At 39.0% G+C, this 72,089-nt stretch overlaps 1 protein-coding gene and 1 long non-coding RNA gene across 2 annotated transcripts; one reads left to right on the plus strand and one right to left on the minus strand.

Annotated features, from left to right (window-relative positions):
* The first annotated feature begins 50,594 nt into the window (after positions 1 to 50,594).
* LOC145008500 (uncharacterized) lies at positions 50,595 to 52,991 on the plus strand. Its single transcript, XR_013663501.1, has 5 exons — positions 50,595 to 50,823; positions 50,929 to 50,975; positions 52,056 to 52,143; positions 52,428 to 52,459; positions 52,546 to 52,991. It is a non-coding gene; the product is annotated as an uncharacterized LOC145008500 (long non-coding RNA).
* A 288-nt stretch (positions 52,992 to 53,279) lies between these two features.
* GC2 (golgin Putative 2) lies at positions 53,280 to 59,878 on the minus strand. The gene is made up of 10 exons (XM_078967984.1): positions 59,672 to 59,878; positions 58,537 to 59,568; positions 58,336 to 58,446; positions 57,839 to 57,898; positions 56,819 to 56,876; positions 55,365 to 55,405; positions 55,184 to 55,276; positions 54,197 to 54,322; positions 53,989 to 54,036; positions 53,280 to 53,906 (listed from the first exon to the last, which is right to left on the minus strand). Exons 1-10 carry the CDS (start codon positions 59,723 to 59,725, stop codon positions 53,574 to 53,576), a joined length of 1,956 nt encoding a protein of 651 aa, XP_078824110.1. The 5' UTR covers positions 59,726 to 59,878; the 3' UTR covers positions 53,280 to 53,573.
* Between the last annotated feature and the right edge of the window lie 12,211 nt (positions 59,879 to 72,089).

A 72,089-nucleotide genomic window follows, 5' to 3' on the forward strand; every position in this document is an offset into this window, starting at 1 on the left:
TGAACCATCAACTTTCTCAAGACTTTGACACCCAACTCTCCCGGCTTGTCAATATGTGACTACATCTCCAAGATGTGACCACACCAAGACCTTGCCTTGCCAATAGGGCTTGAGTGACCTTAAACTTTTCAAGAACTTGTGGGGTAGGGAGAATAATTGGAGGAGGTCAAAGAAGTATGATTTCCAAGGGACATCATCTTCATTTAGGAAAGCTTGTTTCAAGAGATTTGGGAAGATCATAAATGTCTAAACCAGACATGTTATGGGAGATATTCAAGATAGTTGATCTTAAAGTCCTTAATATGACACCCAATATGAAATATTAAGGCTAGGACCCAAGAGACTATTTTATAACTTAGAAGAGGTATGCCGTAATCCAAGCTATAAAACAATTTGAAGGTAGGTGAATGACGATTCACCAATTTCCACCAAGATAAACGAAATGTATTATTAGGTTTTAATTGGTTTTGGAAACTCCTAGATCTTTTAAGATTCATTGAACTGTTCAATGGCATGTTTCAATCTCGAGTGTGCCCTTCAGGTTTTGTGACTGGGATGCCGAGGATCACAAAACAAGGTCTGAAGTAACCATGCAAATTACTGGGTACCCTTAAGTGTTTATCCCTCAATCGATGTGCCGGTTAACCACACACGCTCCATCGATACTATGATAAACATTAAGTTACCCTTTGCCTACCTTGTTAAATACGAGTTAGTGTGCCGGTTAACCACACACGCTCCACTAACCGACTTAAACAAAGTGCAAAGTGTAATTTCATGGATTAGCACCTTATTCACATTTTTCCTAAGTAACTAAGATTGGGTATTTATAAGAGTTTAGTTACTTAGTATTTATCATTAATACTTTTAATGAAGGGAGAATTATAGTCATGTCAAACCCGTTCGGCTAACGACCCTCCACCAGTCAAGCAAGCGGTGGGTGAGAGTGGACACCCATTAAGTCGCCATTTTATAGGCAACAACCTTATACCCACCTTATAGACCGGCTTCGTGAATGAGGCGTACTAGCGGTAAGACCGACTTTACTCTTATACATATAAATATTATTAACTTATAATATTATAAAGTATAAGGGTTGAATTTTAACTTTTAAAATTCTAAGGGCTAACTTGGAATTAAAGTATTCATAAGAGAAAACTTTACAAATTCCAAAACTTGAGGGCAAGTTTTGAAACTATTCAAAACTAATTAATTCCATAACTTATGTATTTAAAGTAGTTTTAATCCAAAAACTCTTCAAGTTCCATAACTTGTGGACAAATTATGGAAGACTTTAAACTAATAAAGAATTAATCTTTTCTTTATTTTATAACTTATGGAATTAATTAAGGTTACATATTTTATTTATTTATTTATTAATGAAGTGACTCTTGAACCTCCATAACTTAAGGACAAGACTCTTCATCTTTTGTAACAATTGCCAACTTTTATGAGTTTTTATGAAACTTAAATGTGACTTTTCATATAACTTGAGGACAAGTTACAAAAACACATTTTAGAATCAACTCTTAGATTAATTTGGATTGAAAACAACTTTTTTCACTCAACTTTTCTATTAATCTAAGCAACTCATAAGAACAAGATAATTCAAATCAAACTTTTTCATGTAATTAGTCTAACCTTTAAACTAATACAAAACATGAATCTATTGACAATTATCTTTGAAAATGGATTAGCATGAACATTACCACATTTAAAAACAAGTTTATAAGTTCAAAACAACTTAGGGTAATGTTCCTAGTCCATTTCTAGCCAAAAACCTCGAAGATATGCTGTCTGGGGTCCAACTCGTCGAGTGCATGAACATAACTCGGCGAGTTGGATGCATTTTGCCTTGGACTCGTCGAGTCCCTTCATGGACTCGGCGAGTCAGCTGGGCTGACAGCATCAAAACTCGATTTTTCAGCTTCTATTGCAGGTATAACAAGAAAACAAGCCTAGGCTCTGATACCACTGTTGGATTTTGAGCATTCTAACACTCCTAAGTGTACATGCAACCCTAAATACCTTGGATCTATGTTTTCTCTATTATACATGCAAATATGAACATCCAAGGTATTATCCTAATCTAGCATACAAAATAATGGATATAACAAGATAGAATACATACCTCTTTGATAGTGCTTGTCTTCATGAAGCTTGAGTGCTTAGTGCCCCAAGTGTGACACCTCAAATGGTTCACACAACACCAAATACACTTGGAATAACTTGAGAGAATTCTACACTTCATAAAATCGGCTAGCCCTCTCTAGGATAATCTAGTGGCCGATTTTGATCAAGAATAAGATGCTTATATAGTTATACAATTAGGGTAAACCCTAATTGTCATGACTTTCCATTTCCTTGGATCCATGGGTTCAAATACACCATGGAACATCCATGGACCATCCTATGGGTTTTAGCCCAACTTGATTATCCATGGAGCATTAGCCCACTATACAAGTATGGATGATTTACACAATCAACCCATATATTTAATTAGTCTTCTTTTGATCACTTAATTAATCCTAGATTAATTCTTGATCAATACTAATTAAATAACCTTATTAATATATTAGAACTTATCATATATTAACAAACCTTAAGTGTTATTTCTCTCATTTTAGTCTATCCAAGTGCATGATGCCATGCAACCCAAATGGACCATGCCGGGTCGGGTCAAGTCTTACCAATTATAGTTATGGACTTAGACATTAATCCAACAGATAGATGTTGGTATTCCGTGGAGTCTCACGATCTCTCGAATGTATAAACGCGTCAATCTCTCCATCTCGTACGATTCTTTAATTGGCAGGAAATGGGCAGATTTCGTCAGTCGGTCGATTATTACCCATATGGTGTCTAATCCATCCGACGTTTTGGGTAGCTTGGTCACGAAATCCATAGAAATCCCCTTCTATTTCCACTCAGGGATTGCCGGTTGCTGTAACAATCCTGAGGGTTTTTGGTATTCCACCTTTACTTTGGCGCACGTAAGGCACTTACTGACGTAGGTCGCGATTTCCGCCTTCATGTTAGGCCACCATTAGTGTTGTTTAATATCCAAATACATCTTATCGGAACCGGGATGAATGGAGTATCGCGTCTTGTGGGCTTCCTTCATGACAACATCTCTAAACCCTCCAAATTTAGGGACCCAAATACGGTTCATGAAATAGTATACTCCATTCTCCTTTGCCTCCAGGTTCTTTTCCATTCCGCGCAATACTTCGCTTGCTCTATTTTCCGTATTCATGGCCTCTGACTGGACTACTGCAATTTGAGTGGCCAGGTGCGATTGAATGGTTATCGAGAGAGTTTTCGTACAATGATTAGAGTACTCCTTCCGACTTAATGCATCCGCTACCACGTTGGCCTTGCCTGGGTGGTACTTAATCTCACACTCATAATCGTTTAGCAATTCAACCCATCTTCGTTGCCTCATGTTCAACTCCTTTTGGTTTAAGATGTGTTGGAGACTCTTGTGATCCGTGAAGACGGTGCACTTTGTACTGTAAAGGTAATGCCTCCAAATTTTTAGGGCAAAGACTACGGCTCCCAACTCTAGGTCATGGTGATGGGTTTTATCCATAAGAACTTTCCTATGTGCGCATGCAAAACCCTAATGCTTGGATATAGGCTTTCTAATTAAACATGTTTTGAATCCAAGACTTCTAATGGCTAATAGGTTAAATAACAACATTGAAACAGATCTAGAATCATACCTTTGAGTTCCTTGTTGATCTTGTTGTCTTGGAGCTTCTAGAGTCACAAATGTCACTCCTCTAATGGCTTACAAACACCAATAGCAAGCAAGATGATTTAGGAGAGAGGAGAGGGGAGGAATTTGGCCAGAGTATCCCTACTTTAGATGGTGTGTCGAATTCCCTCACCCCTAGGGTCTATTTATACTTGTAGACACCTTAAGGGTTACAACCTAAACCCTAATTGGATAATCTTCTCTTAAGGCTATCCAAATCCATTCCATAGATAACCCTATGGACGATTTTGGCTTATCCAAGCCCTAGAAATCGTCCATCCTATCTAGGATAAGGATGTTAGTCTAAAGTGTAACTATCAAACAATTGACAGTTTATACCCTCTTATTTAATTAATCTCTTTAAGTCACCAAATTAATTCCAATTAATCTATGACGTATATTAATCAAATAACCATATATTATTCCTTATAATATTTACTCTCTCTTAACAAATCATCCATCAAGTTGCTATGGTGAAGGCAACCCAAAAGGACCATGCACAACCGGATCAAATACTTGCCTAATATAGTTGCAGCCTTAGACACTATTCCAACAGTCTCCCACTTGGATAAGTCTAGTAACTATACAAGTACAATTCGGTGTGCAATCGTAGCTCTCAAAGACGCTGTCAACTCTGATCTAATCAATCTTGTCCTTTAGATAAGAGATCTTACAGTCCTCTGTTAGATATCATGCTGACAATCCTATGGAATGGTTAGTCAAGCATTTTATTTCTCGATCTCCGATTTATTTGACATAGAACTTAATCAAACACATCAATTCAGTTCTGACCGGGCCCGGCACATAAGTCAAATCAAATCATCGAGTGGCCAAGATATCTCTTCTACCCTCTTAGGATAAAATTAACAGATAAACTTCGACTTATATGCATTTACTTATTCATTAACCAACCATACACAACAATGCGTTTTATAACACCAAGTTACTGATGCGTTTTCGCATTATCAATGTACAATCAATTAAAAAATAATAAACCATATATCTAGGTTTTAAGACTATATGATATTATCGTCTTGCGATCACCTTTTATATCGTATTCCATAAAGTGATTACAGCAAGCGCGGGTTTATTCCAATGCTCAAAACCAGTTCATAAGCACTCATGAACGTTGCAGCAACCCTTGCTATGTCTAACACCATTTAGACATTCTACACACCAATTCATGACAATCTTCATTCATATCTACCCCCCAACATATGAACGATTGTGGACCATTTGAATAATTCGATTATTCCTAATAAACTCAATTATTCTGGAAGTCAAAACATGCAAAGTGAAACAATAGTTAAACAATTAACATGTGACAGTAACGTTACTCATAAATAAAAATCCTTTATTTAATCAACAAATGTTAATTACATTTATCTATTATACGTTTCTAATACTATCTAATCTATACTAATATCATCCTTCAGCCCAATACTCCTAGCATGCTGCAAGTGCTTAACCCTACTCAGTCCCTTCGTAAGTGGATCTACTGGGTTATCTTCTGATGATATCCTCTTCACTACGAGTTGTCCTTCTTCTACAAGATGTCTAATGAAGTGATATTTTCTGTCGATATGTCGAGATCTACCATGATCCCTCGGTTCCTTGGTCAAGGCAACCGCACCTTCGTTATTACAGAAAATCTCCATGGGCTCCTTTATGGCCGGCACAACTCCAAGATCACTAATGAAGTTCTTTAGCCATATTGCCTCCTTCGACGCTTCACTCGCTGCGATGTACTCTGATTCGCACGTTGAATCAGCTACGGTTTCCTGCTTGGAACTTTTCCATGTCACTACTCCTCTATTTAGGGTAAAGACCCAGCCCGACTGCGAACGATAGTTGTCCCTGTCGGTCTGAAAGCTGGCGTCACTATACCCTCGCACCTTCAAGTCATCACTCCCTCCAAGGACTAAGAACCATTCTTTCGTCCTCCGAAGGTACTTAAGGATGTTCTTCACCTCAATCCAATGTGCTTTGCCAGGGTTCCCTTAATATCTGCTAACCATGCTCAAAGCGAAGGCTACATCAAGGCGAGTACAAGTCATAGCGTACATGATTGAGCCAGTTGTGGAAGCGTATGGTACTCGGCTCATTTCTGCTATCTCAGCTTCGGTACTCGGACTTTAAGTCTTACTCAACTTGGCATTTCCTTGTATCGGTAGTTCTCCCTTCTTTGAGTTTTCCATACTAAAACGTTTTAGTACTTTCTCTAAGTAAGTGTTCTGACTAAGTCCAATTAGTCTCTTACTTCTTTCTCTTACTATCCTTATTCCCAAAATGTAAGAAGCCTCTCCGAGGTCCTTCATAGCGAAACACTTCCCGAGCCAGGACTTGACCTCCTGCAGAGTCAGGATGTCGTTCCCTATGAGTAATATGTCATCGACATATAGAACAGGAAAGCTTACTATACTCCCACTGGCTTTGACATATACACAAGATTCGTCTTCGCTTCGTACAAATCCAAACTCTTTGACTTTCTCATCGAAGCAAAGATTCCATCTGCGAGATGCTTGCTTAAGTCCATAAATGGACTTCTCAAGCTTACACACTCTATTCGGATGCTTCGGATCCACAAACCCCTCTGGCTGAGCCATGTAAACATCCTCGGCCAACTTTCCGTTAAGGAAAGCGGTCTTCACATCCATTTGCCAAATCTCATAATCATGAAATGCGGCAATTGCTAGCATCACTCTAATAGATTTAATCTTCGCAACTGGTGAGAAGGTCTCATCATAGTCAACTCCGGGAGTTTGAGTAAAGCCCTTCGCGACCAATCGCGCCTTATATGTGTGTACGTTCCCATCCACGTCGGTCTTCTTTTTGAAGATCCATTTGCACCCAACGGTCTTACGTTCGGGCACATAATCAACCAAATTCCAAACTTGGTTATCATACATGGATTGGATCTCGCTATCCATTGCCTCTTTCCATTTTGCAGACTACGGGCCTACCATGGCTTCCTTATAGCTATTAGGTTCATCAAGATTTACTAGTGTACCATCACTAATATACGTGTCCCCTTCGGTAGTAATATGAAAACCATAAAACTGGGGTTGAACTCTAACTCTATCGGAATGTCTAAGAGGTAATGATTCATCAATCGGTTCAACCGGAGTTTCCTCCTCGGGTTGAATGCCAGCGGTAGAGGTTCCTTCATCTATCGACTCTTGAAACTCTTCAAGTTCGATTTGCCTCCCACTGTCTCCTTGGCTTATGAGTTCTCGCTCTCGGAAAACTCCTCTCCTCGCAACAAAGACTACATTGTCTTTCGGTCTATAGAAGAGATATCCAAAGGATGTCTGCGGGTAGCCGATGAAAATACATTGCTCACTTCGAGGTTCAAGCTTGTCGTGAGTATCTCGTCTTACGAAAGCCTCGCAACCCCAAAACTTGATATGTGCCAACGAGGGAGCTTTCCCTGTCCACATCTTGTGAGGTGTTTTGGCAACCTTCTTAGTAGGGACTCGGTTAAGGATATGGGCGGCAGTCTCTAAGGCATACCCCCAAAAGAAGATAGGTAGTGAAGCACAACTCATCATAGAGCGAACCATATCCAATAAGGTTCGATTACGCCTTTCTGCCACACCATTCAACTGCGGTGTCCTAGGAGGCGTCAATTGCGAAACTATTCCACACTCCTTGAGATAATCGTGGAATTCAAGACTTAGGTACTCTCCTCCTCAATCAGATTGAATCATCTTGATTTTCCTGCCCAATTGATTCTCCACTTCATTCTTGAACTCTTTGAACTTTTCAAAGGTGTCTGACTTTTGCTTGATTAAGTAGATATACCCATATCTACTATAGTCATCGGTAAAAGTCGCATAGAAGCGGTTCCCATCCTTCGTGGTTGATCTAAAGGGTCCACATACATCGGTATGTATTAGGTCCAATAGCCCCTCACCCCTTTCACAAGTGCTCGTGAAGGGTGACTTAGTCATCTTTCCAAGTAAACAAGACTCGCATGTGTCATCTTCCCTAAGGTCGAATGACTCCAACACTCCATACTTTTGGAGTTGGGCTATGTGTTTCTTGTTGACATGTCCAAGACGGCAATGCCACAAGGATGATTTATCCATACTAGTGGAAGAATCAATATTCAAAACATCATTTCCTAAGTTATCAACAATCATAACAGTTTCATATATTCCATTACATGGTATAGCTTCAAAGTAAAAGACACCATTTAGATAAACCAAAATAGAACCATTCTCATTATTAAAAGAAAATCTAAATCCTTGTCTATATAAACCATGAAATGAAATGATGTTTCTAGCCATTTCTGGCGAATAGCAACAATTGTTCAAATCTAAAACCAAACTATTCCTAAGCACTAAAGAATACCCTCCAATCTTGGTCACAGGCGACGATCTTCTGTTCCCCATGATTAGATTGATCCTTCCTTGCTCTACATCCCTACTTCTTCTTAGTCGCTGCACATTAGAACAAATGTGATAACCACAACCGGTATCAAGAACCCAAGAAATAGCATGATTAGAATCGTTAGATTTGATTATGTATATACCTGCGAAAGATGGCTTGATCTTTCCTTCTTTGATCGCTTGCAGGTAATTCAGGCAGCTTCTCTTCCAATGTCCTATCTTGTGGCAGTGGTGGCACTCTGCCTCCTTTGGGTTGGAGCAGGGCTTAGCGGGATCAACTTTGGTCCCACTAGAAGAGGCACCATCTCGGGCTTTCACCTTGCGATAGTTATTCGATGAAGCCTTCCTCTTCTTTCCCTTCCCTTGACCAATAGCCAAGACAGGAGCAGCGGACGGATTGGGAGTAGGTGCAACAGACTTGTCCTTGAAGTTTCTCTCAGCGACCCTCAAGAGACCTTGGAGTTTGCTTAGGGTGACCTCTTCTTTGTTCATGTGGTAGGTTATCCTAAATTGGTTGTACATTGGAGGCAAAGAGTGAAGCACCATGTCGATCGCCAAGTCTTCACCAAAGTCGACATTTAACTTGCGAAGGCGGTCGACATACCTTTGCATCTTTTGCAGGTGCACGGTAAGAGATTCTCCATGACCCATCTTAGCGGAGATCATGTTAGTGAAAATCTCATAACGCTCTTGTCTCGCGTTTTGGTGGTATCTCTCCAACAAGTCTTGATGCATCTCGTATGGATACATGTCATCGTAGGACTTTTGGAATTCGGAGTTCATGGTGGCGATCATGATGCAATGTACCTTCATTGCATCTCGCTCATGAGTTTCAAAGGCGGTGATTTCTTCGGGAGTAGCAACTTCGGGGTTGATTTTCTCGAGCTTCTCATCGAGGACATACTCTTTATCCTCATAGCGAGCAATGGTGCGAATGTATCTTATCCATTCGCTAAAGTTCGTTCCATCGAAGGTGACCTTTTGGCAAAGGCTCATCAACGTGAAAGAACTAGTAGCAGTGTTGTTTGCGTTCGACATCTTCAATTAGAAAAGGACAAAGATAGATTAGAATAAGAATCCCTAATTATCACCCAATAAGAAAAATTAGGGCTAGGATCCAACAATAACATTTACATACTAGAAAAGGGATGCCGTAATCTAACATGCAAATAAATTAAAGGTAAGTGAATGACGATTCACTAATTCTCCATCACAAAACTTAAACTATTAGTCCTAAGTGTTTTTGAGAATTCCTAGGTTCGGATGAGATTCATTGAAACTATTCAATGGCATGTTTAAATCTCGATATGCCCCTCTCGTTTGTGACTGGGATGCCGAGGATCACAAAGCGGGTGTGAATTACCATGCAAATTCACATGGTGCCTTCATTGTAACGATCACCTATTCGATGTGCCGGTAAACCACACACGCTCCATCAAACTATGATAAACAATGAATCACCCTTTGCCACCTTCGCTTAGAACCAATTAGTGTGCCGGTAAACCACACACGCTCCACTAACTTCTTAGCAAGGCGCAAAGTGTAATTTCATGGGATTGCATCAATTCACTTTTCCTAAAGTAACTAAGATTGGGAAATTTTTAAAACGTGTAGTTACTTTGTATTTCTTATTATACTTTTAATGAGAAGATGAGGTTTCCCTATCCTACCCGTTCGGCTAACGACCCTCCACCAATCAAGCAAGCAGTGGGTGTGAGTGTACACCCATTAAGCGCCATTTTATAGGCCGCAACCTTATACCCACCTTATAGATCGGCTTCGTGAATGAGGCCTACTAACGGTAAGACTAGCATTTAGTTATACATATATATATATATATATATATATATATATATATATATATATATATATATATATATATATATTATTCTAGTAATATCATATTAGTATAGGGTTGTATTTTAAAACCTTTTAAAATATAGGGTTTGAAATTTAAGTTGTCTAAATTAAAACTTTTAATCACAAATATAAATTTCAAAACTTTAGGGTAGGTTTTAAACATTTAAAACATGAAGGATCAAATAACAAATAATTCCAATTAACAATTAATATCCTAATTATCTTTATTTGATTTATCCAAGATTTCTTTTAAGATAATTATCAAAATAATTAATCATTTATCACATAAGGAAATTAAATATTTTATTAGATGATAAATATCTTTAATTAGATCAAGATAATAGTCATATATATCAAAAATCGGATTAGGGTTGATCTAATATGATTAAGGTAAGTTTCCATAAGATAAACATGAAAAAATCCCGGTTTTGCCTAATCCAGACGCTCGGACTCGCCGAGTACATGCCTACTCGCCGAGTCCACTTTGGAACTCGCCGAGTACATGACTCATAAACCCAAAATTGAATTTTGCAGGTTTGTTTCAGTTAATCAAGCAACAATTTAAAGAAAACCAAGCTAGGCTCTGATACCACTGATGGGTTTTAGCCATAAGAACTTTCCTATGTGCGCATGCAAAACCCTAATGCTTGGATCTAGGCTTTCTAATTAAACATGCTTTGAATCCAAGACTTCTAATGGCTAATAGGTTAAATAACAACATTGAAACATATCTAGAATCATACCTTTGAGTTCCTTGTTGATCTTGTTGTCTTGGAGCTTCTAGAGTCACAAATGTCACTCCTCTAATGGCTTACAAACACCAATAGCAAGCAAGATGATTTAGGAGAGAGGAGAGGGGAGGAATTTGGCCAGAGTATCCCTACTTTAGATGGTGTGTCGAATTCCCTCACCCCTAGGGTCTATTTATACTTGTAGACACCTTAAGGGTTACAACCTAAACCCTAATTGGATAATCTTCTCTTAAGGCTATCCAAATCCATTCCATAGATAACCCTATGGACGATTTTGGCTTATCCAAGCCCTAGAAATCGTCCATCCTATCTAGGATAAGGATTTATAGTCTAAAGTGTAACTATCAAACAATTGACAGTTTATACCCTCTTATTTAATTAATCTCTTTAAGTCACCAAATTAATTCCAATTAATCTATGACTTATATTAATCAAATAACCATATATTATTCCTTATAATATTTACTCTCTCTTAACAAATCATCCATCAAGTTGCTATGGTGAAGGCAACCCAAAAGGACCATGCACAACCGGATCAAATACTTGCCTAATATAGTTGCAGCCTTAGACACTATTCCAACACATGGGTCGTGTAGTTTACTTCATGCGTCTTTAGTTGGCGGGATGCGTAGGCTATCACTCTCCCACGTTGCATGAGAACGCAACCTAAGCCCTGATTTGACGCGTCGCAGTAGACTACAAAATCTTCCGTCCCTTCAGGCAGAGATAGGACAGGTGCGCTACAGAGAGCTTGTTTCAAGGTTCGAAACGCAATCTCTTGTTTGTCCGTCCATTTGAATGGTACGCCCTTTTGCGTAAGCGAGGTAAGTGGCTTGGCGATCTTAGAGAAGTTTTGAATGAATCTCCTATAGTAGCCTGCTAAACCCAAGAATTGACGAATTTCTATGGGCGTTGTCGGGATTGCCCATCCTTCTACAGCTTTGACCTTGGAGGGATCCACATGGATTCCATCTTGGCTGACTACATAACCTAGGAAGTTCACACTTCGCAGTCAGAACTCACACTTAGAGAGTTTGGCGTAAAGTTTTTCTGATCACAGAGTTTCTAAGACTTGTCGAAGATGTTGGCCATGCTCTTCCTTGCTTCGAGAATAGACGAGGATGTCATCGATAAAAACAATGACAAAGTTGTCGAGGAACGGTCGGCAGATTCGATTCATTAGGTCCATAAATGCGGTAGGGGCATTCGTTAGACCGAAGGGCATTACGACAAATTCATAATGTCCGTAGCGAGTTCGGAAAGCGGTTTTTGGAATATCCTCTTCCCGGACTTTGAGTTGGTGGTATCCGGACCGTAGATCTATTTTAGAAAAATAACTAGCTCCTTGGAGCTGGTCAAATAGGTCATCGATTCGTGGGAGTGGGTAGCGGTTCTTGATTGTGAGTTTATTTAACTCTCTGTAATCGATGCACATTCTAAAAGATCCGTCCTTCTTTTTGACAAAGAGCACCGGAGCTCCCCATGGCGAGTAACTAGGTCGAATAAATCCCTTGTCCAAAAGTTCGCTGAGTTGGCTGGATAATTCCTGCATCTCGGCAGGAGCTAGCCGGTAGGGTGATTTAGCGAGAGGAGTTGCTCCTGGAATGAGGTCGATTCGAAACTCAACCTGTCTCTCTGGGGATACTCCCGGAAGATCTTCAGGAAACACGTCCGGGAATTCACACGCTACGGGAATGTCTCGAACGTTAATCTCCTCCTTGGTTTTATCCACCACGTGAGCCAGGAACGCCAGATTGTTCCTTCGTAGATATTTTTGTGCCTTGATGCACGAAACGAGGCGAAGGTTCATGCTAGATTTGTCTCCGTAAATTACTAGGGTTTCGTGATTTGGAAGACGAAGACGAACGGCCTTCTCATGGCACATAATTTCGGCATGGTGGGGGCTTAACCAGTCCATGCCGATGATCACATCGAAACTCCTAATTGACACTGGCATTAGATCTATTCGAAAGACGTGTTGATTAAGAGTTAGGGTACATCCGGTGTAGATTTCCCCAGTGGATTCGGTTTTCCCATTGGCCATTTCCACCGTATAGGTTTCATTTAGCTTTTGGGGCAGTTGTTTTAATAAATGCTTAAACTTATTGCTTACGAAACTTCGCTCCGCTCCGGTGTCAAATAAGATGCATGCATAAGTGTGGTTTAAGGGAAACGTACCGGTAACAACAGAGGGGTCTTGAATAGCCTCACCCTGACCCATGGTCAACATCCTTCCTGTTCCTCCATTTCTTAAGTTGTTGTTGTTAGGACAGTCTCGGCGGATGTGTCCAGTCCTCCCACATCCGAAGCAGGTGTGGCTAGGCCCTACGTTATTACCGTCGGCATGGGTGTTGTTGTTGCTGCGACGAATGTAGTTGTTGGTTCCCTGATTTTGGTTATGGGGAGGGTAAGTCTTGCAGTACTTTGCAGTGTGTCCCCTTCGGTTGCAACTGGTGCACTGAAAATCCTTGCATTCTCCATTGTGATGGAAACCGCACAAGTTGCATTTGGGAAGATTACCGGAATAAGGTCTGGAAGCATTTGAAGTGGCTGAGATTGGAGCATGTGGTGCGGCTGAAACCGGTGCGGTAACAGCATTAACCGCCACTGTCTGCTGCTTCTTGGAGGTGTCGAGGCCCTGGCGCCCCTTCCTCTTATTGTTCTTTCCCCTCTTTCCATCACCTTCCTTCATCTTCTCAGCCTCCACTGGCTTCTCTCCCTTCTTGTTGTTATGGTCATACAACCTTTTTGCCAATCTTTTCGCACTGTCAAATGTTTCGGGGTTTGCAGCTATCACATTCCCTTGAATTGGTGATGTGAGTCCCCAGATGAATCGCTCAATCTTCTTTCCTTCCGAGGTGATCATACCCGGGCACAGCAGAGATAGTTCGCTAAATCTCGATATGTAGGCATCGATATTCGCGTTCTGCACAGTGAGGTTCCATAGCTCTTGCTCCATCTTCTGTATTTCGCCTCGTGGAGAGTACTCAGTCATTAACATTTCTTTCATCTCTGTCCACGGCATAGAGTTGGCTACAGGGAGCGTCATGGATTCTACATGTCCGTTCCACCAGGTGAGCGCTTGATCCACAAAAGTGCAGGCTGCGAACTTCACCTTCATGTGCTCAGGGCAGTCGCATATCTCGAATACCGACTCCACCTTTTCGATCCATCGCTTCAGAGTAATCACCCCTCCAGTGCCATTAAAAGTTCGTGGTTTGGCGTTTGTGAAGTCCTTGTAGGTACATGTCTTGGTGGGTCCTTGATTCATTCCATTGTTCGAACTTCCGACTCCTTGCCCATTGACTCCTCCATTGTTCCCTTGGTGAATTTGCACAATCGCTGCAGTGACTGCTGCGGATACAGCTGCATGGAATGCGGCTGAGTCAACTTCAAGTGGGGTTGGTCCTGGGTTTCCGCGAGTAGGTCGGGGAGGCATCTTTCTGTCACAAAACGGAAAGATGTTGAGGGTATGTTGTTTCTGTGAGGTCGTGATCCTACTGACTAGGTGCATGGTACGAACTTAAACATTACTACCATTGACCAATCAATCATAATTTCTCAACACATAGCAATTTGTAATATCGCAACAAAACACATAAAAATTTATTAATATTATCCGCATTTGATACATTAAAATTTTGCTCGTAAGAGCATACATGAGTGATACTAGTTCGACAGCATAACGACTCTATGAGTAGCATAGTCACTTAAACATAGAGTCGGAGTACATAGCATATTTCCTAACGACCTACTAAGATAAGTCTATCCCTAACCACGATGAGCTGCGACCTACTATAACGGTGAAATCATATGCCGAAGTGCTGAGCCAACAGCTGAGCCATCTCAGTCATGTCTACAATGACCTCATCCCTCTCATGCTCTGCTTGCACGGCACGTGCTTCCATGGCGAACAGTTGTTGCCGCAAGTCGGCAATCTCGGCTTCTGGGGAGCGATTCTCCCTCGCGGGATTCACTGGTGGGACGTGGTGATCCTGTTGCGCTTCGCTAACAGGAGATTCAACATGATCTATGTCCGGGGCCTGATCCTCCTCCATGTCATCGTCGGTCTCCTCGAACTCGTAGTCGGTGTCCATGTACTCGTCAGGTTCAACGCCGTGGACTCCCTCCTGATTCCCCTCTAGTTCGTCTTCGAGTATCTCATGTGCCCCTAGGGCTTGGTGAAACTGAATGCCCTGAAGCTCTCCCTCCATGAAGACTGGGAGAGAGTATACGAATAAGCTATCACTTTCCTATGACTCTACCGTTATTGCACAAGCTAAACAGGCGTTCTCTTTTCGGTGGTAGGGGTATAGTTTTAGATTCCCTAGCTATCCTGATCTCATCAGGACGTGTGTTAGTTATACTTTGGAGAGAGTGTAGTTGATCAGGCTACATCCACTCCTTGGTACCACTAAGAACAGCCCTGAATTTAACCGAGACACTAGTATTATTTTTGTTTGGTTCGGCGTTATGTTCCTATTCCTAATGCAAGCAAGGGTGTTTTATTTACGTGTTTTGTTCAGAGTTATGTTAGTCCCTCTTTTTGGTTTATAGTTGCATATCAATGTGTGGCTAGATATGCTAGTTCACTATAAACAAAGCTCTGATACCATTTGTAACACCCCCCTCTGGCACGTATCACAATATTGTCCGCTTTGGGCCACTCGGCACGAGGACTTCCCAGGGGGTCACCCATCCCGGTACTACTCCCGCCCGAGCACGCTTAACTGCAGAGTTCTTATGGGATCTGCTGCCCTCACGGCTTTAAAATGCGTTGTGATAGGGAAGGTATCCACACACCTTATAAGGAATGCTTAGTTCTCCTTCCCAGCCGATGTGGGTTCAGGTGCAACCCACCTTCACCCCCCATTATAGGGTTCGACGTCCCTGTCGAACACATCGACCCGTGCCCTAGCTCTGATACCAACCTGTCACACCCCCGAACCAGACGGCGGAAACGTCCGGGGGCTGTTGTGACTCAATTGAATACCATCACAATGAATATACATGAAACATAACATTATACATCACCAAGCATTGGAATGATACAACTGGTAGCGTTCACATCCATTACATCGTTTCAAAATATTACATTCCAAAATACATGGTTCATTGTTACTTAAACAACCGCAAAACAGTCATAGAATACCGTCCTTTCTTCACTTATCTGTTACCTGAGAATACAAGTATTTTGAAAAACGTCAACATGTGAAATGTTGGTGAGTTCATAAGTAATGTTTGGAATCCAATGTTTGTAATGTTAAAAAAAACCACCAGAAAATCCGATATTTTCTGAAAATAGAATAGCGTAAAAATATGTGAAGATCCGTGAGTATGCTTGTTTGAATTCTACAGATGTAAGCGTAAGAGTTGTGAAATTCGACATGTAGTTCATAAGTGTACTTGTTGAAAACCCTAGGAAAACCCGACGTTTTCCTATCACTTTGCTTTACTTAGTTTGTGTACTGTTATTTTGTTACGTTAGAGGTATTCGTTGAGCTCCGGAGGCATTGAGTATACAGTGGGTGGTGAATTGTTGTAACTTCCGTTAATGAAAACGTACAGTCGACAACCGTACCAGCGATCCCTTGGGCGTCGCTTGCACTTATTCACACAACTCAATCCTCCCGGACTTGTGTAGTCCCACGACCGAAGGGAAAAAGAGAAGGTGCGAAACCCTCAGTATTTCCCTACGTCGTTCAAGACCATTGCAATTGCGAAGGGCCCGAAGCCCAACCCGCAATCGTGAGTTCCCGACTTTACTAGCAGCACTGAGGACCCTTGGGGACCAGCAGCATGTTTGCCATTGAAAGTCCTTTTACACGCGGTCGAGTCGTATTAGACCCAACTACACGTAAGCAAGTGTCCTTTGGGCCTAAAGATCATGTCATCGGGCTAGCTAGGCTCGACAAGCATGATTTGCAACTTTTGGGCCTAAGGAGTGTACGTCGACGTATTGAGTAATTCCACGAGAGTAAAGAGTTCCAAGAGTTCCATATGTGTATTGAGCGTTGTAGTGTTAGTAGTTTTGGATTTGTTATTGATTCGAGACCGAATCAATTCGTTTGGTAACGATTGTTGGTGATATTGTGTATTGTAATTTATCGAGAGTCGTAGTGTCAATCTTTGTTCACAACGAGTGTATTGAATTATCATTGAAAATTTTCTGTTTACAACCCCTCTTCATTTTGTAAATTTAATTTTTCGCCCCTTTAGGTAAAATAATTTTCGGTTTAGTCCTTAAACCATTTTTCTTGACATTTTAACACCAAAAATTTTTGAAATTAATATTTTTCAGCATATTTTTCATTGAAAACAGTTTAAGTCCCTAAAATTGCAGTTTTCGCGGTTATAACCCCTCTTTTTCGCAATTTTTGTATTTTTGGCCCAAATTGGAAAATTTTTGCAACTTTGGTCCTTTTTAAATTTGAAAAGCATTTTAAACCTTTGAAAAGTACTTGTAACACTGGTAGTCCATTGTTTTATAGAAAAACACAGTTTTGGCCCTCCAAAACAGAAAATTTCGCATAATGGGCCCTATTGGGCCGAAATTGTCATTTTTAGCCCATTAAGCTTGAATTTTATGTTTTTAATCCTCCAAATAGTATATTTTCAGAAAATACATTATGGAAACTGTTTTGACTCATCTCACCCATCAGATTTCGAAATATTTCATTTTAGGCCCTTCAACTTTGTATTTTTAACATTTTATGTCAAAAAGATGAGTTTTTAGCCCAAAATAAGTGTTGTCAAGCCATTTGGCTATTTTTTCTTGGTATACTTTGGATGTAGTAGTATATTTTATGCTAGTATAACATATATCTCAGTTTTTAGCAATTCATAACTAGATCTAGCATCAAAATCATACAAAACATACATATAAGCATAGAAATCAACCAAAACATACACATAATGATGGATCTACACCTTTGCTTGTATTCTCCCCCACAAAAACTTATAAAAACCGAAAATAAGGGGATATGAAGCTCACCTTGGGTGTTGATTCGGTTTTTTAAGAAAGGATGGAAGAAATGAAGTGATTTTTCGGCCCTAGCACCCCTTGATGAACATCTCGAGTTTATGGAGTTTTCTAGGAGTATGATCACCAAAGAAACTTGTTTAGAATAAGAGATCTCATGTGAGGGGGAAGTTTTGAAGCTTATACATGGAAAACTTACCAAAGGATGATGATAATCTTGAAGAATCCTCTTGAAACACAAGCCAATTTCGAAATTTTAGATGGAGAGGAAGAGAGAAGTCTTGAGTGATCTAGAGAGAGTTTCTGAGAGGTTTGTGTGTGTGTGTGTTGCTCACGGCCGAAACAAGAAGAGAGAGGGAGAAATAGACATGAAGTGATATGCATGGATACATGGAATGGGTTGCATGGAGATCCAAAAGACAATAATGAGGTGTCAATTACAAGTCAACTCTCTTCATTTCTTCTTGGGCTTGGGCCTTGGGCCGAGAATTTGGAGGGAAAAAGGGAAAATTTGGGCTTTAATGCCCACAAGCCCATGTGTATATTAAGTTGGATGAGTTTTAACCTAAAAAAAATATAATATTTTGAATTTATTTCATTTTAGGCCCAATATAGCCCAAAATGTTGAAATAAATAGATGTGGGTCCAATTAGAGCCCATTTAAGGGTTCTAAGCCCATGATAGTCGAATTGGAAGCTTATTGGTCCATTTAGGTCCAATAAGGAGGTCCTAGTCCAAAATGGACCTAATCAAGAACTTCTAGGGTTTCCAATTGCTTGATGTAGTGAATTGGGGTTTAGTTTTCCATTGAGTAAGCATCATACATGCTTTTGAGTTTTTGAATTCAACATTTACTTGAGCATAGTGATTACAAGACACAAAATTTCTAGTTGTGACACATGTGCTGCACCCGATGTGGTGACGGGTATGATTTCTTCTCTTTAATCTTTTATGTTATGTCGCTATGATATTGATATGTTATATGTGTGCTCTGTTTAGGATCGTTCCATGTGAATGGTATCCCAGTTTAGGTGTTTTTTGATTCGGGTTCTACCTGATCGTTTGTCTCTCTTGCGCTTAGCAAGAGGTTTCATGAGTCCTCGGGCACGTTAAATTTCCCTCTAGAGGTCGAGATTGAGGACAACCGGTCTGTGCGAGCATCAGAAGTTTTCAGGGACTATCGTCTGAGGTTGTACGAGGAGCACTACTTGGTGGATTTGGGTCCCATACCTTTTCACAAGGTTATTATAGGTATGGAATGGCTAAGCCACAATGAGGCGGTGATCGACTACGCGGGGCAGTTGGTGCGGATCAGAACCCCAAGTGGGGGAGAGTTGGTGATTCAAGGCGAGTGGCCAAAGCGAGGACCAGCCTTATGCTCAGCAGCAAGGGCTAAGCGCTACCTCCAACAGGGTTGCGCAGGATATGTCGCCTATATTATGGATACCCGGGAGGTGGGTAAGACAACGGTGGGCGATGTGCCAGTCGTATGAGAGTTCACGGATGTATTCCCTGAGGAGTTTCTAGGATACCTCCGGAGAGGCAGGTAGAGTTCCGGATCAACCTAGTGCCTGCTGCGGCTCCGATAGCCAAGGCACCGTATCGGTTAGCTCCTCCTAAGATGCATGAGTTGTCCACATGGATGCAGGAGATGTTAGACAAGGGATTCATTAGACTGAGCAGTTCAACCCTGGGGAGCCCCGATTTTATTTGTAAAGAAGAAGGGCGGGTCACATCGGATGTGTATAGATGATCAGGAGCTGAATAAGGTAATGGTGAAGAACCGTTACCCATCACATGAGGGTTAGAGAGGAGGATGTTGTTGGATTAGTGTCTAAGTCCATAACTATTTTGGTATGTACTTGACCCGATGGTGCATGGTCCTTTTGGGTTGCCTTCACCAAAGCAACTTGATAGGATGAATTATGGAGAGAAAGGATTAAATATGATTTATTAATGTATTATAAGAATAATATATTAAAGGAGAAATCATATTGTTTAATTAATATTAGTCAATAATTAATTAGTAATTAGTTTTGTGACCAAAAGAGATTAATTAAACTTAAGGGACTGAAATTGTAATTATAAGATAATTATAATTTGGGCCATGGATTGCCTTATATTAAGGGGTGGACAAATTCTATGGGGGAAGCCCATATGAAATCGTCCAAGGCTTAAAGAAAGGGTTGCATGGGTTGCTTAGGGCTTAAGCATCCAAATTAGGGTTTCCTTGTTAGATAACCCTAATAGCCCAACTATATAAAGACCCCTTAAGGCTCAAAAACGTGGCTAATGATCTTTCTAGGGTTTCACACGTTTTTGGGCAGCCTCCAACCTCTCTCCTCTTCATCCTCTTGCTTATGGTGTTTGTGAACCATTAGAGGAGTGACACTTGTGACTCTAAGCCTTCCAAAGTCAATTCAAGGAGATTTGGGATTGTTATTGCTACATAACAATCAAGGTAACATTATAAACTTATTCTTATGGCTAATATGATTATTTGAATGCTAGAATTAGGGTTTATAGTCTTGGATAACTTGCATGTACAATAGAGAAACCTAGATCCAAGTTTTAGGGTTTGTATGAGCACATAGGATGTTCTTAGGACCAAAACCCATCAGATGTGCAAAAGACTGCTTTTCGGATGCGTTATGGTCACTATGAGTTTTTGGTGATGCCTTTCGGGCTCACCAATGCTCCTGTTGCATTCATGGATCTCATGAACCGCGTGTGCAGACCGATGTTGGATCAGTCTGTGATAGTTTTCATCGATGATATTTTGGTTTATTCTAATCCGCGAGAGCAACATGAGGAGCACTTACGGGAGGTTCTAGCTACCCTAAGGAGGGAAAGATTATACGCTAAGTTCTCCAAGTGCGAGTTCTGGTTGCGCGAGGTGCAGTTTCTTGGGCACCTTGTTAACCAGGATGGAATTTTGACTGACCCGACCAAGTTAGATGTCGTGATGAGGTTTCATGAATAGGTTTCATGAAGAGCTACGTACTTGTCTGCACTTTAGCACTGCCTTTTGTTGGATTAGTGTCTAAGTCGTAACCATATTTGGTAAGTACTTGACCCGGTAGTGCATGGTCTTTTTGGGTTACCTTCACCAAAGCGACTTAACTGGAGAAATAATAGAGAAAGTGGTTATTATGGTTTATTAATATATTATATGAATAATATATTAAAGGAGAAATCATATTTATTTAGTTAACATTGGTCAAGAATTAATTAAGAATTAATTTTGTGATTAAAATAAGTTAACTAAACTAGAGGGGCTGAACTGTAATTATGTGATAGTTGCAAAGTAGGGCAATGGATGCCCTATAGGATAGGGTGGACGAATTCAAGGGGATAAGGCCTTATAATTCGTCCATGATAACGTTTCTAGGGTTATCCTTTGGGCTGCTTGGTGGGAAAGCAACCATATAAGGATAAGGACTGAAACCCTAATCCCTACACCTATATAAACACCCCTTGGCATATGAAATTCGTCCATGCCTTGATATAGGGTTCCTAGAGCTGAATTTCATACCTCTCCTATTTCTCTCTTTCCTCTCCATTTGTTCTTGGTGTTTGTGAACCATTAGAGGTACTACACTTGTGGTACTAGCTTTCAAAGACAAGAAGATTCAAGATTTAAGTTGTTATTACAATATAACAACAAGAGGTATGTATTTCATCCTTCTTTATAAATTTCGAAATTCCTAGAAGCTTGTTAGGGTTCTTCAAGTGTTCATAGTGTTGTATAACTAATAGTTATAACATAGATCTGATGTGTATAAAATGCTTTGGTTTTATTCCTACTTTTAAATTAGAAATTTAGCACACAGAGTGAACCTATCTTTTAGAGATATAGTTGGATAAGTAGAGTGTTAAACTCAGGGAACGGAAATTAAACTAATGACTAATTTTAACTAAACAAGTAATAAAACTAAGGGTTTTTCTCTAGTTTTACAAGACTAGAAACTTAAACACACCATCTAACAAGTGATTAAATAAACAACTAAAAATAAGTAAAAATTCACCAAATTTGATAAAGAGTTTCTGTTTAGGTCCAACCAATTCACTCCTATGGTTATTTGTATAATAAAATGATAAATTAATTGTTATTGGTTACCAACTATAGTGGTTAGATTCATGTTCACTGTTACTAATCCTTAGACAATTAATCAATCCAAGCAGTGGCCAATTGTTTAAACTAATTAATTCCCTAGTTCATTTATTTGGATTAAATAAGATTTGTAATTGGTTAATCAAGTTGTTGATTCAACTAACCTCTTGTTTGTTGGTTTCTCAAACAAGCTCACACATTAATTTACCCATTCTCTAACTAATCCTAGTTTCATGATCATTAATCCTAGGCATATGATGAAGTGTTCACATAAACATATGAGGTTAACAACTAAGAGATGTTCATGCAGCTTAATTGTCTTCCAATTAACAGAAAATAGTTATGGTTAATGCATAAGGTTCTTTAACAAGCTTAATTTAATAAAATCACCAATAAACAATCAATAAAAGTAATAATCAAACCATAGGAGTAACTTGGTTTTTCCTAAACAGAAACAACACGAATTTAGCTCATGATTAAAATGGAAACAAGCTCAAAAACGAATTTAACTAAGCTATACATGATTCAATCCTAAGATTAAGTGGAAAATATAAACTAATTCGCCTTGAGTCTTCAAAAGATCAAAGATTAGGGTTCTTCAGGTCTCCAAAGGGTTTTTTAATCGTAGGTGTATCTCTCAAAGCCAGAAAAAAGTTTCCAATTCGGAATAAGACTCTATACTTATACCTGTCAAAACAGGGTCAACTCGGCAAGTAGGTCCCCAACTCGCCGAGTAGATGTGGAAAATCCGTGTACGGCAAGGATTCTTGAATTTTCTTCAGGAAAATTCTCAGGAACTCGCCGAGTAGCTTCGTGGACTTGCCGAGTAGCTCCAGATATCATTCTTCATTCTTTGGCTTCTAATTGCTTCTCCTTATTCCTTTTTGCTTCCAAGCATGTCTTCTAGACTAAAAACACAATTTAGACATTATTAAGTACCTTTTGTCCATGTTATGCACATAATTAGCTAAAAATGAATAAAAATCTATACTAAACATATGGCTAATTATGCACATATCAAGATCTAACTCTAGGGTTGCATGCACACATAAGATTGTTTGTATAAAACCTATTAGTGGTATTAGAGCCATTCGTTTTTGTTTTCAATTAGCATTATACAAATGTATGAACTTGACATATTAGGGTTTATGGCTAATAAACCCTAGGAGGCATAAATTTTCGAAATTAGGGTTCTTGAACCCTGATTTTCGAAATTTGACTAGGGTTTCCCAAACCCTTTCCTTAGCCTCCAAGATTTCGAATTCTAGGGTTATCCAACCCTTGGATTTCGAAATTGCCTCCTTCCCCAAGATTAAATCCTAAATTTTAGAGATTTGGATAATGCCATATCTTGTAATTATCCTTTAAATGTTTAAATTTGGTAATTAAAGATTTTGAATTATCACATCCCATAATTTCGAACTCTAGGGGATTTAAGGGATTAGGTTAAATTAATTGTTTAATTTAATAGATATCCTTCAAGATTTAATAATTCAAATTAATTGTTTAATTTTGGATAATTATTAATGTTTTAATATTCAAGATTTGAAAAATTAAAAGGTTTGATTTTTCGAAATTTTAAGTATAATTAAAAAAATTGTTTTGAAAAGTTTCAAAACTTGCCCTCAAGTTCTGGAATTTAAATTTTGATTAAAAGTTTAAATTTTAAAATGTTAAATTCCAAAACCCTAGTTTTATTTCTTGAAAAGTTCACATCACACCCTTATGGTTTTATTAAATTGATTAAGTGTATAACTAAAACAGAGTTAATAAATTCATAGTGATATGGTTTATATTTAATCAAATTAAAAGTGTAATTTATTAAATTAAGCCACCTAGTGTTTTAAAAGTGTAAAATACACCCTTATACTATGTATAACATTAAAAATCTAATATTATAACTTAAGTTGCTAGTCTTACCGTTAGTAAGCCTCATTGACAAAGCTAGTCTATAAGGGGTGTTTAAGGAAATTGCCTATAAAATGGCGATTGCGGTGGGTATCCACTCTTACCCACCGCACTCTTGACTAGTGGAGGGTCGTTAGCCGAACGGGTAGGATAGGGCAAACCCTATCCTCATTAAAAGTATAATGAATAATAAAGTAAATAAATGTTTTACAAAACTCTCAATCTTAGTTACTTTAGGCAAAAGTGAATTGATACAATTCCATGAAATTACACTTTGTACCCTTGCAAAGACGTTAGTGGAGCGTGTGTGGTTAACCGGCACACTAATTGAGTTCTAAGCAAAGGTAGCAAAGGGTGACTCAATATTTGTCAATATTTGTCATAGTTCGATGGAGCGTGTGTGGTTAACCGGCACATCGAATAGGTGAATGCAACATTGGGGGCACCATGTATATTTGCATGGTTATTCACACCCTGTTTTGTGATGCTCGGCATCCCAGTTGCAAATTAAGGGGCATATCAAGATTTAAACATGTCATTGAAAAGTTAAATGAATCTCAAAAGATCTAGGAGTTTCTAATACATTTAAAACCTAAATTTCTTTTTTCGTTTTTCATGGTGGAAATTAGTAAATCGTCATTTACCTACCTTCAAATGTTCTGCGAGTTGGAATACGGCATCTCTCTTCCAATTTGTAGGATATTGTGTTGGGTCCTAGCCTTAATATATCATTTGGGTGTTTTATTAAGGACTCAATCAACTGAACTTGAATTTTCTCTCGTTTTGTAGATGTCTCAATCTAATCATGGTCTTCCCGAATCCAAAGGAAAAGGTATTCCTTCTCAAAGTGAAAGTATGTTCCACAACGAAGGTGAAACATCAATCCCTTCCATGTGGACTAACTTGATTTCACTGCCTCCACCTCCTCCCGTTGTTCTCCTAAACCCACAAGACCGTAGAATTGAAAGGTTCAATATCACTAAGGCCCTATTGGCGATGAAACATGAAGATGGTAAACCCGTGTGTGCTCACATCCTAGGGATGAAACCACACATCGATAGGTTGATTATGTTGGTTGCGTCTTTCCCCAATAAGTTTGCTATGGACTGGGTTCTGCAATCACTCCCTGAATCATATAATAAGTTCAAAAGAGAGTATTATATGATGGATCTTGACGCAAACCTCATCGACCTAACTTACATGCTCAATGTTGTTGAATCAGAAATGATTTCGCGAAGCAATGGAGCATATTTGTTTGGAGAGTCAACCAACCATGCTTCCAAGGACATTATAGAAGAACCTACCTGTTACTGCTACCAAGAGAAAGGGAGTTAGATACAAATCTGCCCAGAGAACCTGAAGAGTCCAATAGATGGGAGAGTCAATGAGTATGGCTCTACTTCAGGTAAAATCCACTATTTAACTCTGTTGAGTTCCTATTCATTGATTCTTGATATACGATGTGATAAGATTACATTTGGATGTTTTGTAGGATCAAAGAAAGGAGAGGAAGCCTGATGGAAGAAGCAAGATGAGTCTGATCGCAAAGAAATAGATTACGATCGTATGAATTCGAAGATCAGATTTTGAGCTTAGAAAGTTATGATAGATTTGATAGGGATATTTAGTTACATAGTTTTTCATTTGATTTTGATTGTAAGGACATATTTTCCGCTGCTTTTATGAATAAAATAAATTTTTGGGTTGACTTATTTATCTATTTATTTATATCCTTGCAATAAATTTTTTACGAAAATTGATGTTTGTGTATCTCTACAATAAATGGATATGATTTTAGTTAAATAATGGAAGTATTGAAATTCTCTAAGTAAGGAAGGATTCCCATCGCCCAAGTTTCAATTGGATAGAATCTTGGAATCATATGATGAATAGAAATCTTAATACTTAGATAATTCCTTGTTCACATAAGAATGTGAAACAAATTAAGGACTAGTAGATCGAGTTCAAAATGCTGTGCACTAGTCAAGTCCACCATAAATGAGATTATTTGTCATGATTTACTAAAGGTCTAGTAAATGTAATTATACTTACAAGACTAAGTATGATTCTAAATCATTGATAAGTCTCAATGAATGACAAAACAAAGTAGAATCAATGAAGGCGGAAAGATAAAAGTTCCTCCAATCTAAGAAGAAGGGAGAGTACTTTTGTATCATGTTTTATGATCGTCTTAGTAATTATAGGAACCATATTGCAATTCTTCCTCTAAGAACACCTTAGTACACTAGTATGGCTGAGAAGAAGAGTCGGGAATTGTCAAATGGTTTAAATCAAAAGACCGATCGTACTTCGTTTCCAAAATCAAGTCTTAGAGTCATACTCCAAGATTGTGACTTGAGTGATATAATCTTAAGTAGGAATGTTCTTATTTTTGCACATTTTGGTAAGTTATGATGTCGTGAATAAGACAGAGACCAACTAGTACCAAATTGCGTGAAGGGTTTGTCTTGATAAAGACACACACTAACTCTTGAGTATTAATTTGTCAAGAAATGTTTCTTGATAAGAAAAGAGAATATGTCCAAGAGTCAGTGGGAGTCTAAATGATCTTGGAAAAAAGGATCGAGAACAAACCTAATCGATAAACACTGGTACACGACTTGAGGTTTGTAACCAATCGTGTTTGACATATCCTTGTTTTTGTGCCATTCCAGTTTGGTCAACTATGCATATGAGTTCAATGAGTTCTCAATGGATTGCATAGGGGCAAGGCACCTTGATCAATGGAAAGTACATTGATATGTAAAGGTGTGGTGCTAAATAACTTGGAAGCAATGGTAGGACCCTTGATGGCAAGAAACTGAGAGCTCTGTCCATAAGATTTTGGATTTGTCACAATCATTGGTTATGAAAAATTCACATGGATAAGAACGCATACATCATAAAATCTAAGTGTCATAAGGTTTCTCTCCTTCATGAAAATGATTGTGACGGAACGGTTTCACTAAGAGAGATTTTGAAGATAGCATTATGTAATTTGGATTTCTCAAATTCAACTATGATCACGGCATCCCTCTTCATAGTTCGAATTGTGGGAAATGGCAAATGGGTCTGAACATTTTAGACTTATTGCTATAAGTTCTATAATCGTTTAGACACACACATTAGTTATCTAAGAAAAGGTGTATGAGGTTGAGAAGCTTAGATAAAGTCTTATCGAAGCGTCTTAGTATTAGAAATATAAACTTAAGAAACTCAATAAGCATTGTTTTCTAGAAGTTCAATTGTTTTCTGAATACATGTGAAAGCTAGTGGGAGCATAAGTGTTATGTTGGTATGAATATATAATCATCATGTTAGTGGGAGCATGATAATTATGGTAAGTTGCAAGTTAGCAATATTAGTTATAGAAAACAAGTGTTTTAATTTGCAAATTTGCAAATTTGCAAGGGTTGAAAAGTTGTTTTGCTATAATTAAAGGAGAGAAATTTTAATCAAATTTAGTCAAATATATGAATTGCATTCTCAAAATTCGATTATGATTACGATATCCTTTTTTTTTAATTCGAGTTTTGAGAACATGGCAAATAGAAATATTATGGAAAAAGACTGATAAAGTATCACATCTTTAGTAAGACATTATGCTTCGTGTTCCATACACTTCGAGTATAGGATTGATCGCATATGCTATAATAATTGAATGTTCTAAAATTTTCCAAATGCCTAGAGCATTAAGAGGGAAAAAGGACTAGAACCGAACATGACTAAGTTAATTAAACAACTATCGAAGGACAATCTAAGGTTCACCAAGGATTGGTTGCTTGTGAATAGTTGGAAGTATAGTAGTGGATGGACCATACTGACATTATTATTACAAGATTTGATAATGAGTTGTCATATGGCACATGTGGAAATGTTTCCATATAGGGAGTTGGATGTTAAGAATCTATATGTTTAGGTTAGAAACTTTTATGCAGAAGGATATATAAAGGAATGTACCTTGAATATGAGACTTCGTATCTATGGAATTGTCTTGTAACAATCTCCAATAAATGACTTTGACTTTAGTGCAGTGACATTACGAAAGAATCGTTGCATAAAACATTAGAATATAACATATTCTATAAGTGGCAAGAATTTGATATTATTACACTTGTGATAAGGATTGGGAGTTGTGAAATGAGTATGATTGGAAATGTGTTCATTTGATATATTTCAAAAAGTAAGGACCATAGGTAAACATTGTGTGCATGCTAAGAGCATGGGACAATTGTAGTAATAATTCAAGTAATAAGTTAATTAACCGAAACAACAAATAATGAGTAATCAATATGGTGATAAATAAAAGGTGTTTTATTTATACTCAGAGGTTTGGGACCATATAGGATTAGTATTATTCTTGTGTTTCACTTTGCATGTTTTGAATTCCTGAATAATTAATTATTTTAGAATAATCAAATTATTCGAATGGTCCACAGTCGTTCATATGTTGGAAGTAGGTATGAATGAAGACTATCATGAATTGGTTTGTAGATTATCTAAAGTGTATTAGACATAGCAAAGGTTTGCTGCAACATTCATGAGTGCTTATGAATATGATTTTGAGCATTGGATTAAACCTACGCTCACTTGGATTGCTTCATGGATTTTATCACAAGCTATTGGTGAGACAATAATATCTTGTATTCTTGAAACCGAGATGTGTGAGTTGTATCTTACGAATCGGTTACACATTGAAAATATGTAAATGCACCAGTAACTTGGTGTTATAAAATATATTGTTGTGTGTGATTTGGTGAGTGAGTGCAAGCAAGCATTGAGTCGAATTTTATCCATTCCTTTTACCCAAAGTGGGATAAAAGCAATATTTGTGGTCCCCTCGATGATTTAGTGATGAAACCTAAGCGTTTAGCCAAGTCGGGTCTAAGTTGATGTGTTCAATTGTAGTCTGTTGTCAATCATCATAAATCGGAAATCGAGAAACAACACATAGACTGAGAGAATGATTTCAATCCATGTCTCATGTCTATACAATATCTAAAATGGAGGAATATATGGTCCCTTATCTAAAGGACAGGTTACTGATAAGATTAGAGTTCGACAGCGTCTTTGAGAGCTACGATTGCCAATCGGGTTGTACTTGCATTTATGGTTACTAGACTTATCCAAGTGGGAGACTGTTGGATTAGTGTCTAAGCTATAACCATATTTGGTAAGTACTTGACTCGGTTGTCCATGGTCCTTTTGGTTTGCCTTCACCAAAGCGACTTGACTAGAGAAATAATAGAGAAAGAGGTTGTTATGGTTTATTAATATATTATATGAATAATATATTAAAGGAGAAATCATATTTATTTAGTTAACATTGGTCAAGAATTAATTAAGAATTAATTTTGTGATTAAAATTAGTTAACTAAACTAGAAGGGCTGAATTGTAATTATGTGATAGTTGAAAAGTAGGGCAATGCATGCCCTATAGGATAGGGTGGACGGATTCAAGGGAATAAGGCCTTAGAATTCTTTCATGATAAGGCTTCTAGGGTTATCCTTTGGGCTGCTTAGTGGGCAAGTGTCACACCCCAAAACCAAGAATGGCGGAAACGTTCTGGGGCGGAGGACGTCATGTAAAGTATCACAACACAGTAAATGTAAATAAGCAAACAACATCATCCATTGCATTAAATATAAAATTTTAATACAAGCGTGTTCCGTACAGTTTTAGATACCAAAAATATAATTTAAATCAAAATAGTATGATGAGTCTTGAATGCGCTCCATCTTCTCAAAAGCTAGCATCGGTACCTGACTACTGATGACCTGAGAATACAAGTTATTTTGAAAGAGTTTATCAGCATTAAGCTGGTGAATTCATAAATATTTTAGTGTCGAGGTTTGTTATCAAAACGTTTGAACCTGTTGCAAATATGAGTTGTAAATGTATGTAAGTGTTTGTAAAAGTTTGAATCTCTCAGAAAAACCTATATTTTCTGTTAAAGTAGCCCTCTACCAAGGCTTAACTGTTTTGTATGCTCGTTTGATGTAAAAGTGTGTAATTTCCCAAGTGTAACTATCATTTAACAAAATATAGTTTGTACATTAAAGTTTAAGTGAGGTTATCACCAAAATGTAATTGGTAAATTTTTGTAGTACAGTAGTTTTGTTTTATATGAACTACTGCTGTACTAACTACCTTAAACCGGGTTTATATTAAGGTATCGTGTGATAAATTGCACCATACTATCGAATGGTAACATCGACAACGTATAGTCGAAAAATAAGGTATGACGTTTGGCACCCGCAGACGTATCGGTCCCACTGTAGCTAGCAGCGAGGTGTAGGATAGTCAATCCAGTATAGATCTATACGCAAACTCACGCTCTCCCTCCAAGAGACTCTGGCTACAACTCGGGTCATGTCAATTAAGACATGCTCCCATACAGTGGATCACAATTGTTAACGTATTCGTGTTTATGCAATATAATGTTACTTGTTCTAGTATCGTTGTATATGTTCTCTTAGTAATAAGTATTGACTCCTGAATGAACTGACTCGTTGATCTAGAAATTGTAGTAGTATGATCCCATGTTACCCCGATGGTAACTTACTAACGAGGTGCTGATAAGTATGAATATGGAAGTACTTTTATGTCAATACATGTATATATGATATATAACTAATATTGAAACGACCCTCGGATGGTCACCCGAAACTCCACCAGACCACATCCAAATCGAGGAAAAGGAAATAGGATAGGTGGCTTTCCTAAGCCCTTTAAACATTATTTATACAGCTATACATATATGGGCATGCAAATTTATAGGTAGTAAAACAAGGTTTACAATAAAGCATTTGATAAGTAAAAGAGTTTGTAAAACATTTTGAAGTAAAATAGTTTGAACAGTGATAAAATCATTGGTTTCCTAGTTATTAATCACATGTGATTAATGCAATCACATGTGATCGAAGCAATAACTATAAGTGTTTAACTTGTATCCCCCCCCCCCCCCCCCATAAAGTATTTAAAACATTTAAAAGCATTTCAAAGGTTGAATAAAGGGGTATGAACTCACTTGGAAGTTTGAAGATAGCGAGATCGAAAATGGCAGAGTTTCGTCTCGGGAAACGGATTTTTCTCGGGATTCTCGGGAATCTCGGGAGTAAAATCGACCCTCGGGACTTGAGCAAAAAGACCAGAGCTTCGGGTTTGAACGGGCACAGAAATCGAGGCAAGATCGTGAGAGAAAGAGAGAAAATGAACAAATTTTTCGGAAAGGCTCGCATCCCTTTTATAGGGGTGCTGAACCGCCTCCGAACACGGGGCGTACGGGCGTACGCAGCGTGTACCCGTACGTCATCGCTTACGTATTTCAGATGGAGCGGGCCGAATGGGACGGCGGGTCGGGTAGCTTCGCATAGGGCGACGTGGACGATCCGAGGCCGTGCCCTCGAGTACGCGGGGTGTACGAGGGTACGCGGCGCGTACCTCGGCCCTAGGCTGACTCCTCTTCAGATAATACCGAATTTTTAATAAAAATTATATATAAATTATTTATCAAACTTCAAAAATTCATATCTCCTTTATACGAACTCCGTTTTCGATGTTCTTTATATCCCCGCGAAGGTGAGACTACGATCTACAACTTTCGTTTAGATTCTGTTGGCAAATTCCGAAATTATTTTTATTATTTATTTATTAAAATGACGTGATTAAGGAATCTCTTTAAAAATTCATAACTTCTTTATCTCCGTTTCGAGTTTTTAGCTATCTGTTGCTAAGCTGAACTTGGAAAAATCATAACTTCAATATACGAAGTCGGATTTGGGTGTTCTTTTTACGTACGATCATGGTTTAATGAGATTTAAACATAGAAGAATTTAAATAGAAACTTTTTGGACATTTTATTATCAAAGTTAATTTTATTAACTCAAAAATGTTTACAATACTTGACCTATTAGGCCATTACAAAGAGTTGAAATATCGGGTTGTCACAGCAAGCAACCAAATAAGGATAAGGACTGAAACCCTAATCCCTACACCTATATAAACACCCCTTGGCATATGAAATCCGTCCATGCCTTGATCTAGGGTTCCTACAGCCGAATTTCATACCTCTCCTCTTTCTCTCTTGATTATCCATTTGCTCTTGGTGTTTGTGAACCATTAGAGGTACTACACTTGTGGTACTTGCTTTCAAAGACAAGAAGATTCAAGATTTAATTTGTTGTTACAATATAACAACAAGATGTATGTATTTCATCCTTCTTTATGAATTTCCAAATTCCTAGAAGCTTGTTAGGGTTCTTCAAGTGTTCATAGTGTTGTATAACTAATAGTGATAACATAGATCCAACTCTAGGGTTGCATGCACACGTTGACACATAGGACTGTTTGTATAAAACCTATCACCTTTCACCTGCAGATGGATGGTCAGAGCGAGTGGACCATCCAGACTTTAGAGGATATGTTACGGGCGTGTGTTTTGGACTTCATAGGTAGTTGGGATACTTACCTTCCACTTGCGGAGTTCTCCTATAATAACAGCTATCATGCGAGTATCGACCATCCTCCTTTCGAGATGTTGTATGTGAGCAACTGTATGAACCCGATATGCTGGATGAGGTGGGTCAGAGGGTCATGGGGAGTATTGAAGTGCTACTCAAGACTACCGAGCGGATCCAGCATATTCGGAGCAGGCTTTAGACTGCCCAGAGTCGGCAGAAGATCTATACCGACAAGCGTCGATCGGACCTGGAATTCTGGGTCGGGGATATGGTGCTCCTGAAAGTGTCACCTTGGAAGGGCGTCATTCTATTCAGGAAGCGAGGCAAGTTGGGCTGCAGGTATATCGGACCCTTAAGGGTTGTAGCCCGGGTGGGCAAGGTGGCATATAGGCTGGATCTGCCAGCCGAACTTAGTTAAATTCATAGCACTTTTCATGTCTCTCAGTTATGGAGGTGTCTGGTGGACGATTCGGAAGTGGTACCATTAGAGGATATTCAGGTGGATGACAACCTGAATTACATCAAACGGTCAGTGGCGATCCTTGACAAGAATTCGTAGGATCAGAGGAACAAGAGAGTGGAGCTGGTAAAGGTGCAGTGGCAGCACCGCAAGGGCTCGGAATGGACCTAGGAACCGGGGGGCGAGATGAGGGAGCATTACCCCAAGCTTTTTCAGGACCCGGCAGCAGACTTCGAGGACGAAGTCTAAAATAATTGGAGGAGATTTGTAACACCTAATTCCTGGTATACATTTAATTAAAGAAGCTTTATTTTTCTCTAGGACTTGACGAGTTGGAGGCCCAACTCGTCGAGTAGGATCGTGGTCCACGGGGAGTTTAAGTAGTCTACTCGATGAGTCGAAAGACTGACTCGGTGAGTATGTGTTGTTGAGTGAAACCCTAAATTGAGGGTTTTCACCGTATTTACACCTTATATCGCCCCAACTCAGCCCCCATCGCCCAGAGCAAACCCTAACTCGAAACCCTAGCCATTTATTGTGTGTTCTTGAGCCTTATGGTGCTATTTTGTGTGGTTGAAGCTTGGATTGAAGAATGAGGCTGGTGAAATCCAGGGGGAACAAGAAGATCCAGAGTTTTGAGCACATTTCCAGCTTGTTTGAGGTATAAAGCTGAAACCTTGGCTATTACTTTCTTAGATCTTGATTTTGAACCATTTTCTACATTTTTCTAAGCCTTACTGAGGTTGTATTCGGGTTTGAGTGTGGAAGTGAGTTTTGCACTTCAGATCTGGGGCCATTTGGGGTCTTTATGGCATAAATATGCCAACTTTTTTGCCATAAACACCCCATGCATCTTATAGATCTTCTTTCATGGCTTTTTGAGCCAAAGGCCCCATGCATGTACACCAAGTTCGAAGCTTTACACGTAAAATGGATACTAGGAGGCCAGATCTATGGTTTTGATGTGTTAAGACCCATTCAAATCGACTTTATAGTAATGGTCAAGGATGGACTCGGCGAGTCGTTCTTGGGACTCGGCGAGTCAGGGTGTAATGACCACCAAATCCTTTATGTTGTTAGGCCAGATGTTAGGATAGAAGGTCCCTCATTTCTTTAGAATCATAAGGGACTTGGGAATCATAGGACTCGATGAGTTGTTCTTAGGACTCGGCGAGTCCAATGCAATCTCCCAAACCATGAAGATGGACTCGATGGGTTGTTCATACAACTCGGCGAGTTATAGATCGGACATATTCATATGCTAAAGACAAACTCGACGGGTTCAAGGAAGAACTCGGCAAGTCGGTTGAATATTGAATAAAGTGTTGTTGAAGGTGAAGTCATCGAGCTCTTGCTAGACTCGATGAGTGGGGACGGGTTTGTAGTATTTTGTGGACGAAGGGACTCGACGAGTTGGCGGACCAAATCGGAGAGTCTGGTCAACCAAAGAGTTGACTTGACCAGGGTTTGACTTTGACCTGGATTCGAGTTGACCCTTTTAGGGGTTGTGAGTTAAAGTTGATAACTTAGAGGGGTTATTGTGTAGGGATTGAGGAGGTGAGGAGAGTCGACTTTCACACCGAGGACAGTGCAGAAACTACACAACTTGGAGGTGAGTTTCCTTCTAGTAGGGGTGGGTCTACAGCCACAATGTCGACCCACCAGCAAGGGCGTTGTATGGATGGTAGTCTTTGTGATAATCATCTAGGATTGATGTGTGAGATGAATATTGTGCTTAATATGATCATTGTATTTAATATGCTTGTTGTGCTTGATATGTATTAGTAATAGCAGGGGTGAAATAGTCCTCGGATACCGGTTGAAAGATACCGAAGGGGAGGGTAGCTCCCGATTACCGGTTGAAAGATACCGAAGGGGAGGGTAGTTCCCAGTTACCGGTTGAAAGATACCGAAGGGGGGGGGGGGGGTAGCTCCCAGTTACCGGTTGAAAGATACAGAAGGGAAGGATAGTTCCCAGTTACCGGTTGGAAGATACCGACGAATATGCATTATTTGGTATAGGTATGATGGGGGAACTCACTAAGCTTTGTGCTTACAGTTTCAATTTTGGTTTCAGGTACCTCTCCGTCTAAGGGGAAGGAGTCGGCGATGTAGCAGCGAATCACACACACATATGGTTTCCGTATGGGGATTTCTAGGATTGTACTCTAATTTTTATTACTTTTGATGATATGGTTTTCAAACACGTTGTTATGATTTTTATAAATTGATATGATATTGGAAATGTTTGGTAAACTATGTTATGAATCTCGTAATTAAAAATGAAATTTTTGGCCTTGAAAATCGGGATGTTACACTACTAATGCAAGTAAACAGTCGCTAGAAAATAAATAGCAACACTTGGAATGAATGATCTACAATGTGTTTGGCTCTAGATAAAATACTCCTATAGTATTTAGGTTGTGTGTTATGTTCTATTGTTCCCTTTTTGTATAGAGTTTGGTAAGTTTTAGACTTGCTGCAACACCACAATCACTCTCAAACACATGTTGGTCTTATCTCAAATAAATATAGTTGATCAGGTTATATTTATTCCAGATATGATTACATAACTGTCTAGGTTTAACAGCAGTGTCCAACATCTAAATACTTTTGTTTTGTTCTTCTTGTGATACTACTTCTGGTATTTATGTATACTTGTATACTTCTTATAAAATACTTAGAGTTTAAAAGTATACTTTTAGTTCAGAGCGCTTCGGCCCCTTAGTGTTTATAGTTGTATACCATGTAAGGTTTGATATACTTAGTTCACTATAAACAATAGCTTTGGTACCAATCTGTCACATCCCAAAACCGATACGGCGGAAACGTTCGGGGGTGGAGGACGTCATGTATAGTATCACAACAATTGCATCATAGTAATCAAAGTAAACACAACCATTACATTGAATATATATATATATATATATATATATATATATATATATATATATATATATATAAGGTATTTACATTTGTTTGATACATAATTTGTATACAGCAAAGTATAACAGAAGTATAAAAGACACGACTCTATAAGCTCCGTCTTCCCAAAAGCTTGTGGGTGTACCTGTCTACTGGTTCCCTGGGAATACAAGCGATTTTGAGAGTCTATCAACATTTAAGTTGGTGAGTTCATAAGAATATTTTGTAATGAAAACCTGTCTTTGGAATCTGTGAAAATGTTTGTATGTTTCTCAAGAAAATCCAATATTTTCTTTAGTATTAAAAAGTATTCTTAGTCCTAAGACCCAAAGTGTATGTTCGTTATTGTGTTCTGTAGTATATGAAAATGTTTGTCTGTATGCTTGGTTACCACCAGCTGTATTGTATAGTGTGATGTACAAAAACCTTTGTATGAAAACCCCTGGCTACCACCAGTAATGTATAATGTGTTATGTATGAAAACCCTAGCTCCCACCAGTATGTATACCAGTTTTATTACTTAAAATAAAACCATGTAATTGTATTCCCTGGAATCCTCCAGTGTAGTGCGTAATAGTCATATTAATTAAAATAAAACTAATGAAGAATGAAGTCCCGTAAACATATGGTTAGTTTATACTGTTGTGAGTTTGGTATAACCATACTTAATATGACCTAGTGACCTCTGCGACGTTCTTCAGGCATCGGAATGGTATGATATTTGTCACCCCAGGCATGCCTGCCTAACTGTAGCTAGCAGTTTAAGTGTGGGATTGTCAGTCCCGAATAGATCTATTCACAAATCTCACACTCTCCCTCCAAAAGACTCTGGTTATACTGTGGTAGGATTTAATTCCGCACCCGAAGGGTACAATTTAAGTAGTGTCTCACAACCTTGTATTAACTAGTTTACGTGTAGTGTTGTAGTGCTCTCTTGTACTTGAAACTGTACGTATACTTGTAGAGTAAAAATAATTATACTTAAATAATTATTTAGTGTTGTACTCTTATGTTCAGAAAATAGTGTTGTATGCCATAAACTATATCCATCATGGTTTATATGTTTGTCAGTGTATAAGCTCTGGAATTGATAAAACTGTGTGTTGAATCCCAAACTATACCTATTATAGTTTGCATGTATGTTATGTATTCGATTCATGTATTGTCCCGGAAACTTTGTAATTATGGTTGTAAGTTGAAAACTTCCCTTATGCTCAACATGTTACAAAAGGGATATCTAAATATTTTTTAAAATGTAATGATCTCTTGGTTGTATCAATTGTATAAGTTTTAATTCTGTTAAAATCCTTTAAATAAGAACACAAAAGTTCTTTTTTTTGTTGGTATGCCCCCTGAAAACGTTAAAAATAGTAAAAATATAGGGGTATGAACTCACAGTTGATTATATGCACGTGCTCAACAGCAAAACAGGAAAGATGACCCTCGGGTTGGAGTACGCGGAATGAACTGTATCCTAATGATAATTAAACACATAATTATATTTTAATTAGCGAAACCATTAATTAAAGTGTTAGAAAACACTTGTTTTTGGTTAGGAATGCTACCGAGACTTGTTTGAAGTGGAAAAAGAGTGTTTTCAGCCAAAGTTCTCGGCTTAGGGTTGTTTGCGGTCGTGAATTGGTTTGCGGCTGCGAACTGGGGTTGCAGCCCTTGCAGACTTGAAGACTGTTCTTGGTGTTCTTGAGGAAAAACTTAAAGATTTGAAGGTTTGTTCCTGAAGATATGAATGTTCTTGGGAGGTTCGTGGGAGCAACATGAGAGAGTTTTTGGGTGAAAAATGTGAAACGTGAAGAATCATGTCACACCCCCAAACCAAGGATAACAGAAACGTCCGGGGGTGGAGGACTTCATGTAGAGTATCACAACAATGAGTATAATAGTGCTCAAAGTAAATACAACCATCACAAATATAATTGAAAACGTTACATCAAAGCACATGTTTACATGATTCACATCAATTACATTATGATACGAAATGAACTGTTTGACGATTTATCATGCCATCCTCAAAACGTTGTTGATTTCCTGTTTTCACTGAATTCCTGAGAATACAAGTAGTTTTGAAAAGTGTCAACACAAAGGTTGGTGAGTTCATAAGAGATTTCGTTAGAAAAATAAACCGTTTTCCTTGTAAAAGCATTAGAATATGTATCCAGAAAATCCGATATTTTCTTTAAAATCTGTGTAATGTATTCTTATCACCGAAGACCAAAATGTATAAGTAACCTTTCTTACTAATAGAAAATGTTATGTGTTTAAATGGACATGGACGCGTTTGAATTAAATGAAATTTCCGTATGTTCTCATGTTTGTTAATACTTTATGTATATGTAGTCCTAAATCCGAGGAACGAAAAAGAACAAGTATTGACAATACTTAAAGGTATAAACGTGGTTTCAAATGATGTGTAGTCATAACTACCAAAACCAAAAGTGTACAGTAATATATGTACTCATTGAGATAAAAAGTGATTTTAAATTGACATAAAACTCATTTAGGTTTTATACATAAAATCCCGTAAACTTTATGGATTGGTATATCCCTATGTGAGTCGCTATAATCATACTATGACTATGTGAACCTGCCACGACGTTTCTCAGGCGTCGCGAAAACTGAAATGACATTTTTCACCTGTAGACCTGCAGGTCCCACTGTAGCTAGCAGCAAGGTGTGGGGTGTCAAACCCAATATAGATCTATATACAAGTATCACGTTCTCCCTCCAGGAGATTCTGATTATAACTACCAGGAATTATATCCCGCACTCGGACGTACGGGGAGAGAATGTCTCACAATATAGGTTAACAAGTTTACGTGAAATGTGTGTGAACATAAATCTTTTCTGTATGAACGTACCCTTTTTGTACGAGTGTGTTTTGTGATGTATCATAAACTATACCTATTATAGTTTATCTAAAATGTTTGTAATATGTAAGAACTCTTTTATGGAAATGCATAAATGTTATGAATCCATTAAACTATACTTTTTATAGTTTATTATACGTGTTCTAAAATGAATGTATAATATTTATTACGAATGACTTAGTTTCAGTTAATGATGTTAAACTAACAAAGAAACGCATTCAATAATTAGAACTTATGATTATACACTTTGCTCAACATAATACAAAGTGTTATGATATTTATATGCTGTTGGCTAACTTTAGCCATTCTGCACTGTTTTGGAAAAATCATAGAAAAATCATACGAAGTCGAAAACTAGATCCGTAAATTCTGAGAGTTCACAAAATGTGTCTAGTTTACTCATAAGTTTTATCACGATTTTTAATGACCTCCAACTTGGGTGAAAAAGTCCAAAATCATAGACTGGTCCGGATTGTTTTTTGAAATGATAGGCAGTTTTGTAAAAATCACCATAAATTATAGAAAAATCATATGAAGATGTGCAAGTAGTCATTTTAAAGCTAAAAACTTGAACTATTTGCACCTTGTACAGTTTTGAAAACAAAAATGTTTAAGATGCCCAAAACAGTCCGTGAATAGAGTTGAACTTTTCTGATGAAGGTTGTTAGAAAATTTTAGTTATGTTCTTGGTGTTTTAACTTGTATCCCCCCCTTAAAAACTTGAGAAAACATGAAAATGTAGGGGTATGAACTCACCTTGAGTGATTTCAGTAGATAAGTGTTGAAGAAGAGAAGTGTTCAACCCAAGAACACTTGAAGAATCACTTGAAGATTCGAAGCTCTAACACAATTATGATGGAGTTTGTGTAAGATATCCATGATTTGAGTATAAGAAGTGAACTAATCATAAGGAGAATGGATTATGCTTACCAAATGTGGAGGAAAAACCCAAGATCAGCCCTTGAATCTCGAATTTCTAGAGAGAGAAAGTGAGAGAGGAAAGAGTTTGATCTTCTTGGTGAAATGAGAGCAAATGAGAGAAGTGAGGAGAGATGATGAATATTCAGCTCTCAAAAACGTGGGAAATAGTGATAATTTAGTGGAAAGGACATTGATGTAACCTAGGTAAGGTGGGGAGGTGTGGTTGGTCATAGAGTGGGTGTGGGAGTGGTTGCTTGTGTCATAAGGTAAAGCAAAGTCAACACTTCACCTCTTTGTACTTTACCCACTTGCTTTTATTATTTAAATAAAGATTTTTTTGAAAATATGATTAAATTGTGAATATTTAGGGTATATTATGTTAAAATATGATTTTGGGTGAAAATCACGCGTTAAAATAATTAAAAACGGGCCTTAACGCAAAACCACACGAAAACCGGGAGAAAATGGGTTCCCAGCGAGACCTCTCGGTCCTAGGCCGAGGTTCGGTCCATGCTGAGGACGGTAGCCGGAAACGAAGCGAAACAGGGGGAAACGAATTGGGGGCGAGGAGGCGAGAGGAGGCGAGGAAGCGAGAGGAGGCTCGGTCCGGAGATGAGAGGCGAAGGTGTCAGAACCGAAATGAGCCGAATGAACAGTAGATGAACAGTACCTTCGGGTTCGGTTCCAGGAGTCTTCGGGTTCGGGTGTTTCTGCGAGGTTCGGGCCTGCAAGGATCTTTCGGGTTCGGTTCCTCCTGGGCGAGGTTCGGCCCTGAGAGGACCTTCGGCTCAGGAGGCTTCGGTTCCTCCTTGGTCTCAGGTTCGGCTCCTCCTTGCTCTCGATCTCTAAGAGGACCTTCGGGTCCTAAGAGGCTTCTCTCTTCTTAAGAGGTTTCGGTTCCTAAGGTCCATTTTTCTCGTTTTTACCCCGTTTTAAGCCGTTTTTGACCCGGTTAAGGGTCGGAATGACCCGAATGATTCTAAAAAGTTACGGGAAACTTTTGAGAGAGATTTGGGAGAGATTTCACATACTTGGAGAGATTTGGGAGAGATTTGACATTCTTGGAGAGATTTCTCATACAAAGAGATATTTGAGAGAGATTTCACATACTTGAAGAGATTTGGGAGAGATTTGACATTCTTGGAGAGATTTCTCATACAGAGAGATATTTGAGGGAGATTTCACATACTTGGAGAGATTTGGGAGAGATTTCACATACTTAGAGAGATTTCTCATACAAAGAGAGTTTTGGGAGAGGTTTCACATACTTAGAGAGATTTGGGAGAGATTTCACATACTTAGAGAGATTTCTCATACAAAGAGAGTTTTGGGAGAGGTTTCACATACTTAGAGAGATTTCAAATAGAGAGAGATAGAGTGAAAACGATTGAGAGAGGTTTCGAGTGTGGCATTTGTGAGTGTCCGGCTTCGCAATGCAAGGTTCGTAAACCTTGTTAAGCCTTGTTTAAGGATCTTACACACTCCCGATGAGTATGCAACATTGTTTTATCGGTTTGGCTCGCCACGTACCACAGTTTTAGGTTAAGGATATCTAGATGTTCGCACTTTTTGATTTATGATCTCTCATTAGAATAGCGAGTAGTTTAGTATTCACCTAACATAAACTATAGTACCCACGTGCAAAATGAGTCGAACGGTTTGACTTGTTGACTTCGGTTGACTTTGTCTTGACCGAAAATTGACGGTTGTCACATCATCCCCCCGTTAGAGGGAATTTCGTCCCGAAATTTGAATTTAGGCAAAGAGTAAGCATGAATAATCAAGCCATGAAGTGGGGATACTTCCTAATCGACTGACTCTCGTGCTCCCATGTGACTCTAGGTCCTTGGTTAGTATTCCAGCGAACTTTCAATAATGGGAAGTGGCATTGTTTCGTCCGCTTGACCTCTCGGTCCAGGGTCACTATGGTTCTTCCATGAAGGTGAGGCTCTTGTGGAACTCGATCTCGTCGAGGGGGATTACAAGAGTCTCGTCGGATAGATACTTCTGTAAGTTCGGGACGTATCGGGTAGAATGTACTTTACCAAGCTCGCGGGAGTAAATTGAAGTAGCAAGTTATAGGGTTGATTCTGACAAGAATCTCGAAAGGCATAATTATCTAGGGTATTGGCTTTCCATGCTTTTCGAAGTGTATTAAGTTTTCCCAGAGTGAGTGTTTCCAGAGGGATTTAGTCTGTTATACTGGAGTTCTAAAGGTTTCTCCCTCTTGCTTCTCTTCCCGTCACGGGTTGCCCCCTTTAGGGTCAAAGTTGGGAGGGGGTCCATATTTTACGAGAAGTTCCAATGGAACTAAGACGGTAGGTCAGCGAGACCCCGAATTTTGGTGTATTCCTACTAACGCCTTCGGTGTTGACTGTTTCTCAGTGGTTTTGATCAATTGAAAGGGTCCTTATGAATTTCCACCTTGATAATGATGTGTCTGGAGAATTGGACTCCTCAATTCCAAAACTCGTATCTAGAGAACTTCGGGTAATACTTCTCTGATCGTATTGCTTCTATGGTTTATTGTAGCTGATCTCCTTGGTTTCCTTCTTACTACGAGGGTAGATAAGTAAGTCATTTGTAATGACGATGATGAACTGATCCTAGCAAGAATGGCATATCCTATTTATTACGTTCATGAATCCTACGAGTGGGTTTGATCCTATCCGAGGGTATCACTACGAACTTTCAGCGTCCGCATCGAAATTGGAGGATTGTTCTCGGACATCCTTCTTCAATACTCATGACTGGTGATATTCAGATCTCAGGTCCAATTCCTGAAGGGTACCTCGTTCCTTGCGGTTGGTCGGCCTATTCGTCTGTGCGAGGCAGATAGTAAAGGTTTCTATCGGAGATGTTGTCGGGACCTCTGAAATCGATGGAATTATGAGCAATTTGCTTTTCTATTTGACGAATAAGACCAGAGTTTTCCAGGGTGAGAAGCTTGGTTCTTCAATTTCATTGTTGAGTAGTTCGACAGGTTTGACCTGACAGCTCTTGTAGCTCGGTAGGAAGTATGTGGTTTTGGTTTGCGCGACTAGGCCTTTTTTGAATGGTAGGACATTTACTCGTCCTTCTGGGCAACCTTAGCCCGAAGCTCATGGCAGGACTCGTACCATATTTGTCCCAAGCTTCTATGCTTGAATCTTGTCTGCTACATGCGTGACATTCCTGAAGGTCTCCTGTATAGACATGTGATAAGGCTTCGGGAAGTATAACACTCCTCTGGTGCGTGTTTTGGAGTTCCACAGCGAGAGATGACCCAAAGGTCCGTGCTGGATGTTTATGAGAGAAGATAGTTTCGATATTCAGGAGGTTAGGCGAAGGGCCCTTTTGTAGTCGTTTAATCGAGAAGATGAGGGTTATATCAATCAAAATTGGATAACGACAACAATATTTTTTTTAGATAACATGAGATAAGTTGTATTCGAAAGAAGAGATCACTAGAGTGATAGAGTGTCCTGTATTTCTTTTCTGTGTGTTTTGTTTTGTTTAATGTTATAATTATTGTAGATGATTCATACCATAGTGTCTAGCACTGGTAGTGGGTGTGTTTTCGATGGCCAGTAATGATACTTGATATCATGATTCCTGACAGGTCTCCTTACGATCGAGCGGTATATGATCGTCGAGTGGGTGACCCCACTCAACCCCTAATAGTATACATGGAATCAGAGTCGGGATGGAATTATTTGTTTCAAGACTTTAGTATTTTGATTTTAATTAACCCCGATGTATGGACAAGGTCATCACAACTTACAAGTAATGATCTTAAGGTCATATATGAATGTCTTTGGTTTGATTTGTATGAGAGAGAGTATTTTAGCTACTTTTTAGAAGGAAGGTTACTTTAGTAAGCGTACCAAATTCATTACAAACATATAGTACTTAAAAGTTTTGTCGTTGGGAACATTACAAAAGTCCTAACATGGTACCCTTGCTGCTCGTGTTGGTGTGTTCATCACACTCCTCCCGTTCATTCGTCATTTTTCTCAGTTGGACATTCTCTCTTGAAGTGTCCCGTTTCACCGCATAGGTAGCATACTGGGCCTACCTTGGTGCAGGTGATTGAAGGGAGGTGATGGGTCGGGGCCCTATAGAAACGGACGGTATGCCCTTTCCTGTTGCATTTTTTATAGTGCATCTCCCGGCAAGCCCCATAGTAATGAAAGCCACATTGGTTGCACTTTGGGAGTGATCCCTCATATGGTCTGGCAGGCATTTGGGTGGCAGACCCCGTGGCTAGTGTCGAGGCATGTGTCATGACTACTGTTGTAATGGTAGGGGCGGCCCTAGGTTGTTGTCTTTTAGTGTATCCTTGAGATTGGTGGCGCTCTTTCATGTTCCAAAACTTTCTCTTCTTGTTCGTAGGTTCGTGTCCTGAGGTATTTTCATTGGTAGGTACCCATTGGTGTCCCTGATTGTTACCACAACTTGTATTGTTAGTACCGCTTCCACCCCTACTGATATTGTTAGTATTGAATTGCGCCATGACGGCTGCCACGGCTGCCGTGACTGCAACCTGAAAAGTAGCAGCATCTATCTGCAGTGTTGGCGCCTTGCTAGTTGGTTTGTTGCCTCTTGGTGAAGACATAGCTCTGTTTCATGATGAAAAACGACTTCGTTAGTGGAAATGATTGTCTTAAGTGCATCCTTACAATTTATATTTATGCATATAAATTTTTGCACATTATTGTACTATTCTTAGTGTTTCTGCTAACGCTCCCAAGATGGAGTTATAGCAGTAGGTAGGAGTAGGTTTCATACGGACGTTAAGCTTTACTCCTCTTAGAATCATGTTTGTCCGAACACACTTGGCTGAGGAATTTTGATGGGATCTGGTGCATTAGTGCTGGTATGATCGCACCCCATAGGTCTATGAAGAAGAAACTTCTCAACAAATGTTTAAAGGTGAGACGATAATGAGTTTTTAGAATGGTTATATGTCGCGAGTTTTCTAACTAAGTTTATCTCATATCGATTTGTATCAAAGTTCGGTTGTTTAGGGTGTTCTGAAAACAATTTATAACGAGGTTCTTTGTATAATAAACTCATGTATTTTAGTAGTTTTGTATCCAAGTGAAACCTTACACTTGACCCAAGCTAGGTCCTTATCATGACCTATTGATGTATGCTTAGTTATATAATTAAGGCTAAATTGACATTCGAGTCGGATAGGTACATCCTAAGCCCATCTTGTTAATATGACTCTAGAAATCATGGTTTCAGTGAAAATTTTGACCTCGATGCAGGTCTACTTCACATTTGTGCATGGGCGGGTTTTGATAGTAGATAGATTTCTCGATTAGTATGACCACTTAATTTGTAGTGTCGTGATTTTACTTACAATAGAGTAGCACCAGCGCATACTTATGAAGCTAATTTACCAGGTATGGTGAGCGGTATGAACTCTACTTACGATGATCCATCCCTTGTGATGCTTGAGGCAAGGTCGATGTAATTTTGTAGCTTTGCCAATCAACGCTTGGCTACAATCATCCCTTCTTTGAATGATGTGTGTCCTACCCTGTTACTCTCTTTCCTCTACACGAGTGGCGATAAGGTCCTAAAAAGAGAGTTGGTCTCGGGAATAGTAGTCGAATTCTGAGTCACGGGTACGAAAGATGATAGGGTCTGGAGTAGCGTGCCGTTTTCTGAACTCGGATTGTAGTCTTCCTATATTAATCCCCGATGATCGCGATCCGCCGGGTCTTTGTCGGGAGGGCTCTGTCCGTCAGTCCCCTGTGGTTGAGGTCATAGCACCCTCGTTGGTCTCCACATGGTGGTTGTTGTCATTGTTGTCGACATTCAACCTTCGATTACAATTTCCCAACGGGTCACAGGTTCGTTATAGTCGAAATGGTTCACGGAACCCTTGCTATGCATGGAGGATCGATTACCTCCGGTTCTGCCTCTGAGTCTTCTCATAACCATTCACCATTCCTCGAGTTCAGATTAGGAAAGTAAGGGTCGTCCGGCAAGTAGGATTTTGCTATGCTGTATTTGCGAGAATAGGAGTGGAGGAGATAAGTACTATGCATCTAACTCTATTATCAATGACTTATAGGGGTAATCCTTATTAGTTACTTCTATAATGACATAGTGCATACTAATTACATATAACAAGATACGATAGACCTTTGAATAAGTGATCCCACTCTAGGTCCACATCCAAAAAAGGAAAAGGAAGTAAAGTAATGACCACAAATTCTAAGTCTATAATTTCTAAGTTATATATAACTTTAAAGTATCCGCTTAGGGACGATAGACCTATTATTAAGGATCTATTTAGTTTTCATATAAGTTATGATATTACAAAATACTCCTATAGTATTTTAAACTCATGTTCTGTTCTAATGTTCTCGTTATGGTAGTGTTGGTAAGTTTTTAGACTTGTTGCCATATCACAACTATTCTTTGGGCATGTGCTAATCACTCCTCGGATCAGCATAGTTGATCAGGCTATGCCACTCCCAAGACTGACCATACATCCCCGAGCTTACCTGTGATATCCAACAATCATTACTTTTGTTTTGTTCTAGAATGGTGTTGACCTTAGTATGTATGTATGCATGTATACTTTTAATAAGAAACTATTTATTTCTAAAAGTATAGTTGTTTTGAAACTTTAAATCAGAGACCTTAGTCCCAATGCATTTATAGTTTGTATATCTTATGTGGTTTGATATACAGAGTTCACTATAAACAATGCTCTGATACCAATCTGTCACACCCCCAAACCAAGGATGGCGGAAACGTTCGGGGGTGGAGGACTTCATGTAGAGTATCACAACAATGAGTATAATAGTGCTCAAAGTAAATACAACCATCACAAATATAATTGAAAACGTTACATCAAAGCACATGTTTACATGATTCACATCAATTACATTATCATACGAAATGAACTGTTTGACGATTTATCGTCCCATCCTCAAAACGTTGTTGATTTCCTATTTTCACTGAATTCCTGAGAATACAAGTAGTTTTGAAAAGTGTCAACACAAAGGTTGGTGAGTTCATAAGAGATTTCGTTAGAAATATAAACCGTTTTCCTTGTAAAAGCGTTAGAATATGTATCCAGAAAATCCGATATTTTCTTTAAAATCTGTGTAATGTAGTCTTATGACCGAAGACCAAAATGTATAAGTAACCTTTCTTACTAATAGAAAATGTTATGTGTTTAAATGGACATGGACGCGTTTGAATTAAATGAAATTTCCGTATGTTCTCATGTTTGTTAATACTTTATGTATATGTAGTCCTAAATCCGAGGACCGAAAAAGAACAAGTATTGACTATACTTAAAGGTATAAATGTGGTTTCAAATGATGTGTAGTCATAACTACCAAAACCAAAAGTGTACAGTAATATCTGTACTCATTGAGATAAAAAGTGATTTTAAATCGACATAAAACTCATTTAGGTTTTATACATAAAATCCCGTAAACTTTATGGATTGGTATATCCCTATGTGACTCGCTATAATCATACTATGACTATGTGAACCTGCCACGACGTTTCTCAGGCGTCGCGAAAACTGAAATGACATTTGTCACCCGTAGACCTGTAGGTCCCACTATAGCTAGCAGCAAGGTGTGGGGTGTCAAACCCAATATAGATCTATATACAAGTATCACGTTCTCCCTCCAGGAGATTCTGATTATAACTACCAGGAATTATATCCCGCACTCGGACGTACGGGGAGAGAATGTCTCACAATATAGGTTAACAAGTTTACGTGAAATGTGTGTGAATATAAATCTTTTCTGTATGAACGTACCCTTTTTGTGCGAGTGTGTTGTGTGATGTATCATAAACTATACCTATTATAGTTTATCTAAAACGTTTGTAACATGTAAGAACTCTTTTATGGAAATGCGTAAATGTTATGAATCCATTAAACTATACTTTTTATAGTTTATTATACGTGTTCTAAAATGAATGTATAATATTTATTACGAATGACTTAGTTTCAGTTCATGATGATAAACTAACAAAGAAACATATTCAATAATTAGAACTTATGATTATACACTTTGCTCAACATAATACAAAGTGTTATGATGTTTATATGCTGTTGGCTAACTTTAGCCATTCTGCACTGTTTTGGAAAAATCATACGAAGTCGAAAACTAGATCCGTAAATTCTAAGAGTTCACAAAATGTGTCTAGTTTACTCATAATTTTTATCACAATTTTTAATGACCTCCAACTTGGGTGAAAAAGTCCAAAATCACAGACTGATCCGGATTGTTGTTTGAAATGATAGGCAGTTTTGTAAAAATCACCATAAATTGTAGAAAATCGTATGGAGATGTGCAAGTAGTCATTTTAAAGCTAAAAACTTGAAATATTTGCACCTTGTACAGTTTTGAAAACAAAAATGTTTAAGATGCCCAAAACAGTCCGTGAATGGAGTTGAACTTTTCTGATGAAGCCTGTTAGAAAATTTTAGTTATGTTCTTGGTGTTTTAACTTGTATCCCCCCCCCCCCCCCCTTAAAAACTTGAGAAAACATGAAAATGTAGGGTTATGAACTCACCTTGAGTGATTTCAGTATATAAGTGTTGAAGAAGAGAAGTGTTCAACCCAAGAACACTTGAAGAATCACTTGAAGATTCGAAGCTCTGACACAATTATGATGGAGTTTGTGTAAGATATCCATGATTTGAGTATAAGAAGTGAACTAATCATAAGGAGAATGGATTATGCTTACCAAATGTGGAGGAAAAACCCAAGATCAGCCCTTGAATCTCGAATTTCTAGAGAGAGAAAGTGAGAGAGGAAAGAGTTTGATCTTCTTGGTGAAATGAGAGCAAATGAGAGAAGTGAGGAGAGAGGATGAATATTCAGCTCTCAAAAACGTGGGAAAGAGTGATAATTGAGTGGAAAGAACATTGATGTGACCTAGGTAAGGTGGGGAGGTGTGGCTGGTCATAGAGTGGGTGTGGGAGTGGTTGCTTGTGTCATAAGGTAAAGCAAAGTCAACACTCCACCTCTTTGTACTTTACCCACTTGCTTTTATTATTTAAATAAAGATTCTTATGAAAATATGATTAAATTGTGAATATTTAGGTTTTATTATGTTAAAATATGATTTTTGGTGAAAATCCCGCGTTAAAATAATTAAAAACGGGGCTTAAACGCAAAACTACGCGAAAACCGGGAGAAAATGGGTTCCCAGCGAGACCTCTAGGTCCTAGGCCGAGGTTCGGTCCATGCTGAGGACGGTAGCCGGAAACGAAGCGAAATAGGGGGAAACGAAGGGGGGCGAGGAGGCGAGAGGAGGCGAGGAAGCGAGAGGAGGCTCGGTCCGGAGATGAGAGGCGAAGGTGTCAGAACCGAAATGAGCTGAATGAACAGTAGATGAACAATACCTTCGGGTTCGGGTGTTTCTGCGAGGTTCGGGCCTGCAAGGATCTTTCGGGTTCGGTTCCTCCTGGGCGAGGTTCGGCCCTGAGAGGACCTTCGGCTCAGGAGGGTTCGGTTCCTCCTTGGTCTCCGGTTCGGCTCCTCCTTGCTCTCAGTCCCTAAGAGGACCTACGGGTCCTAAGAGGCTTCTCTCTTCTTAAGAGGTTTCGGTTCCTAAGGTCCATTTTTCTCGTTTTTACTCCGTTTTAAGCCGTTTTTTACCCGGTTAAGGGTCGGAATGATCCGAATGATTCTAAAAAGTTACAGGAAACTTTTGAGAGAGATTTGGGAGAGATTTCACATACTTGGAGAGATTTGGGAGATATTTGACATTCTTGGAGAGATTTCTCATACAAAGAGATATTTGAGAGAGATTTCACATACTTGGAGAGATTTGGGAGAGATTTGACATTCTTGGAGAGATTTCTCATACAGAGAGATATTTGAGAGAGATTTCACATACTTGGAGAGATTTGGGAGAGATTTCACATACTTAGAGAGATTTCTCATACAAAGAGAGTTTTGGGAGAGGTTTCACATACTTAGAGAGATTTGGGAGAGATTTCTCATACAAAGAGAGTTTTGGGAGAGGTTTCACATACTTAGAGAGATTTCAAATAGAGAGAGATAGAGTGATTTCTCATACAAAGAGATATTTGAGAGAGATTTCACATACTTGGAGAGATTTGGGAGAGATTTGACATTCTTGGAGAGATTTCTCATACAAAGAGATATTTGAGAGAGATTTCACATACTTGGAGAGATTTGGGAGAGATTTGACATTCTTGGAGAGATTTCTCATACAAAGAGATATTTGAGAGAGATTTCACATACTTGAAGAGATTTGGGAGAGATTTGACATTCTTGGAGAGATTTCTCATACAGAGAGATATTTGAGGGAGATTTCACATACTTGGAGAGATTTGGGAGAGATTTCACATACTTAGAGAGATTTCTCATACAAAGAGAGTTTTGGGAGAGGTTTCACATACTTAGAGAGATTTGGGAGAGATTTCACATACTTAGAGAGATTTCTCATACAAAGAGAGTTTTGGGAGAGGTTTCACATACTTAGAGAGATTTCAAATAGAGAGAGATAGAGTGAAAACGATTGAGAGAGGTTTCGAGTGTGGCATTTGTGAGTGTCCGGCTTCGCAATGCAAGGTTCGTAAACCTTGTTAAGCCTTGTTTAAGGATCTTACACACTCCCGATGAGTATGCAACATTGTTTTATCGGTTTGGCTCGCCATGTACCACAGTTTTAGGTTAAGGATATCTAGATGTTCGCACTTTTTGATTTATGATCTCTCATTAGAATAGCGAGTAGTTTAGTATTCACCTAACATAAACTATAGTACCCACGTGCAAAATGAGTCGAACGGTTTGACTTGTTGACTTCGGTTGACTTTGTCTTGACCGGAAATTGACGGTTGTCACAAATCACTCCGGAAAAAACATTTATAGCGATTGGGTTTGCGGCCGGAAATGGATTCTCGGCGGTAAACAGGTTTACAGCCCAGAGGTTCGCCGTCCAAGGGTTTACGACCCAAGGGGTTTACGGCCGTGAACGTGTGGTTGGACGAGTTTCGCTGATTTTTCAAGGCAAATCGTGATTTTTTGAGTGTTTTTGGTTCTTAAAACTTATATAACCTCTAATTATATATTTTAGATTATTTTCTAATCCACAGGAACTTAACGTAACAAATAAAATTCGAATTTTTATTTAACGGAATTGTCAGGTTGTCATATTAAATCCATTCTCTTTAGTTATGTCAACTTATTTCTTCTTTCATTTTTCCACCATCGTCTAAATCGTTTTTTTATCAAGTGTTGTTTGGTTTGAAGGCTTTCATTCGCATCTCGGATTAACTGTGATCTCCATCTTCCCACATTAAAGTCACTTTAAAGTCACCATATTGAAGAAGTTCTTGAATTGGGAGTTCTGTGTTTTAGCTTCTTCATGTTATAATTCTGGATTTGAGGTATTTTGAATTTCTTCATCTATCACCAAGCTTCACAAACCTTCTTAGTGAAAATAAAAACTTATTTGGGCTTATTTGATTGTTTTTGTTGTTAATAATGGGCAGATTTGAAGATGCACATCAAGTGATTGATGAAATGCTTCAAAGAACCAGTAAGCTTAATTCCACTCCATCATCGATTTCATAAGCTTCTTATTCACACATTTTTGCTAATGATGTAGATATTTTAGTTTTTATGATCTAAAAAGAGGTTTTGATCGCCAATTTTAAGGACTTTGCTTTGAACTTTGACTATTGGTTTGTATCGGTTCTTACAAATTATTTATAAATCGACATCAATATTTGTAAAGTTTTTGATATAAAATACAACTTTTTTACGATGGCTCTCATAATATATATTATTCACATATTAATATATTAATATGTTGTATATCTTATTTTTATTAGAATACATCTTGATGAAACGTTATCTAGGAGATAACATAACAATAAATAGATTTAAAAAAACATCTCAAATGAAGGTGTTTGAATGATTGATGGGGTAATATAAACTAAATATCAAAAAATAAATAAGAATTGGTTTGAATAAAAAGAAAGACAACAAAATTTGATTTAATCACATAGATATACATATGATACCTACAGACTGCATAGAACGACCGCAAAACCATGTTCTCACATGCTGATTCTGAAAGTTAACAGGAGCAGTTTGTAGAGTTAACCAAACATGAGTGATGATTTTACAAAAAAAAAAAAAAAAAAAAAAAAAAAAAAAAAAAAAAAAAAGTATTAGTTGTGGTTCGATATTTGCACATAGGCTTCATGGTTGAACCATATTGGCTTAATCTAGAAATTGACCAATGGTCGGTGCATAGCACATCGCCACATGGTCCCGAGCTTAAATGTTTTTCATCAACATCCACTAATAGCCAACTTAAACCCAATTTCATCAGACACTGAAGTATTGCTTAACCATTTAGACTTTGTTGCACCTGTGGTTTTAATACATATTAAGTGTCTGATGTAAAGCCTTATTTTTAAAGATGCTTTTGTCCATTGTTTCCTATTCTCTTGCTTTTCTAGATTTTTTTCTTCTTCTTTGTATTTGTGATGTTGTTTGTACATCCGTTAAAAAGATGTTAGTAGCACAATAGCTGGGGAGTTGGTAATTGTAAGATTTTTCTTCTTTCATACATAAGGACTAAAAAGGTTACATCTCTTTTCCCTTTCAGAATCTAAAAGGGTATTTCACAAGATTACATCGTTGATTGATGAAAGTTATTAGACCCTATAGATAGTTACACATCAAAGACAACACAGGTAGTCACCTCTTGATGCAAGAAAAAAAGATTCTTGATCCTTTTGTATTGGCTCTTTTTGGCTGACTTCAATTTGGACTTGCCGGGTTCATATATACATGGTTTTTAGAGGATAAATTAGTAAAAAAAAAAAAACATTATATTTGGATAAATTGGCAATTTAACTAATAATACTTTATTTATTATATTCAAACTATAAAAGTTTCAGCATTTTCAAACTATCCATAAATTGTCTGAAATATAATGTTTTTTTTTGGTAATTTCGCTTTATGCTTTATGTCAAAGGTGTAGCGGGTAGAGTTGAGCCACATAATCAGGTTTCTAAAATTTAACCATTTCACAACTATTGTAAAATTAAATTACAAATATTAAGTTTTATGTTTTTTACTTTTTTCCTTGATAGGCCCAAGCCAGGATACACTACTTCAAATCTTTTGAAAATGAACGGTTGTAAGGTTTTCTTGATCACTATAAACTTTTTCCTGTTATCGAGAGGTAATAATACCATTTAGCTAACAATTGTTTGTGGGTTTTCATCAACATTCCGGCTCTCCTTATGGCTTTGCTATAGCAGGACCGGACACAAGGGGAGGCGAGGTAGTGAAGTATAAAATGCCCTAAATCAAACACACTCCAAAACCATATTTGTTATTGTTTAATGGTGCAAGTATAAAATTTAGTGACTTTGTTGTACAACAATTATTGTGCAGCTATTTGATTACTTCTTCGGGTTTCTTCATCTTTGTTAACACACTTGCCAAATTTAACTTCCTATACAGAGGTCTCTTTGTAAGCCTCTAACTACACCTTGGAATTAAATAAAACTCTCCCTTTGGGATTTCTTGATTATTTCGTTCTTTATTTCCATTATGAGTCGTTAGTTCAATACGTCCGAAGAGATGTACAACAGTTTTATAAATGAAGAAAGATTATTATCAACTGCCTAGATACAGTCTGTATTTGTTATAAAAGAGACCACTAATAGCTAGTTAAGATCCAAGACATTGTAAAACATTAATCTCTTTTTTTTTAGAAAAAAAAAAGTAATACAACATCACAATATTCTTTGCTTATATTCTCTATTTTATGATTTTATGTCAACTCTCGCAGTAAAGTTAAGTTAGCAGCATACCGTAGTAGTTAAATTCACACACATTTGTATAGATATTCAACCATAGGCTCTCCAATTTACATGAATGACAATAAAATTTGTAACTTACAACAGCTTTCGGCGTTGTTGATAATAAAATGAAGACAAAATTTAAAGCGGTGTGTTTTCGTATTTGTGAAGATGTTAGTTAGATCCGACGTATTATTTGTATATAAACTGATTTGATGAGACTATAGGAAGCAAGAATAACAGACAGTATTCCCAAAGCAAAGAAGGTAAGTAACATCTAAAGAGGTGATTTATATAGGTGTTGGGAGAAGTCAAACTCCAGTGATATTATCCAAAGAGATAACAGCACTGGATCCGGACTGGTATGGCACTTGAGTATGTGAACGGAAAATATACAAGACCCAAACGTGGAGGCATAAAAGGTAAAAGAAAGAGCATGTTCTTGCCATTGGATTTCTTCTTAGAAATGTAGCACCTGTGGAAAATATGGAGTCCAACTGTCGGACCAATGAGCCTATTTGATTTTGCCCCTTTCGGAACCTGTCTTGAAATAAGGGTTTTAAGCCTGATTCTAAATCCTTGGTTAGAAGATGTTCGGTGAGTTTTGTAGATGATTTGCTCTCCTCTAACGACCTTGAAACCGCCTTTAAAATAATTCAAAAATTAGGTTGCTATTTAGCCTTATAAGAAGAGATGGTGTGGTGGTTAAGGAGATATCTCGTGTACCTCGATCCTAAACATTAGCATCGCCTTCTCGGATGACAGTGCCTCAACCTAATTGATAGATAACAACAAGTGTTGGAATATTTAATAAGTAAAACTACATTTGAGCTTTTCTTTTAATGGAAAAAGAAAGGACTCATAAGTCTTTTTATTAATGTTTTGCAAATTCTCCTGAATATTTTTTTTAAAAAAGCTCTTTACACTGACTGACCTGAGCTTGTTTCTGAATCAAATGATCGGTCAGCTGCCCAAGTCTCCGCTTGAGTTCAACCTCCACATGACTTGGATTTTCAATCTCCTTTCGGGTTGCTTCAATGCTTGTTTCAAGTGTCTTTGCCTGTAACAAAAACATACCATACCATATTATTATAAAAGCTGCAAAAATAGCAGCCTACTTTTATTATAGCATTTTTTTTCCTACAATCTACTTTTAAAACTCTTATCTAATTATAGCAGTGTTATCCACATGCAAACCGATTTTCACTGCTATAAATGTGATAAGACTTTTAGAAATATAATAATGAAAAGATATTGAAACTACAATGCTAGAATTTTTCAAGAAAAAAATAAAAGTAAAATGTTGTAATAGAAATTATAGTAGGATGCCATAACGCACATCAAATGAAAGTGGGTTACTATTTTCCACATTTAATCCTCTAACTAACATGCCACTCCATACAAACTGAAGTTTTTCATTTAAAAAAAAAACATGCTATATATAGCAATGTTATCCCAATACAAAGCAGTAGATTCTATACAGTATACAGTACAATGTCATTTGACTAGATTTTTCAAAGTACGATGCCTTACTAAAAGTAACTGAAAGCGCACTGTTAACAGAAATATATGGAAGTATGATGCTAAATAAATGAAAGTACGTTGCTATTAGAACATTTAGCCGTCACTCAAAATAGGCTTAATTAAATGCATGAAATAGAAATTAACTTTCATTTATTAGTTATCTTACTTCCATTTCTTTTATTTAAGCCATTGTACCTTGAAAATCTATCTATTTATAGCAATCTAAATACAAAGCAATTTTCACTGCTATAATCGGTATATATATATATATATATATATATATATATATATATATATATATATATTTCAAAGTACAACACCTTAATAAGAAAAATATTGCAAGTAGAATGTTGTAATAGTAAGAAATGAAAGTAGGATGCAATAATAAACATTTCACCTTCTCTTGCAGTTGTCCAACTTTATCCGTGACAAAAGCATGCTCTGCCTCCAATATCTCTTGTTCAAATTCAACTCCCCTTGATGCTATCACCTACACCAAAACAAAACTCACTTCACATTTCACAAGCCTAGGAAACTAAAGGAGATATTATGCAATTTCTACTTTCAGAAATACTTACTTTATTTCCACTCTTATGACTTCTCTTCTTTGATGTTAATTCTACATGAAAAAATAAGAAATCAACACGACTGGTGAGTCTAATGATTCATAAAAATAAGTGGAATTCAGCTCACTAGTCATAGATTTACAGAACAATGCACTCTTACCATTTTATTGATGTAGTGTTTTTTTATCATGGTCTATAGTTTTTATCCACTCCCAACCGTTTAAAAAATAAAAATTCTCGGTTACTCGGTTTGAAAAAGGGCAAACTACAATGTACTTTTACCAGCATAAGAAATAAATAATTAGCCACTGAACTATATTTTTATGATGATTACACTAAATGGTATTCAAAGTACATTGTGTTTCTTCATATTTAGCCTTGATATCAGAACTCAGAACTGGGTAGCCAAAAAAAATGTTTCTTTTAAGCACTCAAAAGCATATGATGATTTAATCACTACAAAAATAGTTAAGGGTGAAAATTGCTTTGTGTTTGGAGGATAATTGGGTGGATTTCTCAAACTAGAATGGTGTAATATGAAGAAACGAAAGTAGGATGCTATTATAACAAACAAATCAATGAACGTGCTATGCTAGTTCTACTTCTAGCATTTTTAAATTTCAAAAAAACGTCTAGATATGTACTTTGCTCATCTAACCTTATATTATTCCTCAAAAGATATCTCTACCTCTATGTGTTAAGCAGTTACTATTATTGTTTAAACTTGAGAAAAAAAAAATACTGAAAACCCCTTGCACTTTCACCGTCTTATCAATTTAGCCCTATAATCAAGGTAGGTTTTTCAAAGTATAACGTATTAATAAGAAAAAAAACATTTTAAACTACTATGCTGCAATACAATACACAAATTACAATAGATGAAAGATTATTTTACTTTAATTTAGGTTTCTTCTTAGTAATTAGAGGAAGCTGATATATTGTTTGATTTAACTGAATTAAGTTTTCTGTCTAGGTTGGAGATACTGTGTCAATATTTTATTAGTCTCACAACAGGGTGATTCAGAAAAATGTAAATGCATTACTTTTTTTCTTCTTCTTTTTTTTGGAATTGCTGAAAATTTTATAAGCATACCAGCGAGGCTCTAGAAGAAGAAGAAGAAAAAAAAAAAAAAAAAAAAGGAAGCAAATTACATAAGATCCAACTGTAAATGCAGTTACCCTGAAATGCAGTCTCATCAACAGGGTGATTAAGAGTGATGTGAATTATTAATTTATTCCTAAAACTGAACAAAAAATTCAGTTAAGTATAAATGATTGTATGAAGGTGATTACATTTGTAAAGAAACACAAACAATAGCATTTTGATTATTATTATTCATGCATCTAAATTCAATTCTAACCCAAGGCCACTGAGTAATAGTGATGCATACAGAAGCACAACGTGCATAGTAGAAAGTGGGTTGAAGTATATAAAAGATAACTGAAATGAAAAGGTAGGTAGGTACCTTCATGAGTAGCCTCCTTCAACTCAATTTGTCTATCAAGCTCTGCTACCCGCTTAACCTAATCTTAGTAAATTCAGTTAAAAATCTTAATATTAAAGGAGTTACAATGGAAAATATCATTCAGATTTTCACAAGTCACAAATACAATAAGAAACTAGAAAAAGCAAAGAAATAACAAATGATGCCAATGCCTGACTGGGTGCCCATGCATGAAGATTTGCTGATGTTGATATATCATAGTATATATTTGGTCTCAAACAACATATGATACACAGGTTTTAGTCCATTGCTTCTAAGTTTGGTGCCTAAAGGCTAAAACTAAAAGTGTTGTTGGATAATCTTGTGCCTTGGGTGGAAATAACACAATCCATGCATCAGGATATCTAAATTGCTGATTATCATATATAATTACTGCCTAATCATCCACCAAATATATACATACATACACACTCGTAATCGTTAGTATTAAAGCATCCTTTTCCAGACATAGAATTATACTTGACAATCAATAGTATCTTATGTTAAACAACATTTTTACAAGATTTTATCTTCTTACGAAAATTTCAGCTTAGAAAGTAGTAGTAGCAGTGGTACTTGTAGTATCCAAATAAGAAAGGAACACATCTCCTATTGTCCTACTCCTACACATAAGCTTCTATGATATCGTATGCTGATATAAAAAGCATAGTAATAACAACAATTCAATTGGACAAAATTATTTCAATTTATAGGTGTGTTTCTTTTGTCACATTTATTAAAAAAGTAAAACCAATGAATAGTAATATACAATTCGGTTTAAAAAAAAAAAAAAAAAAAAGTATTTCTTCATGGCTTAAGATCTTATCTAGATCAAAAGGAAATAAAAGAAAGAAAGTAAGAAACACTGCTTTTTTGTTACTTGTATATTTCTTTGTGCTAGAAATCAGACAAACATGAGGATAAATTTGTTTTTAAGTAGAAACAACTTGGGGAAATGGATGAAAGTTGAAGCCAATCTAATATTAATTAAAATCTGCATACCTCTATTTCTAAACTCCATTGAGCACTTGCAAGTGACTTTGCAAGCTCAGCATTTGTAGTCTGCAAAATGAAAGACTATTTTATATACCTGCTGTGTCCAAATATTTATAATATGGCAGATAGGATTTCAGTAGGAAATTGAAACACAAAAACAACCACCTTACTCACAAATATTAAAAAAATAGATATGTTAATGCGTGTATATATATATATATAGGGCTGAGTTATTGTGAGAACTAAAAAAAAGTGTGAACTTGGGAACTCATAATCAACTCATCATTTTCCAACGCCAAAAATATCAATCTTCTCCAAATGGTGCGTCTAAGCTATATCTAGGCTCAAAAAAAAGATTTGACATTTTTTTTTTAATTTTTTTCAACATTTGCATGTATGCACAATCAGCAGTCCATACAACTGTAGAATGTGCATACATCAATCAGCAGTCATGCTAAAAAAACCCCGCCTATATGTATACACACACACACACACGGTAATACCTCAAGTTTTGCCAACTTCATTAGTGCTTTCATTCTTGTATCATTATGTTTTTGCTTCTCTAAATCAACTGCTTCCATTGTCTCCATCATTGTCATTTGCAGTTGTGAAGCCTGGACCAAAAGCAAATAAACAACCGAGACATAAATCATGCTGAAGAAAAAGAAACTAGAAAGGACATCATATAGAAAACTAAACATTACCTCCTGCGCTTGCTGTTTAGCCCTTTCATCAATGGCTTTCTCTAAGCTTTGTTTCTCGCCTTCCAATCTAGCAACAAGATTCTCACGATCTTTAATGGCTTCAATGGCTTTAGCTGCAGCTTTCTCTGCAAGAAGTTGCTCCCTCCTCTTCCTTCTCTCCTCCCTTTCACCTTCACTCTCAGAGTCTGAAGATGAATCTGAATCTGTCTCCATATTCAACTCACCATCACTTGGAGAATCCATCTTCCCAGATGAAGAAGTTATTGGAATTCCAATGATTTTATTATGTGGAACCATGCTGATGCTGCTATTGGACCTCTGTTCTTCATTCTTTACTTCTGTGTTCAAATCAAGAACAGGATTAAAAGCTGATTGTGTTTCAGGAGCATTTTCATCATTCAAATGTATAGGTAACTCTTTCTTCCTTCCATCATTTGAACCAGTCACAAGACTCCCACTTGCATCCTGATTAAGCAATTCACTTGACAAATTTTTAGCAAGACCTTGCAATCCAAAACTTGTTTGTGTTGATTCAGAACTGACACTCCGTTGATTGCCATCCAAGCTATCACCATTCAATTTATCTCCCAATGCAACATCAGATCTCCTGGCACTCTTATTTTGAACAGCCGGGCTCCGTTTCCTCTCCAAAGCTAACAAATTTGAACCAGATCGTATCGGCCTCTTCCCATCTTTCAATAAACCAGATACCCTAGGCACTCCTCCGTTGCTCCCATTTATGGTCTTACTAGGAGCGCTAAGCAGTTCCGTCCAATCACTATCGGTTAAACTAGATTTAGGGTTTACATTCGGTGATCCTCCAACCTCATTACCATCCACTTTCAGATTATTATCATTGCGTAATTTAGCAACAAAATCACTGTTCTCTGGAGCTTCTTTCTTCTTTTTCTTCAGCTGGTCTTTCAAGGGAGGCAGAATGTCACCGGGTTTCTTAGGTATAGCCCGACTGAAATCATCATCAGATCGCGATGCCTCGTTCTTGCGGAGCGATTCGGCCGCTTGCTGGTCTATCTGAATAGTTCATAATCAATTTGTCAGAAACATTATTATAGGAACAACAATATGAGAATCATGAAAGGATTAATTTTGTAGATAACACGAGAGAGAATGATGCCTGCTGGAGGAGAGTCTCGGCAACTTTGAGTTTGGAGGAGATCCAACCGGACATTCTTGTTGTTATCACTACAGCATAAGTCTTTTGACGGAGAACGTCTCGGAATCAACAGGACAGTAGGTGCCGAGAGAGAGAGAGAGAGAGAGAGAGAGAGGAATTGAAGAAGAAAGTCCAACGCTAATACAAGGTGCAACAAGTCGATCGATGACTTAGGAAACAGGCAAAAATATGGATTATTGAAATTTGAAACGATATGTTTAAATTAAAATCTAGAAATTTGTAGCGTAAAATAGAACATTTTGTTAAATACTATAAGCTTTCAAACACTTAAATAGTTTTAATTTTAGATTTGTTTGCTAAGGTGGTGTTTGGTTTAGCTTTGTAGAGACCAAAATATTTTTTTTAAAAAGTTATAAAAAATCAGTTTTTGTTGACTTTTTTAAAAAGTGTCCTTCTTTGCAAAAATTTAAAAGTAGTTTTTAGAAGTTTTTTGCCAAACATCTTTTACCTATGATCTTTTTCTAAAATGATTTTTGGTATTCAAAAGCTAAACCAAACACTCCTTAAATTATAGAAGACTCTTAAATTCAATTGTAGAGCATCTTGTTTATTTCATCTATGGAAAAACACATCATTATCAATATGATTTTTCTTAGATTATATTGTGAAGATTAATTCCCAAAAATAGCAAAATATGATCAACCAATCTACTTCTCAAAATAAAGATTTAAACAAATGATAAAAAAAACCAATTACTTTATTAAAAAAAATGAAAAGTCTATTTATTACCAAATAAAAAGAATAATTAATATATATATATATATATATATATATATATATATATATATATATATATATATTTATCGTATAAATATATTCATTTTGAAACTAAAAATAATTATTATATTTATAGATCATCTTTAGAAACAAATAATAATTTAGAAAATTCCACCATAAATAAAGAAAAAAATTAGCATACTAATATTCCTAACAATAACTATTTAGGAAAAAACGATAGTATATATGATAAAAAAAAATATAGAAAATTTTTGTATAAAATTAATAAAAATATTAAGCTTGAACTTAATAAGGACCAAATAAATCACAAAATTCATAATAATCGTCTTTTTTATCTTCCGACTTATTCAAATTTGGAAATAAATTCTAAAATGGATTTTTTTTATTGGATGGGAATAAATGGAAAAAACGTAATCTTAATAATGTAACAGTCCGAAATCCAGGTACCCTTTTTATTTAAGCCCTTCATCTTTAATTTAAGTCATTTAGGGTTTTGCATGATGAGCGAGTACGCTGGGCGTACAAGGAGTACGCTGCGCGTACTCGCGCGCTTCATTTTAACGCGTTCCCCCTCGGGTACGTTGGGCGTAACCGGTCCATAATTAAAAACCCTAATTGATGGGTTGGGTATAAAAGGGATGTGTTGGCTCGACTCCTCAGCCACCATCCCTCAGAAAGAAATCCTAAGAGAGTGTTTATTCGTTCCTAGTCCATTTGTGAGTGTTCTAAGCTTGGTGGTGTCATTTCAAGGTAGCAAAGAAGAAGAATAGTTCATTGGGAAGGCTAGAAGTTGGTGTTCAAGTGTAGATCCAGGCTTTGCAAAGGTTGGAGCTTCATTCTAAGGTAAAAAGTCCGGATCTTGACATATAGTTCTTGTGATATGCTTTATGGACCATATTCTAGGGTTTTGGTCCCAAAGGTGGAGACTTTATGAGCAAATGGTCTCCATTAGCTTAGATCCATCATATTTCTGGTCTATTTGAGTTGTAGATTCATAAAAATGTAATCTTGGACGTGAATGTTTGGCCATGCATGAGATCTATATCCTTGAGTTGAAATGGAAAGGTGTTAAGGAGTGTAAGAGCCTTTACAGCCATGCCAAGGCTTAAAGGTTTCGACTTTATGAGTAAAGATGCTTAAATAAAGCCAAATCTAGAAGTTGAAGTAATGGCTTAACTGATTAAGACCAGAAATGAGAATGTCTAGATCTGATGGATTACGTCGGGCGTAACTCCCAGTACGCGCAGCGTACTGGGTGGAGACCCCGACTTGTGGGTTGAAGATGTACGCCCCGCGTACTGGAAGGTGGACTTTTGTTGACTTTTAGGGTTTTGGTCAACATGTGGACTTTGAGTTAAGGAAGGGTAAAATGGTCTTTTACCCTCTGAGGAATGATGATAAGGGGTAAAGTCTAGTTGTGGAAGGCTATATTAATTAAAATAATATTCGTTATGATTAGGCGAGGTTGAGTCTTCATTGGGATTTGGAGATAGCGAGTACGCGAAATTCTAGACTTTCCACGAGGTGAGTTTTCTCACTATACTATACCCGGAAGGGTTTTTATTATGTGACCGGAAGGTCGGATATGTTATGAGTTGTATGCGCTGTATATGATAAGTTATTCGTTTGTATGTGCTATGTATGCTATGTTTGATATGGTCCGGAAGGCATTATGTTATGGGTCGGAAGGCATATATGATATGGGCCGGAAGGCGTTGTGATGTGGACCATAAGGTTGACGCAGGTAGGACCGGAAGGTTTACCAAGTCGGGACGGAAGTCCCCTGAGACACATGGACCGGAAGGTCAGGGCCTGGAAAGGCATATGTGTGTAAGTAGTATTTTGGGGAACTCACTAAGCATTTATGCTTACAGTTGTTGTGTTATGTGTTTCAGGTACTAGCGATGACCGTGGGAAGGCACCGGCGTGATTGTACACACTGACGAAGGAACTGTTTTATGATCATGGGATGTATTTTGTTATAATGACATTGTTACACATGTGGTTTCAGAATATTAAATGATGGTTTTGATGTTTGCAAAAATGGAAAATTTTGTTTTGAAAATTTACGTTGTTACAAGTTGGTATCAAAGCCTTGGTTTGAGGGATTCGGATGCACCTTCGGGCGTAACTGAACTCAAACCGGGGATTTGAGGAAAATTTTTAATTAATAAAAGCATAAAAAAAATTATAAGAGATTTCGTAATAACCAAGGAGAAGCAGTGTGTACGGTCAGCCAGGGCCCGAACGGTAAAATCCCCAAAATACCCTTACAATATGTGGTATGAGATATGTTATGATATGATATGCATGCTAGTAGATTAGGTATTCATATTAGGACTAGAGTGGCCTGATTTGTGATACCTTAGTCTAGGGGAACCTGCTGCTATGAGATACTTTGAGAGCGAGTAGGTAGCCAATGCATAGCAAGAATAGAGTACTCATGATCCGGCGTCCAAGGAGGAGGACTTGGGGTGAATGTTGATGCGGTATAGTCAGTAGTATTGGGCCCATACTACTGAAGACACTGGGTCAATGGGCAACCCAAGTAAGAATCCTTTGGGTATCGGAGACCGAGTAGGGTTGCGTTATCGAGTGCGATTATGCTCAATGGAGTCTCTGATATTTTTATGTTGTATTTCAGAGGCATTATGGTTGGTTCACGCCACAGACCTGGGACGAGCGGTGTGAGTGACGAGGAGCTTCGTCAGATGATTCACGAGGAGGTGGCTGCGGCGATCCGGACCGAGATTCCGGGGATGTTTGGGTCTATCAAGACCACACTGATGGAGACTTTCGATGAGCGGTACGCCGCGGTGACTAAGGCTGCAGCCGTTGCAGCTACCACAGCTGTGGCTACTGCCAGACCACATGGGGGTGACTCGTTGCTATTCCGGGAGTTCAGCAACACGACGCCACCCGAGTTTGACGGGACGCAGGATCTGATCGCTGCGATGAGATGGATTGCTGACATTGAGGGATGCTTATACACATGTTCATGTCCGGAGCATCTGAGGGTACGGTTCGCTTTGAACCAGCTCCGCCTAGGAGCAAAGGATTGGTGGAAGTTCGTGACGGCAAAATTCACTCTTGCGGAGATTTCAGCCGTGACTTGGGAGAGATTTACTTCTATGTTCAGAGACGAGTATGTTCCCCCGGTGGAGAGGGAACGGTTGGTTCAGGAGTTCTTGAACCTCAAGCAAGGCAATGATTCGATTACTGTGATCACCCGGAAGTTTCATGAGAGGGCGATGTTCTGCCCTGAGCAGGTGTCCACTAAGCAAGCTCGGATGAGTCGATATTTGGGTGTACTGAGGAGGGACATTCGGGAGTTTGTATCGAACTCGTCATACCAGACCTTTGCTGAGCTCCAGGAAAATGCCAGGAAGAGAGAGATTGAGTTGGAGAATCAGGCTAGGGAAGAGGCTGAGTCTCAGCGGGTGGATCGGTGGCCGGCTCAGTCTTAGTCGGCAACCAAGCGGACCAAGTCCGCCGATCCGAGGACGAGAGGTCAGAAGGGCTGCACTTGCGGAAAGTGCGGCAAGGGTCATGAGGGGGCATGTCGATCAGGTGCTTGCTACAAGTGTGGCAAGGAGGGGCACATCGCTAGGAATTGCCCCAAGGGATTTATGGTTTGCTTTCATTGCAACCAGACCAGCCATCGGAAGGCCGAGTGTCCTCAGCTTCACCAGGGATCTACGCCTACTGCTAGGGTTACCGAGACTCGGTCGGTGAAAGTCGAGGCTCCGAAGGCTCGTGGGAGAGCTTTTCAGTTGACTGCAGAGGAGGTCTGCGCGGCGCCCAATGTCATGGCTGGTATGTATTCTTTCGTGTATTTACTTTTATGCTGTGATATTGTGCTTATATTATGATATGCGTAGGTACTTTTCTTATGAATTATGTACCTGCCTTGGTGTTATTTGACTCGGGTGCGAGTCGGTCTTTTGTATCTTTGGTTTTTAGCCAGCACATCGGTATTGATCGGGAGGTGATGAGTCGGCCCCTGAGGGTTTCCATAGCTGATGAGAAAGCGGTAGACGCCACTAACGTGATTCGAGGATGTGTGCTCGAGATTTTTGGTGTCATGTTCCCTATAGATTTGGTTCCTATAGCGATGGGAGATGTCTGCGTCATCGTGGACATGGACTGGTTGAGTAAGTTTGGGGCAATCATTGACTGTGAGAGACAGTTGGTGACTATACGAGACCCTAGTGGGGGAGTGCTTACTGTGTATGGCGAGGGGACCCGGTGTGGGTCAGCATTTTGTTCGGCTGCCAGGGCGAGACAGAGTTTGCAGCAGGGCTGCAGTGGATTCATAGCCTATGTGATGGACACACGAGTGGCCGTAGGGAGGCCGAACTCGGTTGACGAGGTTCCAATAGTGTGCGAGTTTTCGGATGTATTTCCCGAAGAACTAACAAGTGTGCCTCCGAAAAGGCAAGTGGAGTTTCGTATCGATCTGGTTCTGGGAGCGGCGCCCATCGCCAAGGTGCCTTATCGCCTCGCTCCACCAGAAATGCAGGAGTTATCCTCGCAGCTTCAGGAGCTATTGGGAAAGGGGTTTATTCGACCGAGTAGCTCACCTTGGGGGGCGCCGATTCTTTTTGTCAAGAAAAAGGATGGTTCACACCGGATGTGTATCGATTACCAGGAGTTGAACAAGTTGACGGCTAAAAACCGGTATTCGTTACCTAGGATCGATGATCTGTTCGATCAGTTGCAAGGGGCATCTTGGTTCTCTAAGATAGACTTGAGGTCGGGTTATCATCAGATGAGGGTTCGGGATGAAGATATTCAAAAGACTGCATTCAGAACTCGTTATGGACATTACGAGTTTGTGGTGACGCCTTTTAGGCTCACCAATGCCCCGGCTGCGCTCATGGATCTTATGAACATGGTATGCAGGCCGATGCTGGATCGTTCGGTGATCGTATTCATTGATGATATTTTGGTATATTCGAGGTCTAGGGAGCAGCATGAGGAACATTTGAGGGAGATTCTTGGAGTATTGAGATTAGAGAGGCTGTATGCCAAATTCTCCAAGTGTGATTTCTGGTTACGAGAGGTCCAGTTCCTAGGGCACCTTGTTAACCAGAAAGGGATATTGGTCGATCTGGCCAAGATCGAGGTAGTGATGAGATGGGAAGTGCCGAGATCGCCCACTGAGATCAGGAGCTTTCTAGGATTGGCCAGCTATTATCGAAGGTTTATCAAGGATTTCTCCAAGATCGCCGTGCCACTTACTAAGATAACCCAAAAGGGTGTTGCATTTTCATGGGGTCCGGAGCAGCAGTCCTCATTCGAGACCCTTCGTCAGAAATTGTGTGAGGCCCCGGTGCTCGCACTCCCGGAAGGAATAGAGGATTTTGTGGTATATTGTGATGCATCTATATCTGGACTAGGGGCGGTGCTTATGCAGAGGGGACACATTATAGCGTATGCTTCAAGGCAGCTGAAGCCTCATGAGTTGAGATATCCCACCCACGACCTGGAATTGGGGGTTGTGGTGTTTGCCCTCAAGATCTGGCGACACTATCTTTATGTGGTTCGGTGTACCATATACATGGACCACAAGAGTCTGAAGTACTTGATGGATCAGCCAAACCTGAATACGCGTAACAGGAGATGGTTGGATGTGGTGAAGGATTATGATTGTGAGATCCTGTACCACCCGAGCGAGGCTAATGTCGTAGCCGATGCGTTGAGCCGTAGGGCGGAGAGCGCCCCGATCCGAGACATTGGTATGAGGTTGACGGTGATGAATCCGATTTTGGACACCATACGAGGGCCCAGGCTGAGGCTGCGAGACCAGAAAATCAGAAGAGGGAGCGGGTTGTTGGTCAGGTATCGGAATTCGTTACGGATGGTCGGGACTTATGACATTTCAGGGTCGGATTTGGGTACCGTTTGTGGGCAGTACGCGTACTAATTTGATGGAAGAAGAGCATCGATCGAAATTCTTGATCCATCCCGGGGCTACTAAGATGTATTTGGACATAAAGAAGGAGTATTGGTGGCCCTGCATGAAGAGGGATGTTGCATGGTTCGTCGAGAGGTGCCTGACTTGTCGTCAGGTTAAGGCCGAGCACCAGCATCCGCACGGTAAATTGCAGCCGCTGGAGATTCCCGAATGGAAGTGGGAACAGATTACCATGGATTTTATCACCAAATTGCCAAGGACTGCGATAGGGGTCGATGCAATTTGGGTGATTGTGGATATATTGACGAAAAGCGCTCATTTTCTAGCTATCAGTGAGAGCTCTTCTGCGGAGAAGTTGGCAGAGTTATATGTGAGGGAGGTGGTATCGCGACATGGGGTTCCGATGTCGATCGTTTCAGATCGGGATGTACGATTTACTTCCAGGTTTTGGAAGAAGTTTCACGAGGAGTTGGGTACGAGGCTGCATTTCAGTACCGCATACCACCCGCAGACGGACGGACAGAGCGAGCGGATGATTCAGACGCTCGAGGATATGCTCCGAGCATGTGTTTTGGATTTTGGAGGGAGTTAGGACACCTATTTACCCTTAGCAGAGATTTCGTACAACAACAGCTATCATTCGAGCATTGGTATGCCACCCTTTGAGTTGTTGTATGGGAGGAGGTGTCGCACCCCCATATGCTGGGGAGAGGTGGGGCAACGGGTAATGGGTAGAACGGAGATTGTACTTCAGACGACCGAGTAGATACAGCAGGTCAGGCAGAGATTGTTGACCGCGCAAAGTCGCCAGAAGAGTTATGCGGACAGGCGTCGGTCCGAGCTCGAGTTTCAGGTTGGTGACCTTGTGCTCCTAAAGGTCTCTCCTTGGAAAGGAGTGATACGATTCAGGAAGAGGGGCAAGTTGGGACCCCGATATAGTGGACCTTTCAGGGTAATCGCTAGGGTAGGCAGGGTAGCCTACCGGTTGGATCTACCTGCTGAGTTGGGATAGATCCACGACACCTTTCATGTCTCGCAGTTGAGTAAATGTATTGCTGACGAGTCGACACTGGTGCCATTAGATGATATTCAGGTGGATGCAGGCCTGAACTATGTTGAGAGACCAGTGGCGATCAGGGATTGAAAGGTTAAGGTTCTGAGGAACAAGGAAGTAACCTTGGTACAAGTGCAGTGGCAACATCGGAAGGGGTCCGAGCTGACATGGGAGTCCGTGTCTGAGATGCGGGATTAGTATCCGGAATTGTTTTCAGTGTGAGACTTCGGGGACGAAGTCTGGTTCTAGTGGGGGAGAATTGTAACAGCCCAACATCCAGGTACCTTTTTATTTAAGCCCTTCACCTTTAATTTAAGTCATTTAAGGTTTTGCATGATGAGCGAGTACGTTGCGCGTACTCGCGCGCTTCATTTTAACGCGTTCCCCCTCGGGTACGCTGGGCGTACCCAAGGTTACGCTATAACCGGTCCAGAATTAAAAACCCTAATTGATGGGTTGGCTATAAAAGGGATGTGTTGGCTCGACTCCTCAGCCACCATCCTTCAGAAAGAAACCCTAAGAGAGTGTTTATTCGTTCCTAGTCCATTTGTGAGTGTTCTAAGCTTGGTGGTGTCATTTCAAGGTAGCAAAGTAGAAGAATAGTTCATTGGGAAGGCTAGAAGTTGGTGTTCAAGTGTAGATCCGGGCTTTGCAAAGGTTGGAGCTTCATTCTAAGGTAAAAAGTTCGGATCTTGACATATAGTTCTTGTGATATGCTTTATGGACCATATTCTAGGGTTTTGGTCCCAAAGGTGGAGACTTTATGAGGAAATGGTCTCCATTAGCTTAGATCCATCATATTTCTGGTCTATTTGAGTTGTAGATTCATAAAAATGTAATCTTGGACGTGAATGTTTGGCCATGCATGAGATCTATATCCTTGAGTTGAAATGGAAAGGTGTTAAGGAGTGTAAGAGCCTTTACAGCCATGCCAAGGCTTAAAGGTTTCGACTTTATGAGTAAAGATGCTTAAATAAAGCCAAACATAGAAGTTGAAGTAATGGCTTAACCGACTAAGACCAGAAATGAGAAATGTCTAGATCTTATGGATTACGCCGGGCGTAACTCCCAGTACGCGCAGCGTACTGGGTGGAGACCTCGACTTGTGGGTTGACGATGTACGCCCCGCGTACATCAAGCTGTACGCCCCGGGTACTGGAAGGTGGACTTTTGTTGACTTTTAGGGTTTTGGTCAACATGTGGACTTTTAGTCAAGGAAGGGTAAAATGGTCTTTTACCCTCTGAGGAATGATGATAAGGGGTAAAGTCTAGTTGTGGAAGTCTATATTAATTAAAATAATATTCGTTATGATTAGGCGAGGTTGAGTCTTCATTGGGATTTGGAGATAGCGAGTACGCGAGATTCTAGACTTTCCACGAGGTGAGTTTTCTCACTATACTGTACCCGGAAGGGTTTTTATTATGTGACCAGAAGGTCGGATATGTTATGAGTTGTATGCGATGTATATGATAGGTTATTCGTTTGTATGTGCTATGTATGCTATGTTTGATCTGGGCCGGAAGGCATTATGTTATGGGTCGGAAGGCATATATGATATGGGCCGGAAGGCATTGTGATGTGGACCATAAGGTTGAAGCAGGTAGGACCGGATGGTTTACCAAGTCGGGACGGAAGTCCCCTGAGACACATGGACCGGAAGGTCAGGGCCTAGAAAGGCGTATGTGTGTAAGTAGTATTTTGGGGAACTCACTAAGCATTTATGCTTACAGTTGTTGTGTTATGTGTTTCAGGTACTAGCGAGTACCGTGGGAAGGCGCCGGCGTGATTGTACACACTGACGAAGGAACTATTTTATGATCATGGGATGTATTTTGTTATAATGATATTGTTACACATGTGGTTTCAGAATATTAAATGATGGTTTTGATGTTTGCAAAAATGGAAAATTTTGTTTTGAAAATTTATGTTGTTACAAGTTGGTATCAAAGCCTTGGTTTGAGGGATTCGGATGCACCTTCGGGCGTAACTGAACTCAAACCGGGGATTTGAGGAAAATTTTTAATTAATAAAAGCATAAAAAAAATTATAAGAGATTTCGTAATAACCAAGGAGAAGCAGTGTGTACGTGTAACATCCCGAAATAGCAAGGGTTGAGTGGAAGGGATAAAAATGTAATTTGGGAAAGAGTGACTCGGCGAGTCCATGGATGGACTCGGCGAGTAGAGTCGCAACTTGGTCGCGTGTTAAATAGCCAACTCGGCGAGTCAATGAGATGGACTCGGCGAGTACGCGCTGAGTGGAGAAAACCCTAATTCTCGGGGTTGAGCCCTATATAAAGAGCATTATGTTTCCTCCCCAGCCTCTTTATCACCCTTTGAGTCCCTGAAACCCTAAAATCGTGGAGAAGCACCATTGTTGAGTGGATTGGGGCTTGGAGAAGTATTTGTTGAAGAAGGTTTGGAAGTTTGAAGGTGTGGAGCAAGGGGCTTTGCTTGGATTCGAGTTCCTTGCAGATTGGGGCGTTCTTTTGAGGTAATATTTCGTTCTTAGGCTGTTGTTATCTTGTTTATTCATTTTGGGGTTTGCGGGAGGCTTATCTTGGGTGATAATTGAATCTAGAGGTTAGATCTGAGGTTGCTACCTCAGATCTGGAATGGAGGAGAGTTGGAATGCAGGAAAGTCCCTGTGTTGAGTGTTGGATGAAGCTATATTATCCCAAACCTTAGCCCTAATGTGAAAAATGCATAGATCTCTTTGGATTCATGTAAAGATTGCCACTTTACGTGATGGATGAATTGTAGGAGGCTAGATCTATGTTTTGGATCAATTGCATGGTCTGGAACGCTTCTATTTGGATGCAGACCGGTGATACTCGGCGAGTCACATGGGTGGACTCGACGAGTTGCTTGAAGATGAGCTGGAACTCGACGAGTTGGATGAACAACTCGGTGAGTAGGTTGAAGATAGCCTTAGACTCAGCGAGTCTGTTCTTGGACTCGGTGAGTCTTGTCGAAGAGTCCCAATATTTTCTGGTTGAGTCGAAGAATCGGCGAGTCAAGGGATGACTCGGTGAGTTAGGTGCGAGTGGACTCAGAGTTGTTGGACTCGGTGAGTCTCGGGGTGACTCGGCGAGTTAGGTCGCGAATTGAGTGAAGTTTTGAGTTGGGAACTCGGCGAGTCATAGGGTTGACTCGGCGAGTAGGGTTAGTCAAGGGTTGACTTTGACCCAGTCATTGACCAAGGGTTGACCAGTGGTTTCCAGGGGTATTTTGGTAATTGTTTATTATGGTTTTGAGTTCAGTGCATTGGTGGCTGTCCAGTGGTGGAGATCGTATCAGTGATCGGAGCAGCTTGGGTTATCTGTTCAGTCGGCAGTTTCGAGATGAGTTATCCTCACTATATCTATCGGGTTTAAGGCACTAAGGCCGACCCTTTTATCGGATGGAAATCCGGGTAATTGTCTGTTGTATGATATTGCGGGATATGGACCGGAAGGCATTATATGTTGTGGGTCGAAAGGCATTACATGTTGCGGGCTGGAAGGCAATGCGATGTGGACTGGAAGGTCATGGCCTGGAAAGGCGTATGCACATAATTATTACGTTGGCTTAGTCGTAGGGTGATGTTATGCTAGTGATCGGCTAGGCTGGTATCTTGGTTAGGGTAATGATATGTTATGTGATCTGTTGATCGATTTGCTAACTGTGAACTGTTATATGATTACATGTTATATGTATGGTTGTCTGGTCTGGAGTGTAACCCGGTATGCATGGTTGTTCTATGTTCTGTCATGATATATATATGCTTTTACGTTGCGGGCCGGAAGGCGATATGTTATGGGCCGGAAGGCAATATGTTATGGGCCGGAAGGCAATGTGTTATGGGCCGGAAGGCATTACGTTATGGGCCGGAAGGCGATATGTTTTGGACCGGAAGGTTGTGGCCTGGAAGGGCGTATATGTGGTTGGTATTTTGGGGGTATCTCACTAAGCTTTCGGGCTTATAGTTGTGGTTTTTATGTTTTCAGGTTCTCAGGAGTCTGTGGCAAGGCAAAGGCGTGATCGTACCGTTCCTCGCGTTGGTTTTTTATGAAATGGACTTGGGAAAATACTCTGTTAAATAATGTATTGAAAACCTTTTTGTAACAACGTTATTAAAATGGATTGTTTTGAAAAGTTTTAATTGTTTCGAAATTTTGGTCGTTACAAGTTGGTATCAGAGCCTTGTTTTGAGTGAATTGGAGGAACACTCGTGTGACTCCAATCTCAAATCGAGGAAGGTTTTAAAAGAGAAATTAAAATGGTTTTAAAATTTAGTAAAAGGAGAACGCGGAGGTACGATCAGCCGGAGCCAGTAAGTAACCCCAAATTACCATTCACGACATTTGTTTGTTTGAGCTTTGATAGAACAACATGCTAGTGTTAGGCTAGGGATCTTCAGGATTTCATGATAATGTTGCCTGTTTTATGATGCCTGCTAGCCTATGGTTTTCCTCTGTCGAGATTTCCAGTGTTCCTCTAGGAGTGAGGATCGAGCGCTTGCTATGAACATTTGTCGCTAGGGTGTTGTGGTAGTACTTCATACAAATATGGGTAGGTGTGGAAGGTAGTATGGGCTCGTACTACTGAAAGCACAGGACCCATACGCGTATCAGGGAAACCATGACCTCTAGGGTTGGGTTGAG

This window comes from Lactuca saligna, chromosome 8 (assembly GCF_052625555.1).
Source record: "Lactuca saligna cultivar CGN05327 chromosome 8, ASM5262555v1, whole genome shotgun sequence".
In the NCBI taxonomy this organism is placed as follows: Eukaryota; Viridiplantae; Streptophyta; class Magnoliopsida; order Asterales; family Asteraceae; genus Lactuca; species Lactuca saligna.

Bases quoted from the DNA above. Each gene is read 5' to 3' on its own strand.
- GC2 (XM_078967984.1), bottom strand. From the start codon at position 59,725: ATGTCCGGTTGGATCTCCTCCAAACTCAAAGTTGCCGAGACTCTCCTC. The intron at 55,277-55,364 runs GTAAGTATTTCT...GTTTTGGTGTAG, and splicing joins GTCATAAGAGTGGAAATAAA to GTGATAGCATCAAGGGGAGT. The intron at 54,037-54,196 runs GTCAGTCAGTGT...TCTATCAATTAG, and splicing joins TGATTCAGAAACAAGCTCAG to GTTGAGGCACTGTCATCCGA.